Source organism: Ambystoma mexicanum, chromosome 3p (genome assembly GCF_040938575.1).
Source record: "Ambystoma mexicanum isolate Mex_15411 chromosome 3p, UKY_AmexF1_1, whole genome shotgun sequence".
NCBI lineage: Eukaryota > Metazoa > Chordata > Amphibia > Caudata > Ambystomatidae > Ambystoma > Ambystoma mexicanum.
The window spans coordinates 1,160,697,423-1,160,769,511 of NC_090925.1; the positions used below are offsets into that span (position 1 = coordinate 1,160,697,423).

A 72,089-nucleotide genomic window follows, 5' to 3' on the forward strand; every position below is an offset into this window, starting at 1 on the left:
TTTTTCTTCCACTTCTTAGGTCGTACATAGACCACAAAAAGAAAGCAAATTAAAACGCTGCTCTTAGTGAACAAATAAGAAGATGGCAAGGGACGCCAGCCCAAGTCTTACCTGCTTTTCCACATTGCCAAGAGATGATACTTAACAGGCAGGTGCAAGTAGAGCCCTGAGCTTCAGAACTGAACTGCAAACTGCGCACATACCGTATTGGGGGCAGTTTTTGAAAGAATGGACAGCCTCCAGCAGTCGCAATGAAGAAAGGACTGGATCCAGAAACAGTGCAATAGGTAGATTTCACAGCATCACGTGACAACTGCGACCATCTGGCAATGTTTCTACAGTCCCCTGAAAGACTTCAGTGGGGAGTGTGCTTTGCATTTTAAAGCTGTGCGGTTGCTGCATCTTTTGTAAGGCAGAGTAAGATGCAAACGTTGGATCACTACCAACCGTTACCAATTTGAAAGTGGCATTTTCACCAATGGCTTTTGACAGACTTGTTGGGCCAATCAGTCTTTTGGGGGATTTGGAGCATTAAGGGACAGGGTGAATGGATCAATTTGTTGCAGAACAAGACCTTTCCTCGGTTATAAAGGTGCATTGTTGCAATTGTCTGGTCTTCCTGTAGTCTTGTACCTAGAGTTACAATGAATTAAGACTGTGTGGTTCAGTATTCATTTCAACTGCTTTCACTGTTCTCTCGCACCCAAGTCCATTATTTGCATTGGCAAACATCTTTGGTGAGCTATTGACATTAAGATATGTTTGCATCACTGCCTGCTTTATCCTGTTTTGGGGCGACGCTGAAGGCCCTTCAAAAAGGGAGTATGGTGACTGCCTTCAATAGAAAAATAAAATCAGATATGGTACCGAGGACGACCACAAGATATGTACTCCAGGGGGTGGGCCTCAAACTATATTTCTACTGAGGGGGACTCAGCATAAACAAGTTTGAAAGCCACTGCTCTAGAGCAATGTCCTCTTCACAAACATTGTTTTGAGCCTCTAGGTATACCTTGTAACTAGGCAGGCCTGAACGTCACTTGCCCCCTCATTTCCCCAGATGCACACAACAATGTCTTACGTGCCAAGAGGAAAGTATCACCTGAAAGTGGCTAGTGGTGAATGCAAAATTTGAGGAACTGAGGGGGGATTGTTAAACTGGGAGGGAGAACAGGACCATCTGTCATGTTCAATGAGCGGGTTAGGAAGAGTTAGGGGAGGAAGCAGGGCTAAAAGGAGTCTGTCAGTTGAACAAAAGCCAAGGATGCACGTTAGCCCACAAAACACAGGAGGACAGGTCAGATGTCCCCAGGAGCTTATATGTAATGAAAAAAATACATAAAACGTTAAAAACTACAAAAAGCACCTATAAGCCATCAAAGAGAAGGAGAATGCCTGCACTATTTATTACATGTTCACCTTTTTCAGATCTCCTTTCCATTGTTCATTACCATCCTTTCTCTACTGCTGTGGTGCTCCATAACATGGTACTGTGAAATGCCAGCCCTAAAGCATAAGGAATCAAATAGGGGAAGCTGGGTGTGGGTGTGGCTAAACAAATCCACACTGTTGAACCCACGGCTACCAAATGTTGCATGGATTCCTTATTTGTCTGGGGCAATATTGCAGTCTATGTTTGGATGCAAACAATTCACTCCATAGATACCCTAATTTACTGATGCTCACCCTGACTCACTACAGTAGGTACTAGAAGGAGGCACAATTTGGAAGAGTGCCTGAAGCAAAATGTTCGATGTGTTGGTTATTCCCTTGAAATGTCATTATTATATTAATTTCAAAAGTGTTTTTTAAAAGGAATTATATTTATCACGCCACTGCATATGGAAAACGGCAAGGCTACAGTTTAAGTTCATTCACGAGAAGAGAGCACAACCAATCAATCTTTCTTGGACATTTTCTCAAATGTGCAGAAGCCAATGAGTGACTGAATATTGCCACACAAAAAACGAACGTCACTTGGAAACGAACGTCACTTGGAAAAGCTCCATTTGATGCCAAGCGAAAAATCACTATCAAGTGGTTCTGAAACACAACAAACAGCAGCACGACTTGCCGACCAGAGGACAAGAGCAACTTCCTCCAGGGCAAATAAGATGCCAGAGCAAACTGAAGCAAGACTTGCTGACATGAGCAACATCCTCCAGGACACCAGACAACACTCAATCAGGACACGGGCAGCACCGAGTACCCCAGCTAGTCCACTATAAAGGCAGCAATCAGGTGCCAATTACATGAACACAGTGTTTCCACCAGCCAAAACAGTAATTGCAAGAGAAATCATTTTTGCACCAGCTTGCCCATCTGTATCCAAGTTTTATTTGCTTAAAGATACTAAGGGAGCCAGGGCGTGGAATTCACTTTCAGACAGATAAGATGGTTGTCTGAAACCATGTTTGCGTAAAGTCCATTAAATGTATAATCAAAGAATGTTCCTACCCGCTGCTAGGGGTTATTTTGTAAACAAAAACAATTCCATAGCACACTTTTTTTCTTCAATTTGTCGCCCAGTTTCAGCGGGTCAATAAACACATTTTCAGGGCCTTAATACTTAGCTCTAGTCCTCTTGTTTTGCACTTGAAGGACCCTGCTTGTGCTCTGTGATGCAGAAGAGTGCATTTTTTTTGTAAAATCAGTCATAGTAGTGGGAATTTTGCAGAGTTTATGCAACTTTGTAAATTGGGGAAATTATCAAATGCGGTTTTTGATAGCGTTTTGTGCTTCAATGCTGCTTTGTACATTCATGTAGGGTTACTATGCTTTTGTACTGTGACAAATCAATGCAGCATTTTCGAAACTACAATCCTTGTCTGTGGCACATGGTGCCCTTGCCTGGGTAATTTGTACATTTATCTGCTGAAAAGGAGAGCAAGAATGAAGAGGGAGGGAAGGAGCTTGCACACAGGCAAGGGAAAATCAGAATAAACAGCACATTAGTGTGGATTCAGGTTATTCCAGATCTTCCAGAGCGATGGAAAGCAGGAAAGTAGGTCCTCAGTGAATAAGTGTATTGGAACTCCAAGGCAGTTTTGGAAGAATGTTTTGTTCAACTACTTAGGCAATTCCACTTTCAACTTCAATAAGATCCACCACGAGTCAGGAGTGCCTTTGCCTGGGTCATTGCATAAAGCAACATCTTCAGATACTGTGGGATGTTTTTACCCATGCATCCGAGCCCTACCAAAATAACTGTGCATTACTGGCATTGAAAACATCATGATGGCCAGAACTTCCCAGAAAATGCACAGGGAAATGCATGAAGAATAGGCTGCCACCCATTTTTGCCTATGTTGTGAGCACAGGAGGGCACTGCCTAAAACCACCATTGGGCTACCCACACAGTAGCCTGAAACCATTGCAAAAGGGGCAATGCTGATTGCCAAAAGCAACCCACAACTATTGGGAATTCATTCCTTCAACGGGCACAGAATTATTTTACTGCAGAACCACACCAGTGCCATGTGCTGAACCTGGATAATATACTTCCATGTAAAATCTCTTGTTTGGAGTGCATTCATTCAAGACTGATCCAAAAAATGGACGCAGTACCGATAAATACCTCAAACTGCAGTCGGAGTTGCAGGAGAGGCCTTTACATCAAAGGCTAGGAGTTAATTAAAATCTTAACCACATGCTGTTCCCAGAAGACAATCTGATTTAATTAACAGGCCAAAAGGCTGGGAAACCTCTCACCTCCAGAGATTCACACCAGGAGTTAGAATCTCACATGACCTCTTGATTGATAGAAGGCAGACTGGCTGGCAGCCTTCTGGAGACCACACAATAGGCTCTTGCACTTGAATAGAATATGTTGATTTTGACTGTTTCCTGTCAACAAAGACCTGCCGGCCAGGAGACACATGTGATCACTGACCCACCCAAGTCTTGAAGGCAGACTCCAACACTCTGAGAACTGAATTGAAAGCAAAATATATATATTTTACAGAAACATTGATAACTCTTGGTAACCGGATGACAGAAATGTGAAATGTGGGGAACCTTAAAATGGAAACTTTATCTACAATTCAAGCCCAAACTCCAATTTGTGTGATGTTCTGGGGCAAAACCCTGCTATTTATTGACACCACAGACACTGTATTTAAGCTAGACAAATGGGAAGTTACTGAGATATGTGTAGTAGGAGGGTGTATATGTGTATCAATTTTAATGAAAAACCAATGTTGCATAACCCACTAAAAAGCGCAAAATATTGCCATTTCTGGATGCAAGCTCTTAGAAACAGAGTTTGAACAGAGTATACCTCCTGTGATATGTGATGGGTGCATGTAATTTCAAACCACTGTATCTATGAAATATGTCTTAAGGTCAAATATAGGTTTGTGTGTAATTTGACAGGGGAGTGTCCTTTCTGCAAGCCATTAAATGACATCATTCTGACACACAATCCTGCTCTCCAGTGAGAACGCAAAGAATTCTCCAACCTATCAGAACTCTGAAGGGGTTGGGCCTAGAAAGCTAGCCTCTCCACCCACTTTCAAACCACATAAAAAGGGACCACTGAAATCTAGAGAGGACTTCATTTTCCATTTTCTTGCGGGAAGCTTTGCCGGTCCACACAACATCCAGAAGATACCAGTTCCAGACTGACTCCAGCTACATATTCCAGAATCTAGAACTTATACTTTAGAACCTAAATCAGAGGCCTAAAACCACAAGCTGAGTTCTCTGCCGTAGGCCTCAAATCATTGCAAGCTACTCACAGCCTGGCGAGCTGCTTGAATCCCTTGCCAAGAACTTTTGCCAGGACCAGTGCAGAGATCCAGGAGCCGTGCAGAGACCGCTGTATCCGGACAGACCAGAGATCCAGAGTGACCCAGACCGCTGTGAGCAGAACCAGAGAGCTGACCCAGATCACTGTGAAGTGCCGAGACCAGAACCGGAGTCCAGTCCAAAACCTGACCAGATCCGTGGCGAGGCCTATTTCAAACATATATTTTGAGTACCTAGCAGAACTGTGCAGAACCAATCTCTTAGTTAAAATAATCTAATCCAAACTATTTTAATCTAACCAGAACTGCCTCCTAGAAGTTGTCACTTGTCATTTTGTGAAGCTGGACCACTGTCATTTGTCAATTCTGCAGCTGCAAAGCTGTCACCTGTCATTTTGAGTTTAAGCCTAGAACCGACTTCCTAATCCTTATACTTTTTCCACAATCACGATTCACGCACTCGCGAATTTTGCTGCGATTTGGTTAAAAATCCAGCCACGTGTAACCATCAGCAGTCATTTCTTTCCTTGCTAAAAATGCTTTTGCCTCTTAATCACCATCTCTGAATCATTGCTAAGGTGAGCCTGAACTCATCCCAAGTATCTCTCACTCATCCTGAACCTCCTAAAGGGAATTAAAAGCATTTTCAGCATATTTCTCACTTCATTGCCATCACCTTTTAAAAGCATTTTGGGCCTGTGTTTCAAACTTCTATCTGTGGTCTAAGCTTGCTGGGGTGAACTGAATTATATTTGGTTGCATTCCTAAGAACTGTGTGTGTTACTTCCATCTCCTTCCATTTCTTACATTGCATAGGGGAGCGGGGTCAATTGCCAGAGAAAAGTGATTATTTTATCTTTTGCTAAAATCATATCAAGTATTTCTGTACTGCATTTTATTCCTCATTGCTTTTCCCTTGAAATCATAAAAGTAGTTTTGCTACTTTATCAATCCTATACTAACTCCTCATTGATTGTAAAGAAGTGTGCTAGTGCCAGATTACCCATTGTTGATCAACATCATATGTCTAAGTGTACTATCAGATATTAATTTATTATAAAGTGTGATATATATATTGTTTAAATTCTCAAATAAACCTTTTAAACTTGCAAAACAGAACTACTTCTTGGCTCAGTGGGGTCAGGGGGATTCTAAGAGAGGAGTGTTATATAGGGGTAGTCATCCAGAACTCATGAACTGGAGATAGATATATCAATAAGGGTTTCCATTCAGTATCCCAGACTAGGCATTGACTTAGCTGTAGTGTTGAATTGAATCTTCTTACAAATTGGGGGCTCGAGTCGGACGTCTGGGTTAGATCTATCACTTGTGCAGCTTAATACAGTGTGCTAACTGACGGGATACATACATCCGGTCGATCACCACGCTGTTTTACGCTGTAAAGCACTCTTCAAAGGGACACTAAGGAAAAGGTCTGTTTTGCAAAAATAAAATACTAATTTCTGTAAGTCAGGACAGAGATCAATCTCTAGAATTACGACCTTGGTAGACATGAAAATAGCGAGGGAGCACCTCTTACATAAGCTATTTGTGAGAGGTGAGTGGACTCACCAGGACCAAACATTCTGGTTGCAGGCCATCGCGCAACAGGTCACTGAAACAGGGTCAGACATATGAAGAGCTCAGGGTCCATTACATGTGGCCCTGAGTGAACTATATATGGCTCATAAAGCCAAAGATGAACACAATAAGATTGCCAAGATAGCGGCATACCTGTACCTATATACGGGAGACATGCAGGATAAATGTACTGAAAGCCAAGATCTGGCAAATAGGCGACAGATGGCGTTAGAGAAGGTCCAATCTGACCTGGTCTCTTCTGAGCAGAGGCTGCAGAGGAGCCAGGAGTTAGAAAATGATAGTAGGCAGTATATCATTAAAATAAAAGAGGATATGGACATCCTGCAACAGGAAAATGCTGACCAGGATACCAGATTTTTGGCCTTGCAAAAGGAGTACCAAGAAGGTTTGGACTCCCTACTACAGAGTCAGAAAAAGCTGGAGCAACAATTAGATTTCAATAGTGTATGTGCTGAGCAGGTAGTCACCCTGCAAAGCAACCTAGATAGGGAAAAGGCAGAAAGCAATAAATTGATTCTGAAAGACCTGGATACCCAGGCAGAGTTTGATCAGGAGCGCCAGAGAGCTGGTGCCTTCCAAAGGCAAAGGGACGACTTGGCGGCACAGATGCAGACTCTTAGTCAGGAAAGGGACACCTTAGGCCAGGAAGTCTGCCATTTAAAAAGGAAAATGGAAGAAAATCACCTGGCCCTCCAGGGACTGGGTGACCTCCAAAAAGAACACCAGAACTTGTTAGAGCACACCAGGAGGGTGGAGGAGGCTCTGGCAAGAAAGGAGCAGGCCAGTAGGGAAGGGACTCGGGAGGAAACCCTCCTGCAGCAAAGACTTGCCCAGTACTCCAGGACCAATCAGGAGGCACAGAGAGAAAATGAGGCTCTCTGTCAGCACAATGATAGGCTCCAACAACAGGTAGCGATGCAGGAGAGACTGATAGAGTCTAGTAAGGCCTTAACTGAGGAACTGAAAGCGCAGGCTCTTGCATTGCAACAGGGAGCAGGGGCGGATAGAGACCAGGTTCGCTGGGAGAGGGAGACTCCTGAGCATAACCTCAGGAGCCCTAGTACCAGAGGCCTTCATATCTCTCAGTCCCTGGACTCTGCCACCCCCATGTCCCCTCGCGCACATGAGCCCAGGGCCACGGGGTTGGCAGATTACTATCCAACCAGAAGTATGGGGCTCATAGGCCAGTACCTCGCAGGAATGGAGGGGCGGGCATCCGGGTATGGGCACCCAAGCACAGTGCAATTTATTAGGGAACCCCAGGAGAGTAGGCCCATTAAGGGCATCCTGAAAACTTCTGCCCAGTTAGGTCAGTGGGGGGGGGGGGGGGGGGGGGGGGTACCCATCAAATCCTGGCAGCAAGGAGGAATCTGAAGACTCCTCTGAACGGCGCAGGACACAGGAGACCAGGTCCCCACATTCTGCCAGCCATTCCCAGGCTCGCAGAATCTGGGAAAACCTGGAAGAGCAGACAGGAACCTCTGGGAGCAGTGCCTCTGAGTCAGAGGATGAATGGACCAGGGTTACCCGAACCAAAATGGTCAATAAGGCAAAAAGGGCCTTGCTTAAGGACCCATTGAAGCAAATAAAGGCAATAAGGAGTGTCATCACGCCTTATCATAAGAACGTTTGGGAACACTTGGAGCTCTATGAGCAAATGATGGAGACTTTCCATTTGAAGGACAGCAGTAGCTGCATCCAGTACGTCAAATGGACATTCTCCCCAGAATACTCCAGTTTCTTTGCGGGGCTGGAGGACCAAAATCATTTAAGATGGTCCACCTATAAGGCGGCCATCTTGAAACATTTTTCTGTTCACAGAAATCCTCAAGAGGCTCGCAAGGCAGCCTACAATTTGCAATGTGGGGAGGATCAGGCCCCACGAGAGTTTGTGCAAGAATTAAAGCGTGCTTTTGCGCAGACCACCAGAAGGGTGCGCACAGACAGCAAAGAGTTTGTCAATACATTTTTCCATGCTCTCCCTAAATATATAATGACCCAGCTCGTGAGAGATTTTCATGAGAAAAGATCTTTAGACTGGGTCATTGAACAGGCTACCCGGATCTATGAGGTGCAGAAGCCTATCGAAAATAAAAAGAACGCGCCGAAAAACCCCAAAACCAACAGCATCCCTGCTGCTGCCAAGGTGGCAGAGGTAAAGGTTGCCCCCGTTTTAGATTTGGAGATGGGGGGGGGCCTAAAAACCTGCCTGCACCAAATAATTCACAGTCCCGAAGGCCCTCGGGTCAGTCACAGACAGGGAGTCGAGGAGGTAGTCCCACAAATGGGGTCCCCCGCTCCCCTGACTATGTAAGTCCCTGCTATAAGGGAAACCGACCAATCCTGGGTTATGTGTGGACTCCTCCAGCCCAAGGGGGGGGGGGGGGGATCCAGCCAAGCACCTAACCCAGGGAACTTCCCTCCTAACTTTCCCCAGGAGGGCAGAAATTCTCCAAATCCTGGGCAGAACTTTTTCCCCAGGTATCCACCCAATTTCCAGCCCCAAAATCATCCATCCTTCTTTCCCCAATTCCCTGAGCCCAGACAACCTAATCCGGGAGAGAGGAGGCCAAGAGTGGAGGGGTAGCAAAATCTTCCCAACCAGGGGTACTACCAGAGAAGGGACAGCTACCCTTCCCGGGATCAGCCCAGGGGAGAAAATAGAGCCCCATATCAGCCTGAGCGGGTTTTACAACTTGAGCGCCAGGTCCAAAATATGGCACGAGATCTGGGTCACATACTGAGGGCTCAACAGAACCCTCAGATGAGCACGCCACCGCAGAATGCCCCAAACTCTGGACCTGGTGCTCCAGGACAATGACGGGGGCAGCACCCCGATAACCCACCGGTTCTCAGGGAGGAGGCACAAGGGGAAGGGGGGTGTAAAGCCTTGGAGGAAGCTTCCTTCCCAACTTGTAAACAGCCCCTGGAAAACCAGGAACCAGAAACAAAATCTCCTGCCCCTGAAAGCCTGCCTCCCAAGGAGCAGAGGGGGGGGGTAGGAGAAACAAAGGACCCACTTTGTGGAGGAGGTACAGGTCTTCCAATTTGAGGGAGAGGGATCCTAAGAAGATCCTGGGAAAAGGATCTTCTCCTTCAGAGATGGGGGGGGGAACTCCTCCCAAGGAAAAATGGGTCCCAAGGGATGTCAATTCAGACTGGGGAGATGTGGAGACTAAGCTACCGCCGCCCATCATCTCATCCCAGAACCGACAATACCGAAATCCCCTGGTTCAAACCCATCCTGGTGACTGCCTCCAAAAAGGGGGGGTGGCCCAGAACCGGAACCAGGGGAACCCACAATGGCTCTCCAGTTGCCAACTTTTTCTTTCAGATTCCCAAGACTCTCCACAGAATTCTGCCCAAATCTCTTCTCTAGCAATGTCCAAAACCAGAAAGTTAGCCCACCAGTTGTCCAAAAATGTGCATTATCTGTGCCCACTTGAGGAGAAGGAGGGAAGATACTATGCCCCGGTACAAGTACAGGGGCAGGGTACAATTTTGGCACTGGTGGACACTGGATCACAAGCTACCCTTCTGTCCAAGTGGGCCTTTGAGGAACTAAATGCAGGAAGGGGGGAGAATTACCAAATTCCTCTCACCTCTCTTCCGGGACAACTGCAGAACTTTGACGGGAAGGAAATTCCCGTTGAGGGGACTGCAGACTTGGACATTAAAATTGGGCGACACAAGGTGAAACACCCGGTCATAGTAGTGACTCCAGAGGGCACCGCTTGTTTACTAGGGAATGACCGCCTGAGAAGGTTGTCACCCCTAATAGATTGCGTAAACAAGGTCCTCTGGACCCAGACTAGCCGACCAATAAAATTAAAACAGAGTGTCAACCATGTTAGTTTAAATGGCACCTGCCACATGGTTGAACAAAAAATCTGACCAAGTAGAATTTCACTTCCAGAACAACCAAATTCCAGATGTGACAGTAATAGCAGTAGGACAACAGACTGGTGATGGGGGGTCCCCTCTATTTCTGAAAATCAACCTTTCAGTTTAAGGTGGTATTCCACACTGGAAGGAAACACCCTGAAATTCTTTACTAATCCACAATCAGAAATTCCCACTCCTATAGTCCAGAAAGATGTGAAATCAGCTCAGAGCCTGGCTGATATTCAGCAAATTGGAGAGCAGTTGTTCATCCCTGTCCAGTTAAATGATGGGAAGGACTCTGTTCTCGCTCGAGTTTGTGTGAACAACGGTAAGAGCTTCATCAGCGAAGCCATGTTCCGCCAACTCCCAAAAGATCCAGCCATTCCCACATTCAAACTGATAAACAAATGGGAAATGGACCTGGAAGCACCTAATTCCAAACATCTCCTGCCAAGCAGGTGTATGCTCAAAATCTCCATTGGCAACAAGAGCATAGTCCATAATTGTTGGGTCGTGCGAGACGTCACAGCCGCCTTTTACTTAGGCAGTGACATTCTCAATCGCTTTGCCATTAGTTTGGACCTAGTAAACTTCAAAGCTTGGTCCCGATTAGCAGATAATCCCATGGGCTTTGATGATCCAGAAAAAGCATTTAGGTCAGCTCAATTGCTACCTTATGCAGTTGAAATTCAGATCAAAGAGGAAGTCACCATCCCAGAAAGGACCCGACAATTCTCCCTGGAAGTGAAAGTTAAAAGAGGACAACATTTGAAAAACCCTGATGCTTACATACATCTAAACGCTTCTCTCCAACAGCAAGGGTTGGGGGTAAACCCAACTCCATTAGTCAACATAGAACATGACACCATTCTAATAGAGGTGGATAACAGTGGCTTAAAGAGTATTACTCTAGCCGCAGGCACCATTATTGGAATGGCGGTTGATGACCAACATTTTTCCATCGATTTAGGAAATGAACTGTTAGGACCAATCCCCAAGGACTGTTTTGACAGTGACAGTGATGACAATACAACACCAGACAGGATTTTCACCCGGAATGGGGGGGAAGTTCCTGGTGTACACTTCTTGCCCTTATGGTAAGGAAGATGTGGCTTGTGACTTCAGAGGGGATGAGGTGATTTTCCAGGTCCATGAGGGCTGCCTTGCTCATCTGAAGCCTCCAGTCCAAATCAGCACTCTGACTAGGGACTTCTCCACCCAGCTGGAGGAGGCCGCTGAGATAGCCAAACCAGAAGTCTTTCCAGGCTTCCGGCAGATGGTGGAAGAGAGTCAGCCTAGCTGATGCCTGTGTGACTCTGGAACAGAAGCAAAAGTTGAAACAAGTTTTCTTGGATTTCCAAGTCTCTTTGCGGTAGACTCATATGACTGGTCGCACCGACATCCACACAACAACAATCCCCACGGACCCTGGCATGACTCCAGTGTTTGTGAAGCAATATCGCTTGCCTCTCGCATCAATGGAGTCCCTTACTGAAATAATTAAGAACCTTGAGTCCCGGGGAATAATTCGTTCAATACACAGCACCTTCAATAATCCGGTGCTGGGAATATTGAAGCCAAACAGCCAGTGGAGACTCTGTGCCGACCTCCGGGAGCTCAACAAACGGGTCCATACTTCCCGATGGCCTCTGCCCTACATTGACCAAGGGCTGGCCCAGATTCAGGGGTCACAGGTATTCACAGCAATAGACCTGACCAATGGATACTGGACCGTGCCTGTCAGTAGGGAGGACCAATACAAGCTGGCTTTTTTTTTTGGGGGCCAGCAGTACACATGGACCCAGACTCCCTTCGGATACCTCAACTCCGGCAATGAATTCAACATTTTCCTACACAAGGCCATGCCCGACCTGGGTGCAAGGGGTAACCTGGCTTATGTAGATGTCCTCATCAAAAGTTCATCTGTGGAGGAACACATAGCGGAGATCTGTTATGTTCTGACACAGTTGAGGGCCGCCGGAGCAAAACTTTCCTTTCAGAAAGCACAGTGGTGTAGAACCAGTGTTAATTTCTTGGGGCATGAGATTACTCCTCAGGGTCTCTGTCCCCAAGAAAAGAAAGTGGAAGCACTCCAGAAACTGAAAGACCCCACAACTCTGCGGGAACTAAGGAGCCTCCTTGGACTGACTAATTACAGCAGAAAGTTCATTGAGGGCTACGCAGAGATCACCAGACCCCTGATTCATCTCCTGAAAGGGAGGGGGGGGGGGTCAGGTGGGAATGGGGTCCAGAACAAGCAGAGGCAGTAAGACAACTCAAAAGAAGCCTCTCACAAGCGCCTTGCCTAGCTTACCCGGTCAGAAACAAGGAGTTCTTCCTGGAGACAGGGTTCTCTAATACGTGCTTGATGGCAGTATTATACCAAAAGCATGACAAGGTCAATAAAGTAATCTCCTATGCGAGCAAACCTTTATCCTCTGTGGAGGAAAAATTCAACGATTGTGAGAAGGCACTCCTGGCAACGGTGTGGGCATTGAAGAATTACCGCACGTTTATCCAGGGCGAACACATCATAGTGGAGACTCCGCACCAGCCTCTGCAATATCTCCAAAGTGACAGAATCCGGGCCGGAAATGTGAGTAATTCCCGAATTACTTCCTGATTCTGTAATTCCCGAATTACTTCCTGGATTCTGTCAATGCAGGGCTTTCCTGTGGAGGTCAGATATGGCCAAAACAAGAAGAGTCCCCTCGCGCAAGGTCTGGCTGACTTGCATGATTGTGCCAGAGAAAACTGTCTCGAGGACGAAAGTCTAAAAATCAAGGACAACATGGAGGCATACCTTAATTCCCCACACAAAGTCTTTGAAGAAGACAAGTGTGAGGGAATGCCCACTGTCTATGTGGATGGATGCTTGTACCATGTTAACAACGGGGAGAAAGAACTGGTGGCCGGCGTAGGGAATGCCTGCGTGAAGGAGTTTCCAGAACCCTCCGCTGGATACAAAATTGGTCCCCGAAGTAGTCAGGTGGCAGAATTGATGGCTGTGCATCAGGCCATCCTCACTGCTGTCCAGCATCAATTCCACGAACTGGTCATAATCACAGATTCGGATTATGTACGGAACGGGTTCGTGGAGCACCTGGTCAACTGGAAAACCAGAGGCATGTTATGCGCTAATAACAAACCCCTGAAACATGGGAAGTTAATCCAAAACATTGATGATCTGGTCACCTCGAATGGGATGACCATCTACTGGAAGAAGATCAAGGGTCATTCCAAAGTAGAGGGACCAGACAAAACTGGAAATGACTTAGCTGATCAGCTGGCCAAAACCGGGGCCATCTGTAACGGTCACCTGACTCCCACGGAGGCGCTGACCAGGACTGGAATGAAGTTGCTCCTTCCGGTGAGGCGCTGGACTCAGAGTATGGCAGGGCCGGTTCTTCTGTATGTGGAAAGGGAGGGGCGTTAATGATCTGCGGGGCAATGTGCAGCTTCCCACTCCCTTCACCTCCTGAACGAACCCCCTTTCTGTAATTCCCCTAGAATCTCACCTTTGGTTTTGTGTTGGCAAGCTCTCCTTCCTGCTTCTGGTGCAGGGGCGCGTTGAAACCCAGTTAATTCACTGGATTCACTCTCATACATCCATGTTGGTTCTGCTAATGTCTGAGAATAATAAGTCTCTATTGTCTTTCTTTCAGGTGCAGAACGTGGATCCCGAGAAGAGCGATGAAAACGATGAAGAATGCTCAGGTTAGAGTTCAAAGAACGTTTTTCCTCTAAGTGCAATATTAAACGCTAATGCAGATGTCTTTTTCCCCATAGGGGCCGGGATCAGAATGCTGCACGAGCATAGACCCGAAACGAGAGGTAAGTTCCGGTAAGTCTTTAATGAGAGTCTTTATTATATCTTTCCCCTTCGGGGCTGGGGTCTGCAGGTGCCTGTATGCGGCAGAGACCCGAAATGAAGTATGACCCAAACAGGTAAGTCTAAATGGAAGCTCTGGCTTTCCTTATGCTCTTCTCACTCTCACCCTTGTTTTCTGTCTTTTTTCGCCAGGTGCCGGGTTGATGCAGCGAATCCGGACGAGCGCTGCTGGCAATGGAGGCTGGCAGCAAGGTGAGTGAAATGCGGCGCGGCAGCGACGGGTGAGTTTACCTTTTAAAATGAAAGTCTTTCCTTTTCAGGATCGCCGACGGGACGACTCTTGGACGAGGTTGAAACAGGTAAGGGCTCTTCTTTTGTCCAATTCTTTCTCCGTCTCCACATGCAGGTGTTTCTGGATGCAGGCGGGCGTGGCAGAAGTCAAGAAGCAGGAGCAGGCACGGTGAGCATCCAGCTGCTAGATGCAGAACAACGCGAAGCACGTGTGGCAGTCCGGGCGTGGTTTAAATAGCCTTGGAAGAAGTTCCAGGTAAGTATTCCTCCACGGTCCCCACCCAAGTAAAATAGTTCCTTTAATAAAGTAGTCCCTCCTAAGCCTCATTTGGCTTGAGGCTTTATGCAGCATGGTCTGCGTCAGGTAAGTGCACCAAACACCTTCTTTTATGAGCCTGGCACCTTTGGCGCCAGGACTGATGTCCAATATGAGCCTGGGGCCAAAGGCGCCAGGACAAAGTCCAAAGAGCCCCTATTAGGGGCCGCTGGGGTTTTTCCCCCCGAGGGCATGATGCCCGCTTCCGGGGGTGCTGGGCCTGTCCCGGTGCTCTGGGGGCAGGCATCCTGACACCATCGAAGGGGATCTAATCGAAATAGAGTCCCTGTTGTTGGAAATCTAGGTCACTGCTATCACTAGGTCCCAGACAAATGCTCACAATGATCTTTGAACTGCACAATGGAGTAAGGAGACCCCCGATGCTGATTTAATTACAGCTCAGAAGGGGGATCCAATTATTGGTAAGTTTTACCAACACCTTGAGCACCCTGAGAACTTTCCCCTGACGGATAACGATTACATTGGGAAAGAGGACCTAAGAGTGTTGATGAAATGTCCAAAAATGTTCTGAATCCAAGACGGTTTGTTGGTAAGGAAATCCCAAGCTGGCCATGATCAGTGGGTGGTTCCTACCTCATTCCGAAGCCTGATGTTAAGTCACGCCCATGATGCAGCCACCGCCGGTCATAGGGGGTTTCACACAACACTGGAAATCTTAAGAGAGGTTGCATACTGGCCACACATGGGGCAGGACCTCGACCAATACTTGAAGGGGTGCTTTGTGTGTGCACAATTTCAGCCATCATCCCTCACACACCGTGCGCCTCTCCAAAAGAGGGGGATGACACTACCATGGTCAGATTTGCAAATCGACTTTGTAGGCCCTGTGATTCGCTCATCTAGAAGAAACAAGTACATGTTGACCGTTACATGCTTGTTTACCAAGTGGGTGGAATGTCTCCCAGCCCCAAACTGCAAGGCAGAAACAGCAGCTGCCCTGATGATTAACCACATCTTTTCCCGTTTTGGTCTACCTCAAAGGATTGAGTCAGACAGGGGTAGCCACTTCACCAGTGAAGTAATGACAAAGATGTGGGAGATACTGGGGGTTAAAAGGAAGCTACACATTGCTTACCGGCCAGCTTCTTCTGGGGCAGTAGAGAGATATAACCGAACCATTGTGAGCATATTAAAGAAGTTTGTGGCAGATTCTGGCCAAGTTGGGATATCCGATTACCTCTGGTCCTAATGGCCATCAGATCTACCCCTTCATCTGCAACCAAAATGTCACCATTTGAGTTGATGACTGGAAGCAAGATGGTGCTACCCCAGCATTTGCTCTACAGAACCCAAGAGCAAACGTTGATAAATGCCTCCACAACTCATGAGCATGTGGAGAATTTAAGGAAACACCTTCAGCATGCTTTTGCCTATGCTCAGCGGAATCTAGAAAGATCAGCCGAGAGCATGAAGACCCACTATGATTTAAAAACTACCCGAAAGGAATATAAGGTGGGTGATCGGGCCTATCTATACAATTTCCAAAGGAACCAGGCCAAACAGCGAAAATTCTTGCCTACATGGAAGGGACCCTTTGAGATTATAGACAAGATCTCCCCTGTGGCCTACAAGATCCGCATCCCCAAAGGCGGTTTGGCAGAGGGGGAAGACAAGTGGGTCCACATAAACCAGTTGAAGTGTTGCCATCCCAGGCACACTTTGCAGCAACTGGAGGAGTCCTCTGTAATCCCAGCGGGTACCGCTCCAGAGTAATTCAATTCCAACCCTAAAAGATCCTACATATAGCCTATCAAATTCTGTGTTTCTCAAATTTATGTGTTCGTCTCTTAATCTAAAAAAATGTGCATGTTCATATCTGTTGAGTTTTAAAATATATATGCCACCCCACTAGATCAATGGTGGGGGAGAAATGTCCATGAATAGGTATTGCCGCTCTTTCTTTGTCGTCCTAGGAGAAAGAAAACCTGGAGACTGGCCAAGGAGGACGATCCGGAGACCGGGAGCAGAGACCCGAGGGGCCCGGGGTACTGCCCAATCTTCCCATCAGGACCGGCGAGGAGAACCGATCGATCCGACCGGATGGAGAAAAAGATGCTGAACTGTGCCATCTACCGGAAGATGAGGAGAACATCCCAGATCTTGCAAGTTCCATCAGTGAAACAGAATGGCCATCGCAAGAGGGGGGCTTGTGGGATGTTTTTACCCATGCATCCGAGCCCTACCAAAGAAACTGTGCATTACTGGCATTGAAAACATCATGATGGCCAGAACTTCCCAGAAAATGCACAGAGAAATGCATGAAGAATAGGCTGCCACCCATTTTTGCCTATGTTGTGAGCACAGGAGGGCACTGCCTAAAACCACCATTGGGCTACCCACACAGTAGCCTGAAACCATTGCAAAAGGGGCAATGCTGATTGCCAAAAGCAACCCACAACTATTGGGAATTCATTCCTTCAACGGGCACAAAATTATTTTACTGCAGAACCACACCAGTGCCATGTGCTGAACCTGGATAATATACTTCCATGTAAAATCTCGTTTGGAATGCATTCATTCAAGACTGATCCAAAAAATGGACGCAGTACCGATAAATACCTCAAGGCGGCGCTAGCGGTCTAAACTCTGACAGGGAAACTGCATGTCAGGAGTTGCAGGAGAGGCCTTTACATCAAAGGCTGGGAGTTAATTAAAATCTTAACCACATGCTGTTCCCAGAAGACAATCTGATTTAATTAACAGGCCAAAAGGCTGGGAAACCTCTCACCTCCAGAGATTCACACCAGGAGTTAGAATCTCACATGACCTCTTGATTGATAGAAGGCAGACTGGCTGGCAGCCTCCTGGAGACCACACAATAGGCTCTTGCACTTGAATAGAAAATGTTAATTTTTGACTGTTTCCTGCCAACAAAGACCTGCCGGCCAGGAGACACGTGATCACTGACCCACCCAAGTCTTGGAGGCGGACTCCAACACTCTGAGAACTGAATTGAAAGCAAAATATATATTTTACAGAAACCCTGATAACTCTTGGTAACTGGATGACAGAAATGTGAAATGTGGGGAACCTTAAAATGGAAACTTTGCCTACAATTCAAGCCCAAACTCCAATTTGTGTGATGTTCTGGGGCAAAACCCTGCTATTTATTGACACCACAGACACTGTATTTAAGCTAGACAAATGGAGTTACTGAGATGTGTAGTAGGAGGGTGTATATGTGTATCAATTTTAATGAAAAACCAATGTTGCATAACCCACTAAAAAGCGCAAAATATTGCCATTTCTGGATGCAAGCTCTTAGAAACATCAGAGTTTGAACAGTATACCTCATGTGATATGTGATGGGTGCATGTAATTTCAAACCACTGTGTATCTATGAAATATGTCTTTAGGTCAAATATAGGTTTGTGTGTAATTTGACAGGGGAGTGTCCTTTCTGCAAGCCATTAAATGACATCATTCTGACACACAATCCTGCTCTCCAGTGAGAACGCAAAGAATTCTCCAACCTATCAGAACTCTGAAGGGGTTGGGCCTAGAAAGCTAGCCTCTCCACCCACTTTCAAACCACATAAAAAGGGACCACTGAAATCTAGAGAGGACTTCATTTTCCATTTTCTTGCGGGAAGCTTTGCCGGTCCACACAACATCCAGAAGATACCAGTTCCAGACTGACTCCAGCTACATATTCCAGAATCTAGAACTTATACTTTAGAACCTAAATCAGAGGCCTAAAACCACAAGCTGAGTTCTCTGCCGCAGGCCTCAAATCATTGCAAGCTACTCACAGCCGGGCAAGCTGCTTGAATCCCTTGCCAAGAACTTTTGCCAGGACCAGTGCAGAGATCCAGGAGCCGTGCAGAGACCGCTGTATCCGGACAGACCAGACCAGAGATCCAGAGTGACCCAGACCGCTGTGAGCAGAACCAGAGAGCTGACCCAGATTACTGTGAAGTGCCGAGACCAGAACCGGAGTCCAGTCCAAAACCTGACCAGATCCGTGGCGAGGCCTATTTCAAAAATATATTGTGAGTACCTAGCAGAACTGTGCAGAACCAATCTCTTAGTTAAAATAATCTAATCCAAACTATTTTAATCTAACCAGAACTGCCTCCTAGAAGTTGTCACTTGTCATTTTGTGAAGCTGCACCACTGTCATTTGTCAATTCTGCAGCTGCAAAGCCGTCACCTGTCATTTTGAGTTTACTTAAAAACCGAAAAACTACCTTTATTTAATCGTCCGTATCTCTGGAACCGTTGGGCTATGAACTTGGTTTAACTTTCCTCTGAAAGCTTAGAATCTAAGCTTTCCAACAAGCCTAGAACCGACTTCCTACTCCTTATACTTTTTCCGCAATCACGATTCACGCACTCGCGAATTTTGCCGCGATTTGCGATTTGGTTAAAAATCCAGCCACGTGTAACCATCAGCAGTCATTTCTTTCCTTGCTAAAAATGCATTTGCCTCTTAATCACCATCTCTGAATCATTGCTAAAGTGAGCCTGAACTCATCCCAAGTATCTCTCACTCATCCTGAACCTCCTAAAGGGAATTAAAAGCATTTTCAGCATATTTCTCACTTCATTGCCATCACCTTTTAAAAGCATTTTGGGCCTGTGTTTCAAACTTCTATCTGTGGTCTAAGCTTGCTGGGGTGAACTGAATTATATTTGGTTGCATTCCTAAGAACTGTGTGTGTTACTTCCATCTCCTTCCATTTCTTACATTGCATAGGGGAGCGGGGTCAATTGCCAGAGAAAAGTGATTATTTTATCTTTTGCTAAAATCATATCAAGTATTTCTGTACTGCATTTTATTCCTCATTGCTTTTCCCTTGAAATCATAAAAGTAGTTTTGCTACTTTATCCATCCTATACTAACTCCTCATTGATTGTAAAGAAGTGTGCTAGTGCCAGATTACCCATTGTTGATCAACATCATATGTCTAAGTGTACTATCAGATATTAATTTATTATAAAGTGTGATATATATATATATATATATTGTTCAAATTCTCAAATAAACCTTTTAAACTTGCAAAACAGAACTACTTCTTGGCTCAGTGGGGTCAGGGGGATTCTAAGAGAGGGGTGTTATATAGGGGTAGTCATCCAGAACTCATGAACTGGACATAAAGATATATCAATAAGGGTTTCCATTCAGTATCCCAGACTAGGCATTGACTTAGCTGTAGTGTTGAATTGAATCTTCTTATAATACACATCTTGAAACTCTAGGATACCCCCCCCCCACATTGTTCTCGTCTGTGCCAGGTCCCTGATCTTTCTATTCAGTCTGCATGGTAACTTGGTGCTGCAACATGTACTTCACATCTGCACTTGCCATTAGCTAGTGATATTTGACTCAGTGAATAAGAAATTATGTGCTGTGTTTGAGGTAGCGCTTGACTTATATCGCTGGCTAGTAACATCCAAGTTGAATTCATGACCCCTGTACCAACGTGAATCTCTGCATTACATTGTCTAGGATATGCTGTGTACACTACATCTCTGTGCTGCAAAGTGCAATAATACAATGCACTACAAAAGATTTTTACACAAAACAAATGTACGATAGAGAACAAGATTTAACAAAGAAAACTGATGTTCTCTCCACTATGTGAAAAAATATAAAGTTAATGTCATTCTCACACCACTGTTCATTCGCTCAACCCTTTCAAATGCATGGAGTGTGAAAATCAATAGCAACAAAGTCTGGTTCAAAGAGGGAAGCATGAATATGTTAAGACCTGGGCGATGTCTGGAACATGCATGAAATCCTACTCCAACCGGCATCAATCTACCCGCATAGGCCAGCCTTATCCAGCAGACACTTATTTGTGTAAATCAGCCACTCTTGCACTTAGCAGGTTAGCCGCCTTCAGTATAGCTAAGCCCTATGCCCCTTGCTCTACCATTAAACAGACACTATATAACTTCTGCATCATGCAGGGCCAATCGAGAAGAATTAATTGGGGGTGGGAAATGCATCAAACCTAACAGACTGATGGGAGCAAGAATTGTAACACCCAGATGTATTAAAAGTGGGGAGTGTGTCGCACTGGGGTGGAGGGTGTTCGATGGGAGAGGAGTCTCACTTGGGAGGGCGGATGGAGACCAGAAGTGTATCTCACCATGAGAGAGAGCTGATAGTGGGAAGCGTGCCACATTGGGATGGACGAATGTGGGCCGGGAGAATTGCACATACATGGACTACCGAGGGTGTGAAATGCATCGCACATTAAGAAGGTTGCTCACTATGCGTTGATGGCTCCCAAAAAGAAGCTCCCAATGACAGATTGGCAGGAATCAACCACCATTGGAGATCCCTCACCATAGATGACGGAATTGCTATCATTTGGGAGTCTGGATCTGAAGCTGGAGACCAATTTCTCCATAGCAATAGCTGTGTTCGCCTCATCTTTAGCCTTGCCAGAGGTAGAGCGACCACACATGAGGCCCAGAAGCCTTTGAAACCACCAGGCTGACATGTGGGACAAGTTGGGAAATAACAGCAAGTGACTGACAAGTCCGCAATCATGTCCTCGGTTGGAAAGATATTGGCTTTGATGTTATCCCAGTGAAAACTAAAATCAGGTCCTGAGAAACCGACGACTTTCGCCAGTTTACAGACAGTCCCAAGTCAGAACAGTAGTTGAAGAAGGAACTGAAGATCGTTTGCTGCAGTCTGCGGACAGTGACTTTGTAGCAACCAGCCATGCAAATATGGTTATACATGTGCCTGGAGCCTGAGGAACATTGCAATGACCGCCATCATTTTCGTAAAGACCCATGGTGCTGAACTGAGACCTAAGGGGAGAACTCGAATGTTCTGTCCCTATTGAGAAGTGTTGTGTCCATATTAAAATGCATGTAAGCATCCTGGAGGTCTACCACGCGGAACCAATAACCCTTCGGGGGGCAGGGGGATCTTATCTGGTTGAGCACGATCATCTTGAATTTCTCTTGGGGAAGGGAAAGGTTGAAGTAGCACAAGTTTAGGATAGTGCAGAGGCCAGCCTGGTTGGGTTTGAGCAATGTAAACAGATGTGAATAAAGCCCCTCCCCCCATTCCGATGGAGGGACACGCTCCACCACCCTGATGTGCTTCTGTACCTCTGCCTTGAGAGAGGGACACCCTGTGTTGAAAAGGAGGATGAGGGGTAGCCGAAAGCCTGCCCGAGCGACAGACAAAACCCACCAGTCTTCTGTTATGGTCCTCCACGCCTCCAAATAAGACGAAATCCATCCTCCCACTAACAATCTGCCTGGCACGCTCTTCAATCCTGAAAACCTCTGAAACCCGAAAAAGATATTGATTGAGATTCTGATTTTGGAGTGTAGGACATTTTAGAAGAAGGTTTTGCTAAAACAGACAAAGGCTTGGCTGTTAGTGTACTCGCTTTTGTTTTGTTCAGTTCAGTGGAGGAGTGAAAAAACTCTTTTCCCCTCAAAGGGCAGGCCAAGCACTTATTCTTTGACCTCCCTTGAAAACTTTGTTGGTGGGAAACATCGACCCAATCATAAATCCCCAAGCTAAAGTGTCCACATGATGGCCCGCTGCGTCAAGCAGAACTTGAGCCAACACCTGGTGTCAGACAGGCCTTTAAAAAATAAATAAAATAGAAAGTCCTCCAACTTATCTTGAGGTTGGCTCCTGCAATTATTACCTCAGTGTTTGCCTGATGTAGCTGAAGCCCTACATCGGCAAAAACGTTCTTCCCGATACAGTCGAGGATCTTGCCTTCTTTAGACAATACCTGTGAAGCGGCGGTGGAGGAGGGAGGGAGAAGGTTTAGATTGAAACGTAGCTGCTGCCACTACTGTAGAGGAAGGAAGTGGACAGGAAGATAAAAGAATGCCCTCTGATGAGCTTGTAACGAGCAGCAATTCTTTTGTAAATGTGATGCTTGGCTCTTGCAAGCACAGCTTTTTGAAGAAAAAGACCAGAACGCTCTTGTGACTACGGTCAAGGCCTCCCCGAGAGAGCTCCCCCTGCAGGGCTGGGGGATCCGGAGTTGGAATTTCTAGCAACGGCACCAAAACATCAGCAACGGCATCAAATCCAACACCTGGTCATAAAACGCTCCAATAGATGGGGGCGTGTCCTAATCTTCATTCATCCGCTCCTCATCTTTTTTTGGTGGGATCAGACGGTTGCTCCGAAATACGTGGTGTAGCAGGCCCCTTTAGATCAGGGGGCTGCACAACAGGCGTTGGCAGCACTGGAGAAAGTGGAGGCATTGGAGGAGGGGGCCCTGCGGAAGCAGAGAAGGCAATTCCAGTTTCCGCTGAGGCAGTGGGGGAAGTGCTAAGGCTCAAGGGGCTTACACCTTAAAATCGGGTCCGAGTGCACGAGGGCCTGGAATTTGCCAAAGAACGCATCCTCCTGGTAAGCCCTAAACTGAGGTGTGGGTAAAGGTCGATCCAACAGACCATATTCCCACGACTCCATTAAGGCAGGCTGCCACAATGATCTGCCCCAGGAGCAACATAATACAGTGGAGCGGTCGTCAGAGGGGGCGCAACTATTTGCAGAAAAGGAAATCCTGAGCGCCAGTCTATTGCCGGCCAAAATGGATTTCTGCTATCCAGGCAATGCAATTAAAAGAGTGGCTCAGCACCCATCCGAGGTACTCCTGACCAAGTCGTTAAATCTGTTGGTTTGGAGGGACCTGACAAAATGGACGCCTCCGACCGCGAAGGTTGAGCTGCGATTTTGTCACTCTCCGAAGAGATCTGCATCACAGGCCTACGTGAAGCCATTGTCAGCACAGTGTTTATAGGAGCTTTGGAATCAATTTTAGCCCACCAAGAGGGCACCTCGCACTTTTGCCTGCCCTTTTGCACCCTCAGCAGGACCAGTATGGAGTGTAGCCCCTTTGAGGGGGGAACATGACGCCCCGTGTCACAAACCATAGAATAAGAACCTTCAGTTCTGCTGGTTTCTTGTTAGCCCCCATTTGGGGATCCTCGGGAGCGACCCCGGTACTTTTAGCGTCTTTTCTGGGGACCTCGAGAAAAAGTCCCCGATTTGGGACCCTCACTAGTTACCCTGGTAGAATTAGCCCTGGAACGGGGAACCTCAGGGGTGACCCTGGTACCCTTAGCCCCTTGAAGGGGAACCTCAGATGCTAATCCGGTATCCAGATTAGATCCCATTCGGGGAGGTTAGAGGCATTAAAGCCCCTCCTAGCACCGGACAACCCTGGGAAGAAGTCATCAGGCCGGGGTGCCCTAAAAGTAAGGAACATACTGGACGATTCCTCTTCTCGTCGAACTGTTGAAGGTGACCCAGCCTACGCGGAAGTGCCTGTACGGATAGGGAGTCACAGTAAAGACAGGAATCCGACCGATGTTCTGGACCCAAGTACTCCAGAAAAAGGGAATGAGGATCTGACCTCGCAAAGCAACGCTTGCCAGAAGAACAAGGACACAAAACCCTGTCGCTCCAGTTTAGACGGAGATGAAGATAACCGTGGAACCAGAGGTTTGAAGGACAAGAGGGAAAAACAAAAATCTCCACAATGCAAGTGTGTCTGACACAGACTACGTGGAGAAAAGGACTTAAGGGGGAGGAGTGGGGAGGAAATGCGCTGGGCGGGGCTAGGGAAGGCGGCCTACAGCCATGCGCAATGGCCCCATGTAAACATAAAAAGGACAATCATATGTCTGATGTTTTAAAAAGTGCCCAGGTCCCGTCGGCGGGATGTCTGAAACGTATAGAGGAGAGGGGAAGGGACCTAGGAGTAAAAGAAACCGCACAGCATGCAGTTTGAGTTCGGGGGACAGGGAACAGGTCTCCCCTTGAGGAATTCATAGGGGTTGTGGTAATTGCTTCGCACTAGAATGAACGACAGGTGGAGGGATATGGTTAACATTTAGTCAGAAAGTCTGGGGTAGGAAATGTACTGCCAGTAACTAACGCACTAAACGCTCACCCCCCTGCACACGGCTTTTCAAACTCTGTGGTAAACACAACCCTACTTCTACAGCACCACAAACTGTCTGCACTTCCGAATAACCAAACAAGGAAATAAACCATACACAAAAACACCACATGACACCTACCATTGGAAAACACCTACGCTCAGTGACCGGTTTCTCTGAACTGAAGCTACCAACAGCACAACACAGCTCTCACTCCCGCTCAACCCGACTAACAAGCCCCCTCCCCCTCCTTGCATTGCAGACCCGCCAGAACGCCAAGAGACCACGCAGGTGGTAACAGTGCATGTTACAAGAACCTTTAACATAACAGGTGCTAGTAAGAGAAAACACAAATACGGTAACGGAGCAAATAGGGAGCTTTGCAAACTAGCAGCCATGAAGCAGTAGCATTAGTAATTCTCTTCACTTCACGTTTAATCTACAACAATTGGCAAAACCATGCCCTGGGGGTGGGTGGAAGGGGGGGGCATACAGAATATATATCTTTCCCTCCATATTTACAAATCATGCTGAAATTATGTTCCTATTCTATTCATTATGTCCATTTAAAATAATGCACCAACCTACCTCTCCTGACTTTGACCCATTAATACTTGCATATTTTAACTGAAAGCAGGCAGAGAACCAGGCAAAAGAACCAATCGTGTTTTTAAATAAATTATAAATGGATCAAGATGTACCGAGAATTACAGTCCCAGATGAAACCGCAATAAAAAAGAAAATATGGTTCTGCAAAAATGTGTGCAGATTATCATTTTTATTTTCTGCTTTCGGCAGATGTCTGTTCAGAAATGTACTTCTATTACAACAGATAAACAGTTGGGAAAAGTAAATATAAAAACGGGTCTCAACATGAAGAGGTTTAGATTTCTTTGGATGTTAATTAAAAAAAGGGCATAAAGTTAAGTTTGTGCCCATTTTTCTTAAACGGCGAGATACAAAATATTTTCTTTAAAAAATAAAACAAAAATCCAGTGCATGCTGTTAAAAGTCTAACTGCTCTTCATCGCAGTGTTCGAGAGAGTCCATTTCTTAAATACAGCTGGCGTTTCCCAAATGCAAAGCGACGGAGTAGAACCTCTAGTGTTGCTGGGGGGGGGAAGAAAGAAAATTAAGTTATTGTTTGAATACTTTTAAAACAAATATTTATATTCAATCCCAATTTTTACAACATGAATACGGTTTGATGTAATGCATTTCACGAACGGTCACAACCATGTCAAACCTACGTAAATGCTATGAAAAGAACTCAGCGTTACAATGACAAAGCAATAGTACTTCTACTGTTCAAACTATTTCTGGAATATTCTGCTCCAGGAATTAAACGAAATTACCATATTAGTCAATTAACAACGGTTCCCATTTTCTGCCCCTGCACTCTCAGGAAACCAACTAAAAGTGAACTTGACCACTCGTACTCCACCAGCTCCCTTTTGAGAGATATGTTAAATTGCAGACGAGTGGCCATAAAAACAGAAGGCTGTGTAAGTTAAAACAACAATAGACAAAAACCCTGTGGTTAATGGGGTGTTATGGTTGCGGCTCAATAAAAGAAGGCCACGGAAATATGCCAGTTATGGTCCATACAGGAATATTAGCTCACACTGGGCTTGCTGACATGTAAAACAGTTCTTTAAAAATAACCTCTATAACCCGTTTAGGTTTTGTTTTGAGATATCCCCTAAATGAAAGCGAGCAGAACCAGTCTTGGGTACGACTCTCTCTTTATTCCTCACCACATCGACCCCCCCCCACCCCAAACGCCTCACAAACAGCAGAACGGTCATTTATAATGGTATGTGTAGAGGAAGTATTCAGATACAATTCATGCACAATACAAATTAATTTAACCACAACTATATTTATCTAGCGCACTGAACCCTTAGGTATCTGGGCACATTACTTAGGTTACACAATACAGATAGATGAGGCAATACATGTAATTGTTGAAAGTGAATCACAGAAAGTACAGACATGTGCAGGATAACGAGCAGAATTAGTACTTTGATGTATCCTGTGTGAGGAGCCATGTTTTAAAAATGTTCCCAAAGCAAACCTGGGGGGGTGGGGGGAGCTTCTGCTCTTAAGGCTAGGGGCAGGTCATTCCATAATTTTGCCACAAGAATAGGGTAGCTCCTACCCCCAGCTTTCTGTAGCTTAAACCTGGGGACATTAAGGCAACGTAGGTGTATAGGTCGGTCTGAGGTTTCTCGAGAATTTGTCAGCCAGGTATTTAGGCGCCAAGTCAGAGGGACATTTGTGGGTAAGTGCTAAAGTTTTACATACTGGCTTTGACTGCTAGCCAGTGTGCATTACGTCTCACCGCCTATGGTAGGTTCTAGGGATGCTCATCGCAGCTCTAAGCACGTTGTTTTGGAGTCACTGCAACTTTTTTAGTTTACGCCGATTGGTTCCTAGGTATAAAGCATTGCAGTAATCTAATTTGGATAGAATACGTGCTCTAGCTAAGGCAGTGCCGCTTGGTCTGCAGGCATTAATTAGTTTGCAAGTATAGGTTGTGGTAGATGCTGTCGCATCTTGTCAGGGTCAGTGAGTAGAGATAAATGCCAAGTGTTTTTCACATCTTTAGAAACATTTATGTTGATGCCATCTATTTTGAAGGAGTTGAACTGGCTGTCCAGTATATTCAGTCTGTTCTGAGAGCCTATGAGTAGTAGCTCTGTCTTATCATTAAGACAGGGGCCACTCATGGCCATCCATGCTTGGATAGTTAGCTATATCTTGTTGAGTAGTTCCAGGTCAGTGTCTTAGTCACCGGTGATGGGGATGTGGGTGTCATCTGCATAGTTAGTGTAGGTAACACCCAAGTTGTCCAAGTCATCGAAGAGGGGCTTTGTGAAAATGTTGAGCGTAGGTGAAACTCGTGAGCCCTGGGGTACTGACAGGCGCAGGCTCGGCTGATGTGGTAGGATCTCGTTCCGCTGTCCAGGAAAGATTTTATCCAGGCGGTGGCTTCACCTGAGAAATGGGCTGCTGAGGCTAGATGGTTAATGATTGACTAGATCAAAAGCAGCAGATACGCCTAGTAGCAGAAGGAGGGCTAAGTTACCTTTATCTTCTAACAAGGCCGTTTCAGTGCCGTGCCTAGGTCTGAAACCTTATTGTTGTAGGCCCTGAAGGTTATTGGTTTCCAAATGTTCCTGTATCTGAAGGTAGGCTGCCCTGTCTAGGATTTTCAAAAGCAACGGTACTGTGGTTATTGGTCTGTAATTTGCCGGGATGTTCAGGTCGAGGCAAGGTTTTGTGTATTTTTTTTAATTTATTTTAATAGTAGTGGCAGGACCAAGCCTCTTTCCAGTTTGTTGGGACTGTACTTGTTTCAAACGATGCCTTCTGTATCCTAGGTAGTAAGAGGAAAGAACTTATTGCATGGTTTGGGAGCGAGAACCTGAGGTTTGTGTAGATGTTTATCCGCAGTTAGACTACGTTTTTTAGATTCAATTTTGGTTTGTATGTAGAAGCGTTATTTTGTCAAGAAGAGATTTTTGTATATTGGTACACCAGGTGGAATGTTTGGTGCATGTGTCAGGCGGTGGTATAGGGGATTATAGTTCTCCAAGGATGCTAAATAGTTCTTTCGTACTTGATTTAGCTTGATTCGGTCATTAAAAGGGGTCGCTTTTGGTTTGATGAATGGCGGCTTTGTAGAGGTTACAGGCATTTAAGAAGTTGTCTTTGTTTGGTGCTGAAGGGAGGCTCTTCCATAAGGTTTTAACGTTTCTTTTGTAGGAGGGCACGTGGTTTGGTTTTACGTGATTTCAGAGGCACTAATGTGTTAATAGCTTGATACATAGTTCGGTTGTACAGATCTACTAGTGATGTAGGATCAGTGTTGAAGTTATGTTGATTAGTTATAGGATGTAATATTGGGGGGGGGGGGGGGTAGTTTCTCCACTGTTATATTACGGTTGTTTTTCGTGATGGCCTGTGGTGCCGAGGAGTTAGTGGTTTTGTCCGTTCTTGTCCGGTATGGTGAATGAGATGAAATGATGATCGGACCAGGCACAGGGTGTGTTAGATAATATGTTGGAGTCACAGTTGATGTATGCAATCCAGTCTAGGATTGTCCCTTTGCTATGTGTGGGTTTGGTAATACGATGCGAGAAGCCTAATTCCGAGATGACATTGGCAAGGGAGAAGGCATTGTCATTTGAACCATGGAGGCCTAAATTAAGATCACCCAGCAGCATCATTTGAGATTCAAGTTTGGCGTTTGTAGTAATGAGTACTGTAATATCTTCCTTGAAGGTACTCAATGGACCTAGTGGTCTTTACATAAGGAGTGGTAATTTAATGGACAAGGAGTTCTCCTGAGGGGAATGGTTGGTTGGGTAAGGCCCTTAGGCCAAGTTGCGTCCTGGCAATAAAGGCAACCCCTTACCCTTTGCAGGCTTCCCCGTCTAGTCAGATTATCGCGTAGTTGTCAAATATAGCTAGAGAGTAATGGGCCTGCCGCAGCATGAAGCCAGGTCTCAGTTGTAGCTAAGAAGTCTAGCTCATTCAGCGTTAGGTCATGTGCTGTCAAGGATCTAGCATTTATAAGCGCTCCCTTGATGAAGAGGGTGATACTGTCCAGATTAGATTTCATTAGGGTAATGTTTGTTGGTAGGTTGGGATCATTATTTGTTGTATTATTGTTAACAGAGTTACCTGTTTTATTCTTCTTGTTAACAGAGTTACCCTTTTTATTGTTTGTGGCCAGGATCTTAGTATTGGTATTATTTCTACAGTTGATTAGAGGAGAGTAGGCTTTCTTGAGTCTGGAACTTAGCCTGGAATTTCTGATTGTCGTGGTTGGGCCAGTTTTACTTCTGCAATTGTTTGGGGAAGAAGCCCAAGTCTAGATCCTAACCTGGGGTTTCTGATCATAGTCGGGCAAGGTTGGTTAGGTGTTGGTCTAGGAGGCGAAGAGCTGGACGCATTGGTGTGGTGGTGTAAGTACTACTTTGGGATAAGGCGGTGAAGTTATGTTTAGTTGTCTCTGGGTGGTAGGAAGGCTGGTTGCTGTAATATCAGGAGGTGGTAGTGTCATTGACATCGATCGGGAAATAATAGGTTTGATAAGCCTGGTCTGATGGACAGTAGTTTGTGTCCTAGTGTCGTGACTCTCCACACCGTTAGTGGCTGCTAATGTCAATGGTGCCATATTAGGCAAAAGGAGCGAGTTAAGTACAAGTAATATGCACATAGTTGTGGGGGTAAGCAAGTGCATGACTAGGCAAGCTAGGCTGAGATCGGAGATGCTACACAAGAGCGAAGGAACAATAACCAGCAGAAGGACATTTGCAAGGATCTAGGTCTAGCTGGTTGCATATTGCATAGAACCAAGGATGGCAAGAAGCATTAGCAATACGCTACATACTACGTATGAGGGGGCAGTTTAATAGACGGTGTGGCTAACATGCTACGTTTTGCAAAGAACACTGTTTTACATGCTACATTTGCAAGGGATCGAGGCTGGTAAAGAGCATTTGCATCGAGCAGTGACCAACATGTAGCATTAGCAGGAACAGTGTCCAACATGCTACATTTGTGGGGATCGAAGGCTAACATTAGCATCGCACAAGTGGTTAGCCTACAGTGTTAGCAGTGAGCAATGACTAACATACTACGTACTGTGCAGGTAAGTGGTTAGCATGAGAAGTTAAAGAGCAGCCCATGAGATGGAAAACATTAGCCACAGACACAACGTAGGGTCAAAGGATAGCTTAAGGCCGTTTATTTGTGAGAGGTAGCACGCAAAGGTCAATTGGCGATGAAGGTCAATGGCTAGCAAGGGAGCCCCCATGCACATTTATAAGATGGTGTCGCGCAGGCTGATAAAGCTGCAGGCGGGCGAGGCAAAGGTGCTAGTAGATGCGTGGTTTCAAAAATAAATGATCATATGACTAGGTAAGCATTCCAGACAAGAAGTGAGGGTAGTCTTACACACGGTTGCGAGTTCAGAATCAAGGAAAAATAGGCCTCTGGAGTGGCTGATGCGTAATGAGGGCGTCTGTGACGATGGTACTAGCAAGTGAGGCTATGGGTGTACAAGGTAGAGGGTATCTAGTATGCCAATAGGATGTGCCCCAGTAAGTCTCAGGCCGTAATAAATCGACTCAGGTCCATAGGCACATTATGCACAAAAATAATTCTAATAGATAGCAATGGTAGCTGTATGCAGGCTTTGTCATGCATACTTGCATAGACTTACCACAAGAGTCGGCGGAGGAGATTGTAGAACTCGAGTTTGGGGCTTGCCTGTCGCTGTTATGTGGGCGGCCAGTGCAAGGATATCTTGGACTTGGAGGAGGTCCCCACAGTGTGGTGCAGCCGAGTTTGGTGCAAGGTGGGCAGATCGATATGACTCTGGGTTTTGGAGGCAACGGGGCAGCGTGTCTCGCCACACAGGCCCAGACAGGCCCTTGTGACGAGGCCCTCCTGCTGCAGGTCTGGCTTCAGCCTGCCGGCAATTCCTATTGGCCAAAAAAGGATTGTGCTGCCAATGGGAAGGCAGCTGGAGGATCAGTGGGCCAGTTAACAGGACGGTGTGAACGTAGCAGCCATTTCATTTCTGAAGTTGCAATAAGATTTCGGCAATCTCGTGCCGTGGTGGAAACTATAACTGCATGGATGGGGTACTTAAGCAGTACTCACTGGATAGGGTATATTGCAATCCAATAAGACTATGGTGAGAAAAGACAAGCTCGCCTCTGAATCTGACCCGTTAAAGGACAGTTGCTTCTTCTGAAGCGGGACTTCGGTCCTGAGGGACGGGCTCCCGCCCCCTCTCATGGATGCTGCTCATCTCATACAACATCAATAACTTGCACTAAACGTGAAACGTACCCAACACCACAGGCTAAGCTGTTTGTCCTCTGTGGGTTGCTCATATTTAAGAATCATGGTTTCACCTAGTTATGAAAATGAATCCAGAAATGGAGCCCTTGCAATGTGCTTGGAAGCACAACTTCACCTCACAGATTATGGAAGAAAAGGGCTGCCCTATGTGGAAAAATGGGAAGGGACTTCGGGTTGGAATTTCCCAAAGAAAACTGGGGGCAGATATGGGCAAGAGTGCATAAATCCTCAAAGTGTGCTCCCATTAAGGATTCAGCTTATAAAATATGCATGCACTGGTACCCAACACTGCAAAGAATTAGCAGGATTACGGGTGATGGGGGGTGCCTCTCCTTTATGCTGGAACTGCAGTGATATGGGCACGATGGGCCATATGTGGTGGAATTAGATCACGAGGGTCAGAGAACCCGCTGGTAGTGGTGTTTGGGCCAGTGGCTGAGGATAGTTATGCAGCAAGTGGGGCATCAGCAACATTGATCACTCATCTCTTGACGGCAGCAAGATTAGTGTTGGCACAGAGCTGGAAATCCAAGGGCCCATTTGTAGCACACTGGTGGGTGAACATTTAGGGAGGAGTAGCCATGGAGAAGATAGGGACGTGGCTATCAAGAATCTAAGAGCCTCAACGTCTTTCTGTGAGGTAGTAAAGGACAAAGATGTTTTACAACCCACAAATGTTAAGGAAAGTCTTAACTTTATGAAGGACCCTACAGGAACGGAGATTATAGAGGCGGTGCAGGGTGGTGGGGGAGGGGGGCGACGAGAATGAGAGGAGCAGGCCAAACTAACCGGCAGAGGCCGGAGGATGGTCGCTGTACAGGGGAATTAGCTTATTAGGGTGCCTCCATGGGGATGGGGGGGAATCAGGAGTTGGGTGAAGAGCGTATAGGAGTGGATATATTCTTAATTAAATGCGATTAGTGGCAATAAGGTTTTATCTCTAATGATATTTATTATTTGTGACTCAAGAATGTATGATTAGGCTTCTTGTCTCAGATTAATAAAGCTTAAAAAAAAAAAGCCGACATTTATATTGCACCATTCATTGGTTTATAGCACCAAGTCTTTAACTCAGAAGACTGTTTAGAAAAAACACTGGCAGGCACTTCGAGTGCAACGTTTGATAAGGCTTGATTAAAGTGAGCTCAGAGTGCTCCCTTGAGGAATGGGCGGGAGGTGCAGCAACTATGTGGGAATGGCCATGGACATAGGGATTATCATGGCCATGAGCAGCAACGGGTGGGCAAATAACCAATCAACACAATCAACAACTACAAACTGCGTGTCCCTTCCCCTATGCCATTTCTCCCCCATCTGTACGCAAAGGCAATCGTTTTGGCTTAAAGGTGGTACAACACCACCAAAACAACTGTAAGCAGCAGGTTTACTATACTACGCAATCATAAATGGATTCAGATCTGGACAATAAGTAATAAAGAGATTCCAGAAAGATATGCAACTGGTTGCCAATATTAAAAACTGCTTAACAATGCAGGAATAGTAGGCATTTGTTCAGGAGCCAGGCTGCACGCTTCCATACCTGTTTCATTACTGAATCTCTGGTAGTAAAGTGTGGAGCATCTTTTACAACAATCCCTTCAGCCATACTGGTCACTCTGTCTAAAAGTTCATCGCTGTAACTGCAGAAACAAAATGGAGCATATTAAGTATTTAGGTTTCAAACTGCAGCATAATTTTATCACCAGTGATAGATGGCAGAAAACTGAAAACGACACTCATTCAGGAAGCCAACGTGCATCAATACATGTCCTGAGAGGCTAACGCATATGCAAATAAATCCATGGTTCACATACTGAAAAAAAAGTAACCAGCATTAATAGATTATGCAAAAGCATTGCTATTTTGACTATTCTTGTTCCAGAGGAAACGCTCACTATTAAATATGAACATTAGAATGTAAGGATGTTACTATTATTAAAATGTACAACACACTAGTACAGTAGTTTATTGTTCTGTACTCCTTGCCACGCACTTACACTAGTAGATATGCTGAGGGCCCCACAGTCCCCATTACAGACACAGAAAACTGCTGGAGTGAAAGTTAAGGCCAAGCAACATCGCTGCCTCACAGAGCGGAGGGAGTCTATGGAAAAACTGCAGAGGAACTCGCTGCCAATTGGGATGATTCTTCGACCTCCCCCCACCCCATGAGGTCTTGCTGGGGGAGCCCGACGGATCAATACTCTACAAGGAACCATAATACCGTTGGTCCATGCCCCCCAAACACGCAAGGCTCCACTACAATGCACCCCCAAAACGATCCTCCAGAAAGCAAGGTGGACAAGGCGTCTCCCCGATCCCTCGACGTCCCCTCTCCCACCCGCTCGAAATTCAGGACTGGAACCAAGAAGACCTCGAAGTCTTAGCTGAACACCTGTTCACCCATCCCACCCCCCCCCCCCCATCGCTCCCCCCCAGATGCCTTAGGCCGGGACTCACCAGAGTGGTTCGACCGACAGAGGATTCTGACCAAAACGGACCTTACGATCATGAAGGTCTGTTGAGAGAAAACGTGATGGCTAAGTGCATAAGCAGCTCCTCATCAAACAACCTTGAGAGTCTGTCCATTGATAGGACTGGGAGACTTGAAGTTAACCCTCAGGCAAAACTGACTGCCCAGGAGTCAGACGAAAATGTTGCCTCTGCGACAGGACTTACCAAAGACATTGCACATCTGGCTCTGAGCCCATCCAAGGACTTAAACCAAACAAAAAAATAAAGAGCTGAAAGATTCGGACCCAATGACGGGGATCCAATTAAAAAAGCTAATCTAAGCAAGACTCAAGAATTACTGAACAGCACGATCATGGGAGGCCCTCAAAAGAACAGAAAAAGAACAACAAAGACCCACAAAAGGAGTGAAACCTCGATTGAGGAATCCTTCACAAACACTCTGCCCGGGCACACGTCTTGACCTGGGAACATAGAGAGTGACTACCCAGAAGGCAATCACCACCCCTGAAAAAAAAATGCAGGAAGAAGCGGCCCAATCCCAGAACCCCATTGGGTTAACAAACTACAATCAAACATTCTCTCAGCAGTCACAATTACCTTTGCCCTGTAGCAAAAACTGTACGAGACCTTAAGCGATAACCTTAAAAATGAGATGTCTATTCTTGGACTTTCCAAGCTGGTTTACGTAGAATTTCATTGAATCGACGAGAGAGAGAAATGGAGGGGGCAATACTAAAATCCCTAGTGGACCCGATACAAGACACAAAAACAGAGAAGAGGATCTTATGATATAATATTCAGAGCGCGGCAAGGGAGGGGAAACAAGGGAGAGCACAACCACGATCTTACTAGGCCCAGTAACATTGAGAACGTGCAAGTGCATGGGAAAGGGGAAAAAGTGCATGGGTGGGGGAGAGTGGAAAGTGCTGAGCAGAGGAGAAACAGAATAAATAGTAATGAATAAAAAATAAAGAACAGGTAGTGCAGCCAGCACATGACACGTGCTGTGCTTACGGCAGCAGACTGGGTATGTCTGATAAATGCAGAAAGAGAAAAACGAGGAACTGTATGGGTACAGATACAGTCCTCTGTGCAAGAGGAGGCAGTGCAGGAGGGTGGCAGGGTGAGCAGGTAACTGGGCCCAGGGGAACAAAGGGTGGCCAGGTGCACAGTGCCAAGAGAGCAGATCAGCAGTGGAGAGGGGGGAGCGAAGGCAGAAGCAAAGAGGAAGGTCGAGGTTCTTCCAGAACCAGAGATAGCTCTCCTCAGGTTTAAGAGTGGCAGGAAGGCTGTTCCAGAGGGAGGCCCCAGCCGAAGACAGATCTACCCCCAGCTCGCTTCTTTGAAAAAACGACTGACCCTGAGAGAGGTAGAGGAGCAAAGAGCTTGGGGGGCAGAGAGGGGTCGATATTTACGGAGGGATAGCTGAAGGCATTTTGGACCCAGGCCCCAGAAGGCCTTGTGGACAATGCAGAGGGTTTTGAATGTAATCCTTGCATTCATTGGGAGCCAATGGAGATATTTCAGAGCTGGAGACCAAGAACAAGTCTTGCAGTCCTGTTCTGGATTAGTTGCAGAGGGCGGAGAGTAGAGGCAGGTAAATTTAGAAAGAGGCTGTTACAATATGTCAAACCTAGAGAGAAGCAGAGCTTGGGAGACAGTGAGCTTCTGGGGGAAGGAGAGGAAAGGCAGAGGCCCTCTGAGGAGGTGCAGTAGGAAGTTTGACTTTGAACAGAGATGTGGGCAGAGAAGGAAAGTGTGGAATCAAAGATGATCCTGGAGGTTCTTGGCCTCACAGGTAGGGTTAGGAGGAGGGCCAAGGGAGGCCGGCCAGAGAACGAGGGGAATGGATGGTGAGCCGATGAGGAGGATCTCCGTCTTGCTGGCATTCAGACAAAGATCATTGACAGTGACCCAATCTTAAATGGCAGTTAGGCAATCAGAGATGATAGATGGAGGAGTTGACCAAGGGCAGCCTGAAAATGAGTTGAGTGTTGTCAGCGTAGCAATGTAAATTTGAGCTGAAAATGGCAATGCAGTGTGCGAGAGTTGACAGATATTGGTTGAAAAGCCAGGGCAACAGGTTAGACCCATGAACAACACCACAGGTAGAGAGGAAGATAGACAGGAAGGACCCCAGTTGGACCTGGGAGGGTAGATCAGAGAGGAAAGGGGTCAGCCAGAGCCTGATCGGTGATACACAGGTTATCACAGAGCCGGTTGAGCAGGATGGTATGGGGTACACGAAATAGCAGGTTGGTCGTCCAAACAAAGTTTAGAGCAGTTGGACGAAAATGCTGCAGATGAGACTGATACATAAAACAAAGTCAGACTACACAAATTGCGGCCAGGGATTCACCCAGACAAGCTTGCTGACTTTCAGTCTAATGAGCTGAGAACAGTGAGATCCGCTAACACAGCAGTCACGGTTGATATCTCAGACACCACAACAGTGGAGGTGGCGGAATATCAGCCCCAAGCGCCCCCCTTCGTCACCGCCTTGGAAGCAAGATGCCCACCGCCTGCCAACCAGGTGAGCTCACACTAAATCACACCCAGAGAAAGTAAACTCCTTCTCTATATTTGAGCAAAGAAAAACACAGAACAGACAACACCACTGAGGGGGAAAAAAAAAAAAAAAAGGTCTTGTGTTTTGAAGCCAAAAAAAAAAAAACACAAGGAAACCCAGGAGGGCGAAACCGTGTGGATCAAGAACTTTCCTAAGAAATCTTTAAAATGCACTCCCGGGGCTGCCTTCAACACAGTGGCTGAGACGGTTGCTGCGTCTTTGATGACTTCAATAACTACAACTCAACAAGGAGAATGTTTAGCAATAATCGCTGTAGGCGACTCACTGCTTGAGCTTTCGGTCTACGATGACGAGGCCTCCATAGAACCCATGTACCGGCCGACCAAGGATTCAGAATGCAATGCCAAGGGGGTTGCTGACTGCAACTCCAGCAGTCGAATTGCAGACTGCCCCTCTCCTCTATTTTTTGCAATGGCAGATCAAAAAGCTAAACTTGGAAGAAGAAGCAAACCAGGAAGCCCTCAGGAAAGCAGCTCTAAAAAAACTGGCGAAATAAATTACTCTTAAAATCACAAAAGGACCGACTTTCAAATACCCAGCCGCAGAGGTGGGGGAGGAACAACAAGCGATCAAGCAACACTATATAATGAATGAATGAGGCTCTCAGGATGCGAACAAGATGACAATTCTCTTAGACCTGCGGTCACTCTTGAATTCCAAGAGCGGATGATGGGTCAGATTTTAAGTCACTCGAACATTATGAGCCTCCTACACCATATTCCCAAACTAAGAGTAATCAATACTGATGACATCAAGATCGTGGACTTCATTGATGTGAGAAAATGATCAGGTCAGCTCCAAACGGGGCCTGCTTCCTTGAGCTTGCTGCTTTTGGAGGCACGTGACGAACTTCAAATTTTGATGCAAGGAGAAATGAGAGCATGAGAACTCTATTGAACAAGAAACCGAAAACAGCAGCTGCCAAAGCCAGCATAAGCAGCTCTAGATTCAAACCCGGAAATATCAGAACAACCGACACGTATTTGCAAATTCCAAGCACTTCTTGGTTGAAAGAGGATCAACTAACAAGAACCAGATAAAGATCACCACAAAAAGAGAAAAAATACAGAAGACAAGTTTCAAATCAGGGAAGAATTAATCGACAAAATGACACCAAACGCACCCTAAAGGCTCTCACTGTGAATAATAGCAATAATCTGTGGCAGATTCTAAACGAGCAAGAGATGCCCCGATCTTCCAATCAACTAAATCCCATTCCGGAGGGTAGCTGGGTACATATTTTTGAGAAGCTGTTTGAGACATCGGCCTTAAAATACAACAATGTGGCTGACGACCATGACTCAAATTGGGAAATCGAATTGGATAGAGAGAAAATCTTAATGCTAAGAGGGCTAGCAGCTCACATGCCCCTGGGCCGGATTGCCTTACCAACGCCATGTTAAAAGCTGCCCGAAGCATGGGCAGACTTTAGCCTGGTCCTGTTTCTCAGAATTCTGTCGAAAGGAAAAATCATGAAGTCTTGGAAAGCAGCAGTGGTATTTCTATCACCTGGCACTATCACCCAATAGCCGTGCTGGAAAAAAATATTTTAATAAATTAATATGAATCAAGATCAGAGGTGGGCTGTAACCCGAATTTATTTCTGATCAGTCTTCTAAAACGCAAGTAACGGAAGGAGATGCGAAAATAGAACAAGCCTTGGTAGTGCTGATCAAAGCCAATTCTAGCAGAAATGGGGAAAAATCTAGACTGCCCTGAATACCTTCTTTCGGCCATTAAAGATCTATACACAGAAACGCATATGCAAATCAAACTGGACCAGTCTGGGACCCGGACCCAAAAAATCTACACCTTCAACGGCTTAAAACAGGGGTGTCCATTAGCTCAGGTCCTTTTTGTATTTCTTTATTGAGGACATGTAATCGTTGTCAGGATGCGACTATCCCACTGAAAATAAATAGGCTGGCTCCTATATGCAGAGGAGATTTGGCGCTTGTATGATATGATTGTGTATAGGCGCTATATAAACTATGTGCGCCTATACACAATGTGTTTCAAAGCGCTTCACGGCAAGGGAGGGAACAAGGGAAAATACAACAACATTCTTACAAGCCATGAACAACAAGAATGTGAAACTATCGCACTCGGCCTGACGATATTTCAGATACTGCTGGGGGGCAGTGCTGCCCCCCAAACATTTCATCCTATCATACTAGGTCCAGGGACAATTCTGATAGAGTAAGTGCACAGAAAAAAGTAAAGGAGGGTGGGAAGAGAGGGATATTCTGAACTTAGGCTGTTCCTGGTATGGTCATTGTGGAAGAAGTGCCTGCCTTTTTATCCCTTGAATGGCCCTCAAGCCACCAAACCATTAAGTAGCTCCTCCCACATTTCCCCGCTCTTTTCCGAGCTAGACCAAACTCCAATCGGTTTACAAAGAAAATTAGATGTCCCCCAAAAATATGTATCCCAAAACTTCAAAAATAAATGCAACAAAATAAATCAGAGATAATGGTATTTGGAGGCCAAGTAACCAGGAAGAAAAAGAAGACCAGCTGGGAATTGAATGGCAAGCGACTCTGGCCGACAAACGAAATAAAATATCTCGGCAGTACAATACAAGTAAAGAAAGGTGAAACCCCTTGGTTGGACTGTTTAAAGAGAAAGGTAAAAGGTAAAACATCTAACAAACCAAGGGATTATGATAGAGCAGATTTGGGAAATTCTCACTTTTGCCAGTCAAACTACTACAACCAACAAGTGGCACCAGTCCTCCCCTTTGGAGTAGAGGCATGGGAATCAATTGGGAGATCTGTAAGATTGGTATGGGGGGGCGGAGGGGGAGAAGAAGAGGGGCGAGTACTGCACCTAGCCAAATCAATCCTAATAGTAATCATCCGACATGAGGTGGGCTCGATATCATTATATGCCCGAGTAGTATGGAATGCTATGTCCTTCTTTCAGGACGTGACACGCAAAATGCCCCCCCCCCCCCCCCCGCCCGCCCGCAGTTCGAGGTGACCAAAGTAAAGGAAACAAATATGAACAATTCACAATTAAATATGTGGCTGATCCAGTGCAGAGCCATCCTACAGAACCTAGGGACCACAACTGAAATAAGTAATAACCCAATGCATGTGAAAAAACTTCTGTGGGCAGATGACTGCGAGAAAAGGAACAGATCAAACTCGGCGCTACAGACCCTTTCGAAAAATGGATTTGCGCTTCCAAACATCACCGTAGGGTGAGACGATTCCCTAACAGAAAACAGGGAGAGGTCTTCCTAAGATTTTGGTTGAATCTATTACACACTAAAGGCGTCTTAAAGAGACATGGAAACAACATGGAGAGAAGCGCCGTTTCTGCGACTTATCAACGAGACATGCAGTATCTTATTCTGTCTGCCCAGAACTGAGAGAGTTAAGAACAATTCACCTCTTCAGTCTTATGAATGAGAAACACGGATTGGACGCTGAAGAGTGATGGGAAGCTCATTATCGGGGGGCAAAAACAAACGAATGATATATGCCCTTGTAAAGTTCCTCGTGGGAAATAATCACATGGATCAGAACTTGTTTAAAAAGAAATGGACTATACATGGTTGATGTTTTTTTTCCTTTTTCATAGAACTCAAAATCCTGCAAGAGGTTGAGATCCTGCAGGAAAAGGGCGCAATCGAAGTTGTCCTCGTTCTACAGGTAAATAGGGGTATTTGTTAAGTGTACTTCCTAGTAACCAAAAATGATCTCACCATGCGCCTTGTGCTAGACTTGCGCCCAGCGAACAAATTTGTCAAACCACAAAAGTTATGGATGGTAACGCTGCAAGAGGTAATCCCTCTGCTAACGCAAGGGGATTACATGGCAGCATTGGACATGAAAGATGCATACTTTCATATTTCAATGTTGCCGGCACATAGGAAATATCTAAGGTTCATGATAGAAGACAAACCCGATCAGTTCAAGGTCCTCCCCCTCGGCATTGCCTCAGCCCCAAGAGTATTTACAAAGGTTCTGGCAGTGGCAGCAGCTCATTTGCGCAGGCAATCCATCCCAGTATATCCTTGCCTCGTCGACTGGCTCATAACAGGGGCCTCATATGGAACATCCATCCTGTCGCTTCATATACGTGTGCCGCTATGTATGACCCCTGTCCTGCTCCTGTGCTTGGTCGCAGGCGCTTTGCTCATAACCACCATATCACACTGCTACGCTTACTCTCTCCTATAGACCATCATTCAACTAGAACAATGCTATGGCATGACACATTGGGGCCTAGCTGTTCTCATACTCACATGACCCCACAAACTCCTCATCCAAATAAAACACAGCTAGCTGAGCACATTCCAGCTAGCTTAGGCGTCTCCTCAGGCCTAGCGCAGCCAGAACTCAGTCTGGGTTTCCACCCACCACACTGAACACATCCAACTGATTTCCTCAACGCCACACCTGCCCCTAGGCAGCAGCTATCATGCAATAACCATACCAGCGGCACGCATATGCATCCCTCACTCTTGCCGCCCCCCCCCGAGGGTGTTCCACTTACCAGCGCTTTGAGGTCATATCAATGATACACAAGGCACTATATAAATGCCAGGTAACATAACATTACAAATCTTGTAAAAGATGAGACGTATAAAGATGGTAATAAAGTTTGTAATAAATCATTCGGAATCGTCAAGGCCCAAGATTGACTACTGTATTCCCTTCCCACCTTGAAGTGCTTTGAAGCACTTCACTTGTGTATAAGCGCTTCGCAAATAAACAATGTTACTCCAGAAAATGTGAGCAGTTAGCAGTGCACAATGCGACAGGGCATGGGACCTCACCCTGTGAATATGCGATAGGGACCCCTCTCAACATTGGACAGGAGGCATTGCAGAGTGTTTGCCAGAGACAGTGGTTCCCCAGAGGCAGGGTTAAGGAGTTTGGGGGCAAGGGAGGAGTCAGAAGGGGAGGCGGGGGGGGCAAACCCCCAACCCTTCATCAGCACCTGGCTCAAGTACCACCTGTTAGTAATCCCATACTGACTGTGCCCTGTTCTGGGAAGTGTAATTTGTCCTCTTTTTAAGGACACCATAGTCCAGAAGTCCTTGCAGCAGAGGAGGACGTGAGCAAGCCAACAGCGAGAGATCCAGTGGTAAATAGCAGGGCCATGGAGCGACTGTTAAATGTTTTGCACAAGCCGTCATTGGGGGCAGGACTTCAGAGGCATGTTAAAGTCTTGTCCTTGTATGACAAGGCCGCAGTGGTGGGAGGCAGAGGGGGGGTTAAGAGATGAGGACAGGGTAGAGATTGGCCTGGGAAAGGAGGAGCATAAAAAGGCAACACAGGAAACTGGACAGTGGGCCTCATTACGAGTATGGCGGTAAGTGGTAAAATTGGAGGTAACTTTTTTAAAGGCGGAAATACTACTTGTAATTCCGCCGTTGGTAATTCTGCCAAAAATCCCCAATAGAGTCCTTGAGGATTTACACCACCTACCACCACTTGCAATCCTGTGGTAAATCCACAGGACCAAGTGGTGGTAACTGTAAATGCGTTTTGGAGGTAAATCCTCCGAAATACCACCAAATACCTCGAAACTTGTAATGAGGCCCAGTGTGGTTTGTTTGGATGAGGTCAAAGCAGACTGGGAGACCAATAAGAGGAAGCACAGTGCAGCAGAGCTTGGAGGGGTATTGTAAAGACAAGGTTTAAAATTAAACTTCGAAGGGCAGGAGTTTAAAACCAGCTCCTGGGTGTCAGGCATCATCCCGTAAGCAGAAGCTACTGCTGGTGAACCAGAAGCCATGCACACAGCGCACTACAAATAACTTCCACATCAGATGCACAAACCCCACCCCCCTTATTTATTTAGCATTTGTAAGGCGCTTATACCTTGTATGTATGATTAGTTAGGTTTAAATGTTCAGTTTAAGAATAGGGTGTGCATGCATGCGAGGGTGTGGGAACTAGGGCAATTTAGTTGAATGTGGGCTGCAGTGGAGAGGGGAGAGTAGTAGAGGAGAGAGGGTATGGGATATCTTTATATTCCTCTGATGCAGAGCATCATGATGCCAAGGAGCCAAAGGGGGAGTATCTGGAAAAGGAGGCGCCGCTGGCTGCGGTGCTGGTTCAGGTGGCGGACTACATGGCTTTTAAATCAGGCGCTGCATGCTGTTCGGCCTCCTCCTCAGCAATTTAAGCAAACAATGAAGGCGACGCTGCCTTTGAGCCCAGATATTAAGGGGGTCATTATGAAAGATTGGCATGAGGCTGAGATGCCGCCCTATCCCTTGCCAGGGGGAGCAGTTGTGCTGCCAGCCTCTGCAGGATACTATACTAGTGGGTCACTCTGCGCACCGCAGCCTCATCCACTGCGATAGAATTACGATGGTCATCCAAAGGGGTCCATATGGGGCGCGAAGTGGCAACGTACTTGATTTCGACAGTTGGCAAAGTTCGGGGGGGGGGCTGACTGTGCGCCAGTGTTGCAGGCTATGCAATCAAAGGTGGAACTGCTCTTTGATCTGGCTTGTGATGGGGCCCAGGCGGTGGAATTAACCATAGGGCCGGCTGTGGATTGGCATCAGAAGGGTGCAGTGCTGAAAAATCCACTTGAGGGGAGAGGCTTCATTTTGGCGACTTCTTGGTGAAGAAGGTGCAGCGCGTGTCTTGAGCAGACACGCATGCAGGCAGGAGCCACAGGCGATCTGACGCTAGCCCCGATAAGAAGCATCTCTGCTGGGTCACTCGACTATAGGATGGCGGCGTCGTGGGCGTAGGTGCCATGTGTGCACATCAAGGACATCCGCAGGGCAGTCAGCTGGACTGACCCGAATACTTTCACCAGACCCTATCGCCACAACTTGCACGGCAGGGGTCGCCCTCCTTTGGGGGATGTGGGATGGGGGATGTGGGTGCTGTGTTGAACGCAGTTACACATGTTCAAGGGGAATTGTGGCTGGAAAACAGTTGAAGGGGTATCAAATCAGTACTCTGGTTGTTTTCATGGATCATTTTTCAACGCTATATTTGGTATGTCTGACAAATAAGGACGAGGAAGAGGGTTGTGGGGGTAATGAGTCAGTTACTTACCCGTAATGTTCAAAACTCCTAGTCCTACCCTTCCTCGTGGCAGTACTTGCAACCCACCTCTCTCCCCCTGGTGCAGAGTGAAGATGGTCATAATGGGCTATGGGGTACTGAACGCATACACTGCGCTGGCAGGGAGGGTTATACTCTCAATAGAGTGGGGCATGGATGTCATTGAAAAGATGGAATGGATGCCCGATGGGGAAGTTGAACCACACAATGAAGCACTGCGAGGAGGAAGAATGAGACTATGAGTAATGAAGATCGCCGGTAAGTAATGCGAGCATTTTCAGCTAAACTACTTGAAACGTTTGAGGGGAGGAAGTCGCTTACATGCTAAAAAGTAGAGTGACGCTGTACTTACCGACACCCCATGAAGATGTGGTTAGCCCAGACCATGGAGAGCGCCAGCAGATGATCTACCTCTTCGGGGTCTGGAAACGACTCCAGATTTCGGAGCAGGAACTCCATGCGGGCCTTCCACTGCTTGTCGCTCTCCGAATACGACTGGAAGGCTTCCAGGTACTTGGTGATATTGCGGTTATCCTTCACGAACTCCTCCACCATCCTGAAAACAAAGGCAACGCGGAGGCAGTAAACACAAAAAACGTGGCTGCCTGCGATAGGATGTACCAGTAAACACAGACTTAGCTGCGACAGGATGTGAAACACTACCACAATGCAGTGCGGCAAATATGAAATCCGGCACGGGTAGGGGAGTCGGAAAGATGCAATTACACCGTGCAGATTCAACCCACAATGCTTTACGGCATTTACTTGAACCAGATTATATTCGTTTAAAATGTGTTAATCGGGTTTTGCTTCTTACTCAACCCAAAAAGCAACGAGACGAAAAAGACCACCGGAAATACGCGGCCCCACAAGGCTGTGCGCGACATTTAGTATTAACTTGAACTCTCGCCCTTTCTCGCGTTGTTTTATATGCCACTTCTTCGGGGTCCGTTCTCGCTTCTGTCCCGTCACCGTGCTGTAATAAAGAGCATTTAAAAGGGCGACTCTGGCTCATCGTTGCTAATAGTGCCGAAGTAAGACGTTATAGCGTAGAGACAGAACCTGCTTACTGACCGAAACCAGAAGATACAAATAAATGTACAGGTGTTGACCATTTTACAATAGTAGTAAAGTGGCAATTTATTTTGAGTGGTTGCAGTGGATATCTCTTAAAATGTGAATTACGGGGCTCATATGCAGTTTCTATTTGGAGTTAATTTAGTAACCCAATGGAGCTGGGGTGCAGTTGTGATGGGTCAGATAATTTACAAAAATGTATATTATATGGCAGCTTTTACTTATGTTCGGGCTATATTAAATACACATACAGGATCTGACTTTTCTTTCATGTAGTTTATTTGGATTACTTACTGGTAATCTTTATTACTCCTAGTCCTACTCATCCTTGGATTCTTACTTACCCGTGTGGCCCTGCTTCCGCAACAGGCGCCATTCTTTTTCACCTTCCTCTTTGACCCGACCCCTTTCTACCTGGAGGTATACTACCCCCCAGTAACCCACAATCTCATGTTACATTTCCCAACCAAGTTCATTGGCCCTTCCAGACCCAGAGTGGACGAGAAGAATTTCTGTATGTGATGAGGAAGTGACTAGAAGTGACAAAGTTTAGCAGTAAGTAATGCAGACATATAGCTCTCAACTCACACGCTTTTGGCGGGTGTCATCTGCCTTGTAAAGAGCTGACTCACCCACCAAGCTTCCTGCAAGCCCATTCATTCCAATGGGTGTCTCACCCGCCAAAAACAAAATCGGGTGATTTCATCCGCCTTTGTAACACAAATGGTTGAGAGCTATGTAGACATTACTTCAACATCCTTCTTTCTTACCCCAATTATCAATGTTGAGGTTTCCCCATGCCATTTTACGTGGATTGGAACCAGTAATAAACATCTCAAACACAATGGGCCTCATTACGAGTCTGGCGGTAACCCTGACTTGTAACATTTTACCGGCGCCGGACTTCCTGGTGCCACCTGGAAATTATAAGTCCGGCGGTCAAGGAAGTCAGGCGCCGGTAAAATGTAAGTCCCCATTCCCATAGGACTTTATTGGAGTGGGGATTCGGAAGCGCCGGAAACCATAGCTAACAGTGCCAGCACTTCCGTGAACAGTCTGCCTACCGTAGCCGCTGCGCCGACAGGGTCAGACCTGTCGGGCACAGCGGCCCCAGCAGGCAGACTCCTAGTTTGCCGGTCTGCAAACAAGGCTGCCGGTGTGCTTACCAGCACTCTTGTTTCCAGACCTGCAAACTTGTAATGAGGCCTAATATACTGCTACTTCCCTTCACTATTTTCATAACAGTCAATACACCAGGTTTAACATAATTACTAACGAATACCAGCTGTGAGGACCCGCCACCCCAGAGGACCCATCCACGCTGTTGTCCATATTCAACCTATAACGTTTAATGCACATTTCCTGCAATGGCACCCCCTCAGTTCCACCCAAGAGGTCGCCATTACGATGGTTGATTTGCCTTGCACCTGCTCTGGGGTGACCCAGAAGCCTCTTATGCCATGGAAGTGACCAACTTCATCCATCTACTGATTTCCCCCAATGCTCCAAAGGTCACCAAAAGACTGTCAGGTTTCCTGAAGCTCTCAGTCCTTCGCACATATCCCAGAGCTGTTCGTGTATCAATGCAGTGCTGTGCTTGGAGACTTGTGATTATGAAAGAAAGCAGGAAGAATCGCATCTTGCAATCTTTGACATTTAGACACAACCTTTGGCACACATTTAGGATCACATCTTAGAATTAGAGACACAGGCTGCTCTCTAAAAACGTTAGTCTACTTAACAAGGTCGTAATCTCCCATAGTCACGTGCTGTTGTTATAGCAATTAGGAACACTGTTTTTAAGGTCAAGAACTTGATGTTAATTGATTCAAAAGGGACCACCTGTAGGGACTGAAGCACTAATGGGAGATCCCAGGAAGGAACACCCTTGTACTGCAGCAGCCTGATGGAAGGCACTCTTCAAAAATCTTCCAACCCGGTCCTCTTCTTCAATCCTCCCTCTTGGTCTCTCTTCAGAGCCTCGGGAGCTTCCCACTGTGTCCTTAGCAAAGAAACAGTTAACCTCCTGTGAAACACATCCTGCAGAAATTGCAATGTAGCAACTATTCCGCAATGTAAAGGGGAATGTCATTCCTACCGCACCAAGCCAAGAAATTGGCTGATTGTCTATCATACGCCTCAAATGAGGCTCGGATTTAAATTGAAGGATAATCTCTACCATTTGATGTAACAACCCAACTGTAGCAGCCTGCCCCTTTCTGTCTCCAGGCTTACCCTTGAATCCTGTCGGCTCATGGGTCTTGGCAAAGGGCAAGGTCACTTTGGGATCAACTGACCCCTTCTCCCCCAGTAAGTTACCATCAGTATGACAGAGGCACTGCTGTCCCTGATCTTCCTTACTACTTTGGGGATCATGATAACAGGAGGAAATGCATAGACCAACTTCTAAGGCCACTCCATGGACATCACATCAACTCCCCACAACCCTTCTGTCCGAAACCTTGAACAAAAAATATCTACTGTGCTAATATAGGGGATGCAAACCTATTTTCCCTGTTGACCAACATTTGACATATTTCTTGAGAAAGATTTCTGTTGACAAAGCCATCTCCTGAGAACTCAGGAAGACACTGCTGAGTCTGTCTACCTTCACATTCGCCACTCCCCAGAAGTGGGCTGCCTTCATGCATCTTAGATGCCCATCTGCCCAAAACTGTCTCCTGGGCAAGGGATTCCAAGGCCCTTAATGTCATCTCTCCCTGCCAATTTACATATATCATTGTTTTAGAGTTGTCTGTCCTGAACAGAACTGCTTTTCCCTTCACTGTCAAATGAAACACCCTCAAGGCTCTGCCATTCGCTGCCTGTGCCTTCCAATTTGAGAATCAACTTAACTCCTCCTGTCCCCAGCTCTCCTGGAAGGCTCTTTCTCCTAGATTGGAGCACCAACCTACACTGCTGGCATCTGTAGTAAGAATGAACTTCAAGGTGCTATTTAACTCTGTAGTGATACACGAAATTGCAACCTTGCCAATCAGGGCTTTAGATGACAGCATTAGCCGCTGAAAGCCAATAGTGTATTCAAGGTATGTGCTAAAAATGCTGACAGTAGTCTGTTGTAGCACTTCCATTATGCAGTAGTGAGCTACAAGGGATATGCAGGCCTAGTATGAAATAGGTCACATTAAGCATTGTTGATAGACAGGCAGGGAGGGCCCCCAGCTATGTAGCTAATAGGTTTTTGGAGTGTTTGGAACATCATGGCACCTATATAGCGCTTAGATAGCCAGTCTTAAGCGCTATAAACACTAAGCTATGAGTGCATGCCTTTTAGAGCTTGCAGATGGGGTTAATACATCCCTGCTTCCCTTAGAATATTCAGCCTCACTAACGGTAGCCCTGGCTCCAAGCTAATCTTCCTTTTCTCTGGGAAGGTACTGATAAGACATTCCTCAGCCAGCGCAGATGGGAACCAAGGGAGGGGGTAGGAGCGAGCAGGGAGCATCTCAGAGAGAGCTGGGTTTTTTCCATGAACCAGCCTCACAGGGAAAGTTCTGGAACTATGCGTCATGGTGACTGACAGCAAGAGATTATAAAATATCCATGCACACATGGGATCAGGGGGAGATCGCCTGTGGACTTGATTCGTGTACAGTCAGGTGCCCGGAATTGGCTCTCACGGTGTCCTCCAGCCTTGTTTTTCTATGAAAAACCCAGGTCTCCCAGGGCTGAGATTAAGGGACGTAAGACTGTGTTTCTCTATGTTTCTCTATATTTCTCTATGTTTCTCTATGTTTCTCTATGTTTATCTAAGTTCCATGTTTCACTATATTTTGCATTGCTCTTTGTTTTATGCTTTGTAATATTCTCTAACTTGAATCCCAAATGTATATGAAATTCACTGCTTAGAATAAATATGCTAAAACTTTGAGGGTGTCATTTGTCACTAGCATGAGATCACTGCTCAGCACAATAGAACCTGTATTTTGGGCTGAATTGGGTATTTTTGCTCTCAAAGGGCTGGCCCCGAGGAAGATTTTGCCCATATCAAGACATTTGGTGGCAGCTTTGTGGGATTTGTGAAGAGCAGTGCCATGCTGACATGACAAATGGTGTGAGAGAACACAGTGTAGAGTGGGGAGCAGGCTGTCGCATTTCCTTGATGGTCTCACGGCAGCTCTGAGACTTCAAAAGGCAGCAATGTTGTGTCGGCTTGCCGTGGCCGATAGCTTGTGTGGTTAAGACTCCCTTCAGTAAAGCAGTCGTGACTGACTTATTGCATGGGATTGGTGCCAGGGAGTACAAGGCAATAAACGAGCGGGAAATGGCTTTGTTTAAAGCACTCCGATGAATGGTTAAGAAAGATGTATGCTCAATTAGAAAAAGAATTTTATCATGTGGTTTCCCAAGTTTAAAGTTGTAATTTGGAATGCATAATGAGACGGAGTTCTCATCTCTATTCTGTCATGAGGGCAGGAAAAAAAAAATAATTGCAGGGATTTGACATGCAAATTGTGAATAGTGATTTAACCATTGACTCAGCCCCAGTGTGCTAGCGAGTGGGGGCTGTAATGTTCGGAGGCGAAGGTTCGTTTTTTTGATGTATGCTTTTGAGTGTTGGCATTCCTGAAGGGGAATGAGCCATGCTTAGGAGAATGAGTAACATCTGTGCTGAGAGCCTAAAGAGTTTTTTCTTTCTTTTGGCAACTGTAAAATTCCATGTGCTAATGGTGGCAAATTCTGTTTAAAGGAAACACACTAAAATGGTTATATTGCATTTTAGGCTGTGCCATGCTTATATTGGGTGAGAGACTCACTTAAAAGGAAAGTGAGTGAATGTTATTTGGATTTTCGATTTTTGTGTACTGATTTGAAATTGCAGAATCAGTTTGCAATGGTTGGGGGGAAAAACAATTTATATTTTTCTAAATTGCCCCTGGAGTATTTTTGATCCCATGCTATGCCATGGATTTGTGCTGTTGCCTTATAAGTGATGTATGATTTGGAAATAGTGTCCTGTTGACTGTGATACATGGGGAAAAAATGTTGTTGACACATCAAACAGCCCACAAGCAATAGAGTGTGGGTTGTTCTTGCAGAAAAAAAAACGTGCAGGGAGCTGCACTAAATATGGCATTTTTTATTTTTTAAATGCACTGAAATGAGTGGTTATAGTTTGGCAATGGTACAACAGAATGAAACATCTGTGTGTGATAAGATAGCACAAAGATTTAATGGGTTGCGAGTTCTCTTGAAAGATCGCACATTACAAGAAAAGTGCCGCTTTTGAAAACAAGAGTCTTGCTGTGTGTGCAGAGCTTGTGCCTTGAAGCTGTCTTGGGCGAGGTGCAGGAAGGCAAACAAAAGCAGAAACAGTACAAGAAAGAGTTAATCTGGGTGAACTGTCTGAAACGAGTGAAGCCGCCACAGTGTAAGAGTTATAGAGCAAAAAGAGATAAGCTGCGTGCTCATGGCGCTGCCAGGTGCACACGAAAGATAAACATGCCTGCATTCCTGAGGAAGGGGGAGCAAAAAACAGAGAGCTGTTCAAAAAGTAAAGAATTTGCCCAGTAAACTGTGGTACGGAGCAAAGGCTTCATGCAGGATGGCAGACGGGCACATCACATCTGAACATTTACCTATGCATCTGTGAATGGGCCAAGAAAAGACAGCTGCCCATTCCAACAGACATTACTGTGCAAACCGCATTCCCATGTGATGTGATGTGAAGTGAAGTAAAACGCTATTGCTGTGCAAGCTGCATTCCAATGCTCCATGTGATGTGAACTGAAGTAAAGCGCTGTGCACTGGAGAAGAAACCTCTAGGCGCTTTGAGAAGAGAAAATACACATCTGGCAAACTGCAAGCTACATTGCCAGGGGATGGAGTAACTGACAAAGACATTATGGCATTCCAGATGGAAGCAAAACTGACAAAAAGTGCTTAGCCGTTTTGCAAGAGACAACATGCAGAGCGGGGCTTTGAAGTACAACATGAACACTGCACATTAGCCATGATCCAGAAGCCACACGGCTTAGTGCAAGAATGAATGATTTGTTGAAGCAACAAAAGAAACTAACTTAGACTATCGCACTCAAAGGGGTGGTTCAAAAAACAGCAAACGCCCTTTGAAAAAATGACAAGTGAAAAAACCAGAGGCTTGAAAAGACACTGCTAAGAAAAGAAAGATAAATAAACAAAGCTGCCTGTACAACTGTAAGCGGTATTGGACTGAAAGACTTTACCTTTGAAAAATGGAGTGATGCCAGCAGGGCAAACTGAATCAAGATCATGAGACACTGGAAGCAAGTTGGCGCCTGGCATTGGTGATCGCTTTGGTGAAAAAGAAAAGCATTGTGCGACCTGGGTACTTACTATATGGCTTTGTAAAAGCACAGATCAGTCTGAGGTACCATTGACCAGCTATGATTGCATTGCACAAATGAGTTTGTGATTAGGCAGTTACACCCCGTATGGTTGAGTGTAAATAAGCCCCCAGAAACATGCAGAAAGGTGATAAATAATTGCAGTAGCAATGACAAAGTGTGTAGTTACCTGATGAGACTTTTTGAAGATGGGGGTGGTATTATGGGAAGGGGTGGATAACGCTGATATTGAAGTTTTGATGACATCCTAACATGGATAATAATGATATTATTACACGGACAGCAACAGTGTGCTACTATACCGGAAATGTATTCTGCAAGACGCCCCATACGCTTACAAGCTGATAAGAGAAGAAATTCGTCTCGGGACATGTCAAATGCTTACCCGATGGGAAACAAAAATCCTGTCCATGTTGGACTCAGTCGCCTGCAACAAGGATGACCTCATTAGCAACCCAGTTAGAGTAATTAAAAAAATCAAAGAAATGGACTGGATTAACACCCTTGAAACAGCTACTCGATATAAACTTACCAACCACCTCCCTCCGTTCTGTAAAAAATTAGACTTTGTGCAACCATACTTGAAACTATTCCCTAATAGATCAACTAGAAACTTCTTTTTAAAAATTCGACTCAACCTATTAGAAACAAACGAAATCCTGGCGATTAGACGCATATCCACGACCAGTAATTGTCGGCTCTGCAAATCTCCAGAGACTAAAGAATCCATAAGACACCTACTCTTGACCTGCCCTGCGACGACAGACATCCGTCGAACTTATTTGAAAGACACCTTCTCAAACTTCACCTTGCAAGAAGAAGAATCGTGTTGGAACAAATTGATAGACGGTGACAAACAAACATGGCAGCTGGCAACAAGTATCATGAAGCACATCTTTAACGTTCTTCTTCCACTACTGTCCCAAAACAATGTTCCACCGACTCAATGATTTTCTTTTCCTCCTTCCACTAATAAACACGTGAGGCAGTTCTCGACCTAACTACTAGGAACGTCAAACGTTACAACCGCATCAAACGCGTTTTCAACTTCTCTCTTTGTTAAAAAATCTTATTTAGATTAAACACATAAAAAAAAAAAAAAAAAAAAAAAAAAAAATGATATTGAACTTTTGATGAAATCCTAACATTTCTGTTTGTATTTTGCCTAGACAAAGCACGACATTTTACAATATCAGAAAGTTAATATGCAGTTTGTGGGTGACACTGATCAAAGAAGGGTCAGACGCATTCTCAGAGAAAGCGAGCCACTGCGACATGCTATTTCAACTTTAACGTGCCCTGCACCGCACTCAATGCTGTAACCTGCGAATAGTGTCCAACAGAGTAATAACTTTTGCTGAACTGGCACGATGCAGACTTGGCTAATTATCAAGTATTTGATGCTACACATTTAAATGACATGTTTTGCCCTTTCTTGTTTAAAGGACTATGGACAATGAATTGTGGACTGTAACATCAGGCACCACATACAGCTGTGTGACACAGCAATTGAATGCTAACACATTGAAAAATGGTTTTTAAATGCACTGTTGAGATGAATCTGAAAAAAACAAATGGTTTTACTCTTCCAACTGAATGGCTTTAACCAGAGATGTTTTGTTTTTTGAAGAAAAAAAAAAATATTCTACATTGCACGTAGGCAGGAGAATGATTTATGAACTGTTGGGGCAGCAGAATTATGCAAGCAGGAGCGTAATTTATTTTGAGATAAGATGAGTGCGCACATCAAAGTCACCTGTGCGTAGGTTAGGTTTCTTAATTGAAGTAATGCTGCCAAGTGTATGAGCTATAATTTGAAATGGTAATCTTTGAAACACTGGATACTTTTACAGCCAGCTTAAGGCAGGTAAATGAAACCATGACTGACTTGATGTTTGATTATATGACACAGAGTGTGACACGGTTTTTGTTAAACCAACCAGTTTCATGTTTTTGTGGGGACAGCTGTCTCCAGCACACTAATGCAAAGAGTCACCTTTTGATTGTAGACATTTGGAATAATTCTTTGGAAAAGCGCTACAAATGAGTATCCACATGGAATTGCTAGTGTACTGGCCTGGCACATTGTCGGGCATCTCTTGTCACTGAATGGATACCATTTGTTTAATTTGTCTAATGTGATGTTTTTCTGACCAAGAACTGCAGCGAGTGTTCTCGCCAAGATTTTATGGACTATAACTTGACTAAATGAATTTTTTCCATGGTGTGATGAAACAGCCACTGCCGGATAGTAGTATGGTGTTTGTGGCTAAAGTTATTATTGTATATGGTAGATATCCCACTTGAAGAAGGGTATTCTCCAAGTCACAGAAGGTAGACACTGTGAACCTGTTAGATTTTCCAGTAGTAAGACAACATGTAAATTGTAGGCTGGTAATGCACACCTTCATTATTACAGTGATACACTTAGACATAGATTTACCATGAGGCAATGTTTCCTTAGTACTACCAAGCTGCTACAAATGGAGTCCATTTCTATGGCCCATCACTAGAGTGCGCGTAGCTAGGGAGCTAGATTCATTCATTGCAGGAGCTTTATATGCTTGTGACATAGAAACTGTGCACAATAAGCTAGCCACTATGGGTTCTGATGCCAGCTCTGCTATAGAACTTCTGGCCTAGTGGGGCCCATTGATATGCCCAGCACTGCTACAAGTATTGACAGCCAATTGAAGATGACAGAATTTTAGACATGAAGACATTTTTGTCTGCCATAGGGCAGGTCAACAAGACTGCTAAATACACACAATGCATTGTATGGCAAACATTGTTAAATCAGCAGGTGTTGGCTTTTTACTGGGTGGGGGCAACCATCCTCCACACACTGGCACGCAGAGCTACAGTTACCAGCATACATATGGATTGAATTGCTTGCTTTTGATTGCATGAATAACACATGCCATGCTTTGATGTAAATTAGTAGAATTGTTTTTATTTAGACAACCTGGTGCCCATGGGTTCACCTTGTTCACGAAATTAGATGGTTTCTGGTTGGGTTCCACCTACCTGGGGGAAGTGTCTAGTCACACAGCCCATAGTCACGCTTGAATGCCCTGGGATCAGGGGGAGGGTAGGCCCTTAGGGTGAAAGGCTGCCAGGTTTTAGAATTGGTAACCATACATAAATGCAATAATGCATTGTAGATTAGACTACACCGGATTGCCTTGACATTTTAACTGCATGCTGCTTTTTAACTGACAATCAGTTATACAAAATTGATTTAGGTATTTTTGTGTAGGCCATGTTTTGGCTAGAGTAAATGTCCATGTTCACTTGGTGTAGGTATTTTTGTGTAGGCCAGGTTTTGGCAAGGGTATATGTCACTGTTCACTTTGTGTACATTTTTGTTTAGGTAGTGTTTTACCTTGCATGCCACGCTAACTAACCGCTAGAAGATAGTTTGCTTAAACCTCTTGCAAAGCCCCAAGGTCTTTATCACTGCACTAAATACTATATTGATAGGTATTAGTCAGCATTTGTCGCACAAACATTGAATAGGGGTGGAATGTAGTGATACACGAAATTGCAACCTTGCCAATCAGGGCTTTAGATGACAGCATTAGCCGCTGAAAGCCAATAGTGTATTCAAGGTATGTGCTAAAAATGCTGACAGTAGTCTGTTGTAGCACTTCCATTATGCAGTAGTGAGCTACAAGGGATATGCAGGCCTAGTATGAAATAGGTCACATTAAGCATTGTTGATAGACAGGCAGGGAGGGCCCCCAGCTATGTAGCTAATAGGTTTTTGGAGTGTTTGGAACATCATGGCACCTATATAGCGCTTAGATAGCCAGTCTTAAGCGCTATAAACACTAAGCTATGAGTGCATGCCTTTTAGAGCTTGCAGATGGGGTTAATACATCCCTGCTTCCCTTAGAATATTCAGCCTCACTAATGGTAGCCCTGGCTCCAAGCTAATCTTCCTTTTCTCTGGGAAGGTACTGATAAGACATTCCTCAGCCAGCGCAGATGGGAACCAAGGGAGGGGGTAGGAGCGAGCAGGGAGCATCTCAGAGAGAGCTGGGTTTTTTCCATGAACCAGCCTCACAGGGAAAGTTCTGGAACTATGCGTCATGGTGACTGACAGCAAGAGATTATAAAATATCCATGCACACATGGGATCAGGGGGAGATCGCCTGTGGACTTGATTCGTGTACAGTCAGGTGCCCGGAATTGGCTCTCACGGTGTCCTCCAGCCTTGTTTTTCTATGAAAAACCCAGGTCTCCCAGGGCTGAGATTAAGGGACGTAAGACTGTGTTTCTCTATGTTTCTCTATATTTCTCTATGTTTCTCTATGTTTATCTAAGTTCCATGTTTCACTATATTTTGCATTGCTCTTTGTTTTATGCTTTGTAATATTCTCTAACTTGAATCCCAAATGTATATGAAATTCACTGCTTAGAATAAATATGCTAAAACTTTGAGGGTGTCATTTGTCACTAGCATGAGATCACTGCTCAGCACAATAGAACCTGTATTTTGGGCTGAATTGGGTATTTTTGCTCTCAAAGGGCTGGCCCCGAGGAAGATTTTGCCCATATCAAGACAAACTCATCCTCAGATTACCCATGTTTAACCACTACTGCATATCCTCCCACAAGCCCATTGATATGGGGATCGGTGCCTCATAACTCTGGGACTCTGGAAACCAATGTCTATAAATGTGGGAGGCTAGAAGCTTGAGGTGCATTCTTGCCCATGGATCCAGGGGCACACAAAGGGCCTTGTGTCCCGGCACCACTTGGAGCTCCCTTGCAGATACCCAGTCCTTTGTCAATGTCCTGGATAACAGTGCCTGCAACTGTGCTGCCCTGTCCACCGAAAGGAACCTCTTCCCCTGCTTGGTGCAAAACTGAGCTCCTATGAAATTCAGATCTTAGGATGGAGGCAACTGAGATATGGAGGAAGTGGATTGTAAAAGTGGTCTGCTCGTGTGGGCTGTGCAGAGTCTTTTTGCAGTTGCATCTAACCTGGGTTTTCGGGGAGGGGGGTGGGAGGGAGGCCACGTTGGAGGAATATTTTGCTGGCAATAATTGTTCATTGGAGCTGGTTAACTCCCTCAGAGTTGTCCCTAATGTATATAGCGATCATGCTATGTTGACACTGGATCTAGTGAAGAATAATAGAACAATATTCTCAAGTGCCGTGGTGAGATATAAAACCACGCTGGAAACCGACTTAGTTGGACCCAGGTCAAAATAGGGAAACTGCCAAGGTCTTTGCCCTGGGTTGTTTTGGCTGGAGAGGGCTTAAAGGCAAGAGTGCCAATGAAATCGAAGAGTGGCTTTCTTTGACGATGCATGAGATGGAAGGGGTTTATACCAGAGATCCAATAGTTGTCAGCGCTATACAAATTACTAATGTTTTTGATATAATGATGCAGAATCGTAAGCGTGCTATGCGTACAGCCAACCTTGCCCTTAAACCTTGAGACAAATCCCATGATTATATGGCGGCCTTTTTGGGTGAAATCACACGAAAAAAAAAGAGAATATCGCTCTTGGCCACAGTACTGTAAGATAATGATTGCCAATACAAAAAACGAGCGGTTTGTTCAAGTATTCCGGAGACGGGATTCCAGAGCAATATGGAAAATACTGGCAATGGCTCGGGGGGAGAGGGCAAATAACAGTGTAAACCCAATCACAGGAGCCGTTTGGAGTACCCACATTGGCGCTAAATATGTAGAGCTCTCAGCCCTGTAAGGGAGAATTCTCATAAATGTGCTAATTCCCTTCACCTTAGAGACCCCCCGCAACTTTGCTGGATTTTAAGGACTTGATTCTTTTACCTGGAGAGATTGTGAGCCTTTTTTCCCACTCTCTCATGTATTTGGATGTGTGTTTTACTCTTGTGTTCTTTGATTATGGAGTTTTAGACAACTCCATAGACATCATCTTTTCATGTGTGTCACACAGCAGTGACACAGGGAAGCCTTTTAGGCTGTCCCAAGGTTTAAGTACCTTCTCTGGGATAAACTACTGTTTCCCAGGGAATGTAAAGTTAAATTGACTTTTATAGTTTTTTTAAATTCCTAGACCGAGCACACACTATCTTACAATAGAGTGCTGGAGGGGTTACCTAGTATCCCCTATGTCTTGAAACTCGTGTAGGAGTCAAATACTACCTTTTCCTATCAAAATGGCTGGTGGAAGTGGTTTTACAACAAACTACCATGATTTTTCCCAACCGTGAACACCGGTAGCTAAAAATCACGGGAGCCATGTTTTTCAAGATGGCATTTGAGCACCCTTTGTTTAAAATAGGTCCTGGTCTTTTTTTTTCACCATTTCATTTCGGAAAGGCCCTTCTAGAGTTTGTCTCTGCGCGCCAAACTAGGTTTGGTCCCTTTGTTCCTACACCTTTGGCAGGCTTCAGGAGTGAAAACTGCCTCTGGCGCCCGAGCGTCTGGGGTGGACAGGAAGTGAGGGGGGTGCCCAAAACTCCCTGTGCTTCGTGTCCTAGGAGACCCAAATGCACTCTGGCGTGATTGGCTGGCTAACTGTCCAGCAAGGACAGCCACCCTGCTGGGTGAGTGGCAGCTAGGCTGGAATAAATGGGAGAGAACTGTTTAAAAGGTGAGTCTCTTGGACTGAAAGGCAGAGTCGACCACTGGAACGAAAGAACCGAAGACGATCTGGAAGAGGACGGCTGCTGCAACTACTGGACCATTGGTTTGATCCGGTGGAGCCCGCTGCAGGTCCGAATCGCCAAGTTCACCTCGATAGAGAAGCCCCTTCAAGGACGACTGCTTCCTTTGAGTTGGTAGGACCAATGAACTCGTAAGCCACCTTGATACCATTCTCAGAGCTGGTTAGGATTAACCAGGGGAAGGACACCAGCTTGTGTGCTTGAAGAACAGCAACTGGAATCGAAGATTTGCCAGCTTTGTGACCAGTCCCCATGCAGTGCAGGAGTCCCCCTATGTCCTCCCTCTTGTCCCCACGACTGAGGCTCGGGAACAGCAAGATCTGCAAGAACTTCCTTGAGGCAACTGGAGTGGTGGCACTCAGAGCTTCAGAGACACATGCGGCTGAGCTGATCGTGGCAACAGTGGTTTTTGTGGCATTAGAGTATCACATGGCAGGGGTAGTGGCGGCTACAGTGTAACTGTTGCCAGAGCTGGGGATGGCACAGGTGGTTGATGTGCTGTCAGGCACTGTAAATGAAGTAGTGGTGTCCTCTGGCTAGGTGCTAGAATCGGACTTGCTTGTCATTGTCTTGCAACTGTTAGCACCCTGCCCTTCATCCTTAGAGGTGTGGCTGGAGGGTGGTGCTGGGGTTGATGAAGTGATCACAAAAGTGCTTGCTGTGCTGGTGCCTTCATCCTTTTCTAGACTGGCATTGCTACCTTCTGTGAGAGAAGTGACAAACTATCACTTGCAATGTCCCAAAGGGGTTTGTAGAGCATTGCATTTGAGCATTTGCTAGACCACTCTTGGCGAGTAAGACATGGTGTGCTGTTTGTTGTTATAGAATTGAGGTGACACGTGATGTTTAATGGCTAGCTGTAACTTGCAACTTGAAATTTGTACCCCTGGCTTAGACCATCTGGGCAAAGGGAAATCAGGCTCTACTCAAGGCACAGTTTTTTTTCATCCACTGAAACTGGATTCTCTGTAGCTACCGTCCCTTTAAGGGAAGCGAGGAATGGTGGTACCACAAAATCAGCAGCACCTGCATGCTCAATCGCTCACGCGGTTACAGAAATTCCATTAAAATCTACAGAGGGAAAGAAAGGGACCTAAATAGGGCATAGACAAGACAGTCAACCATCCATCCATCATACAAGGCATCCACTCTCACACAGCTTAGAAAAAATAGACCAAGGGAGTATGCCCTGTTGGTAGGGTCAGCGCATAATAACCAGAGAGCATACCCCAGAGAGGAAGGACGAGCTCGCAGCAGCTCCCCCATCAAAACTGAAAGCCATTCTCAGGGGTGAGGCGCACCAGGCATTCCCTGCCTGAAGAGACACCTCTGAGTTGCTTAAAGAAGGGAAAGGCTGGAAGTAGGGGTGTATCTGGGCTATACGCCATGAAAGGGGCACAGTCTAACAGCCAAACCCCATCCCACCTAAGGCACCAGAGTCCCCTTTCACCTGAGAGAGGCTAGAAGGTGGGGAAACAGCAGTATAACTTCTTTCATCCCCAGACTGTCACTATGGATGTTTGGAGTAGAAGCTGGAGAATCGAGAGTGGAGATGTTATCTGTTTTGAAGAAGGCTGGAATACAATCAGGAGAATGTGAAGTTGGAGCATAGCCCAAGAGAATGGAGGAGAGGTCGAGAAGGCTAGGCCACCCTTGAACATGGGAACTGGAGAAAAGACATAGAAGACCAAACTGAAGAACCAAGAAAACTGTTATTGAGGAGGACAGTGTTGGCCAAAGAGACACTAGTACAAGGACGAAAGTTTGCGCCCCATGCGGTGAAGAGCATGGGGATAGTAGCAATAGTGCCCAAAGGAGGTGTAGAAGATGGGTTTGTGGCAACAGTGCCCAAAGGGTTGAAGGAGATGACAGTACTAGTAGTGCCCAAAGGGGTGTAAACGGCGAGGATAGTAACATCATTGACGAACGTGGAGAAGGATGGGCTAGTACTAAAAGTATCCACAATGGTGAAGAATGTGGTGATAGTGACACCAGTACTCAATGGGGGTGAAGATGAAGAGAACAGCACTAGTAGTGCCCAAGGGCTGAAAGGCGAGGGGTAGTGACAACTGTGCTCAAAGAAAGAAAATGAGGACACTGGAAATAGGGGAGTAGAAGGTAAGGAGTGCCTAGAGCAGTGAATGCAAGGACTGTGCTCGTAGTGCCCAGAAGAAGTAACAGAAGGAGAGAGGCTTGTAGCAAAGGGACTGGAGGTTTCTTAAACGTCCTAATAGGACGCCATTAAAGGGTAGACAATTGATTGTGAGTGGGACAGGATGATAAGGAGTAGAGAGGCAAAGGAGGAGCTTCCAGAAAGTGAAACATTGATAGAAGCCAGTAGGAGTGAAGAGGTATGTTAGAGTGGCTTAAATAAATTAAGACCAAAAGGGAGGCCTGCTGAGTGGGACAGCAATTTGGGAGAGACAGCTAACTAGAAAAGGGCACAGTAGTTCACCAACCTTGTCTCATCATGACCATGTCCAGCTCCCACTCAAACCTGTCGACATACCACACTCTCTCCAAAGGCTCTGTCTCCCATTCCAAAGAGTTATAAATATCGCACAGAAGCCCACCTCGTTGGGGATCAACTGGAAACCCCTTTTGATGCCTGAGCAGCCAGAAGAACAAGAAGACCAAAACAGGAAGAAATACATATAAAACGAATGGAGAGCGGTCCCATGGAAACCTTTGTTGCTGTGGACTCATTAAGGTCTGGGAAAAGGCAAGCCCTAGAAACTGGAAAAACAAAAAAACGTTGGCTAGAGATTTATACACATGTTAACCTGTGGGCCCAGGAAGGGAACCCTGGAACATTATGAGGATGGAGAGATACCTTTTGGAACTTTGAACCTAGAGCCACCTGATTGGTTTTAACTTGTATTCCTTCACTTTATACCTACCCATTTTTTGTTTGTCCCACTCACTGCGCTCAAAATCTAAAATACTGAGTTTGCCTGGTCCTTTCATCACTGTCACAAACGGGACATTAGAAATTAATAAATCCATTTGGGGACATATCACCTTATGTCCATCCCCGAGAGTGACACAAGAATTATACTAGAGTCGACAGTATTGAATGTTGATGATAGGTTAAACAACATGAGGGCATTGTCAGGTGGTTGACATTGATTGACATAGAAACTGCCTACCACGAGGATGTGATTAACAAAAGCTTTATTGGAGCTCTCTTATCAATTTCCTAGACATCCACAACATTCAACACTCCCTACAAGCAGGTTTCCGCAACTGTTACTCCACAGAAACTGCTCTAATGAATATGTCCAACTTCATCACCTCTGCTGAGCATTCAAACCTAGCTATCCTAATTCTCCTTGATCCTATCTGATTCCTTGGACACTGTTGATCACTCTGGTCTCCGTACTACTCTCTTTCCTCTTGGGATTCGCGATCAAGCCCTTGCCTGGACTGAACCCTAGCTTGCACCTCACCACTTCTCTTTCTCCTGGAGAAAGAACACCTCTCAACTCACTCCTCTAACTGTAGGTGGTCCACAAGGCTCTGTCTTGGGTGCGCTTCTCTTTACACTCTACACTTCTGCTCTTGGGGCACTAATCTCCTCCTTTGGGTTCTCGTACCAACTCTTCACGGATGACACCCAAATCTTCTTCTCTTTTCCTGAACTCTCCTCTGATCCCTCTATCAACATTTCCAAATGTCTCTCTGCCATTAAATATTGGATGGCTTCGCACTCTCTGATGTTAAATTCTACAAAAGCAGGTACTCTTCTTCCATGCCAAAAGCTCTCTCTCATCTCTTCCTCTGCCTATCCAGTTCCCACCTGACACTCTCCCCTATGTTTCTTCAGCTAGAAACCTTGGTGTCATCTATTACCTTTCTCACACCTTCTCTACTTTCATCTCCAAAACGGAACCAACAGCTCTCCTCATCCTCCTAAATATTAGGAAAATCAGGCTTCTCCTTCCTTTCAATGCTGCCAGGCATCTCTTAACCACTCTTGTCTTCTCTAAACTGGACTACTGTGCCAGCATTCTCTTTGGTCTCGCCAACTATGCTTTCTGTCCTCTCGACAAGATCATTAACTTCGCTACCAGGACTCTCTTTGAACTCCCTCACTTCACACATACTTACTCCTACCATCACCAGGCTGGATGACTGATGATGCAAAACAGGACAAGATTTAAATGTCTTCTACTGGTTCACAAATCTATCCATGTTAAGGCACAACTGTATCTGCCCTCCTCTATCCAACTGTATAAGCCTTCACGTAATCTCTGCTCTTCCTCGACTACCCTTGTGGCTCCTCGCCCTCCCTGTTCTTCCTCTCGCTTCTGCTCTTTCTCTCTTCATGCTAAACTTGCATTGAATTCTCTTCCCCCGGACATGCGAGAAACACTCAACATGGATTTGTTGAAAACCAAACTAAAGGTCTACCTCGTCGCCTCTGAGTTACCCTCTTAACCTACCTCTCATCTACCTGCTAGCTAACATGTTTCCCTCACCCCTGTCTCTCACTTTCTATTCCTTCATTCTACCACTTCACCCATCATGGTCACATCCCGAGCACAGCTGGCCGTACCGCCTACCTGCACTTTAAAAGTCCAATGTTGGTTGTCCTTAATCTATGTATGTCCACTTATGTATTGTCCCTGGTGACTGTTGCATTTACTCCCCTCCACAACCTGGTCAGAATGTCCCTCAAACTCACCCCATTGGAAGAAGCTCACTGCTTCCTGTCAAATCTAATTTCTAGCCTATTGTACATTCCTTTGTGATCAAAAGAGCATTGTTCTTCATGTAAATAAGTACAATACATAAATAAATAAGCTGTGTACAATTTAAGGCCAAAATAGTAAATATGGAGTCTTGTTACTAAACCAAAGCTACTAAACCAAAGTTGTTTCCGATGCTTATTCTCCAGGATTTGAATAGTGCTTTAAGAAAACCTAAAAAGAAAGGTGCTCTCAGCAAAGTGCCCAGTTCTCCATAATTCCAGGGCAAGGTATCTCCTGGCAAATTAACTAAATAACCCATCTGCTTTCCTTTTTATTCTTCTCTGGCCTCTCTCTTTGGTTCTCAGTCCTGAATTTAAGGGGCCCCTGCACCCTTCTTCTGTGGTCTTGTTAGTGTCTATTTTCCTTGTTTCTCAGTCCCAGGCTTTAGTGGTTCCCAGACCCATCTTCTGGCTTTCACGAGGGAAGACCCAGTATATGATGTTGCAGTGTAAATGGCTTTCAACCAAGTCCCGAAACCGCAGAGAGACTAGAGGCGGCCCGATGGTTTCGTCAGGGCACTTCCTAGACCAATTACAACCTCCATCCTCTCATGGTTCTGGCTCTCCAGGCACCTACTCCACACTTTCACTTGCCTTTTGTACCCGACCATATGTCTTGCTCTATCAGGGTCCTGGGGTTGCTGTTGGTACTCTTGTTCAGAGGAGAATTGCCTAGCATTTCGGTGCTGGACTGCCCCAGGGCAGGATAAAGACTGATATGCGGGGAAATGTCTTCTCTGTGAAAAGAACAGTGAGCTAAAGACTTGGTTGAGACTCTCCCAGGGGCCATCCACCCAAGAACAAGTCCATTGGCTGTGTTCGTGCTGGGAGAGAGTTTACCAGACACCCCCCCTTGTTTTGCATAAATTAACTTTGGGTCTCACCCTAAGTTTCCAGAGCAATCCAGACGTGGACCCCTTGCTCACTGTTCTTAGAGAGGCACAGCTTCACTTCACTGATGATGCCCAACAAGGCTGAAACACGTGTATGGGTTTGCTGTGGTACTCTTGTTCCAGAGGAGAATTGCCTAGCATTTCGAGCTGTACTGCCCCTGGGCAGGACAAAGACTGATATGCAGGGAAATTTCTTCTCTGTGAAAAGAGCAGTGTGCTAAAGACTTGGTTGAGACTCTCCCAGGGGCCATCCACCCAAGAACAAGTCAATGGGCTGTGTTCGTGCTGGTACAGAGTTTCCTAGACCCCCCCTTGTTTTGCATTAATTAACTTTGGGTCTCACCCTAAGTTACCAGGGCAATCCAGACGTGGACCCCTTGCTCACCGTTCTTAGAGAAGCACAATTTCACCTCACTGATGATGCCCAACAAGGCTGAAACACGTGTATGGGGTTGCTGTGGTACTCTTGTTCAAAGGAGAATTGCCTATCATTTCGGTGCTGGATTGCCCTTGGGCAGGACAAAGACTGATATGCGGAGAAATGTCTTCTCTGTGAAAAGAAAAGTGAGCTAAAGATTTGATTGAGACTCTCCCAGGGGCCATCCACCCAAGAACAAGTCAATGGGCTGTGTTTGTGCTGGTAGAGAGTTTTCCCAGACCCCCCACTTGTTAGTGCATTTACCTGTCTCTTTCACCTGCCTGAGACCGACCCAGCTTTCCCATTCCTCACTGCTGTGTCGATCTGCAGGATTGTTCTCCCCCTCGCCTTTGGCCTCTCTTCTTGATGATATTACCTTCTCTCCCTCTCCCTTCAAGTCAGATTCCCTTTTCAACCTCATTTCCTCCTCCTTCCCTCTTATACCTCCTCCAGGGTACAAACCCTTGCCTTCTCTGCTTACCACCTCCTCCTTACCGCTTGAGGCTACCACCTTCTTCAGTCTGCCAACTTCCCCTCCTCTGGTCACCACCTCCTTCCCACTGGATATTAACATCTCCTGTCTACCTCGTAAGATTCCTATGATCACCACCTTGTTCTTCCCTTTCATTGTCACCACCTTCTCCTACTTCTTCTCCCCTTTCACCCCGAACATATCTAACTCTTCCCTACCAGCTGATCTATCTCTTTCCACCTCTTTCCAACCACCTACGGCAACAGCTTTTTCCAACAACCCACACTGACTGACTGGGTTCGCTGGGTTTTGTAGGGAGCTGTTACCTCCCCTTAGTCTGGGCTCCTTGTGAAGGACTGCACTTGTGTTCTACAATTTTATACACTGGAGGAAAAACCTTGTCTGGGCAGAATTGGATACAGGAAGTAAAGATGTGTCAAAAGAACAGAGTTACTCCCTCAGAGGGATGGAAATAAGTTGGAAAGGAGAGGGCAACCTGTGTATTTGGCCATACGAAAAGATACCTGTTAACCAGAGTCCCTATTACAATTTTGGGAAGGAAAGTAGACCTGACTCTAGCAGCCATTTCCAACCTGTCAGCGTAATTAGTCCTGGGAAGGGATGTTCCGCAATTTTCAGAGGGTATTCTCCCTCCTACTCCCCTTGGATTCTTGGCTCAGGTGGCCAGGGAAAGGCCATCGCTATTGGATCCTGGCCCTGGGGGTGGAGAAGCGAGGGAGGATCACCTGGGTGGATGGTACTTGAAGATTAGGAGGGGATGCCCTCGGGGTGACATGGAATCCTCCTTTTCCTAGTGATGACCAACTTAACCCTCCCCAACCTTTATGGGCTATTATAAGCCAGCTCCCCTTATATTCCCACATGTAACACTTGACATTACTAGGACGAAGACGAGGCAACTAAGAGTAATGAAGACTACACTCTTTCACCACTCTAGTACTGGGATGAGGAAGATGCCTTGTAAGAGCTGTGAGGGTTAGGCATGTCCCTTTAATTATGGTCAGGCAGGGCTAATCAAACATCCACGCCTGCAGCCTGTCAAGGGGCTGCAGGTGTATAAAGGGAGACCCTCCCAGCAGGGAAGAGAGCAACAGGGAGACCTGTGTGTTGAAGACCAGCAGGAGACACTTGTGAGCAGGCAGCCATGGTGGGACCGGAGAACGAGCCAGGACGGCAGCAGTTATCCCAGATGCCTTATGGGACCAGATGTGAGTGGGCTGTGTACTTCCCACAAGTCTGGGAGCCTCAGTAACCCAGTGCGAGCTGCTGAGAAACCCACAGCAGAGAGGACGCTGCCCACGTCCAGGAAGAAAAATTGGAGGTGTCGGAGTGTGGATTTCCCAGCTTCGGAAGCCGAGAGGAAGTTGCGGGAACCACAGAGAAGAAACACAGGAGGTTCGTGAGTGTCAGAATGGTGCTCAAGAACCGGGGCACTCCTATATGACCACGAGTGAGTAAGGGTCTGTAAAAGTAAGCAAACAAATGCATATTGAATACCAAACTAAATGAAAACTTAACATTGAAGCAAATAAATGCATATTGAATACCAAACTAGATGGAAACTTGGAGTGAATGCAGTGTGGCAAGGCCACGGTTTGGCAAGAGGTGTGTGACACGTGGTGGCAGAGCCAGGAAGCTATCAAGGAGAAGCCAGAGGAGCACAAGATTGCACACTAAGCCAAGAGGCCAATAAAAGGAACTAAGTAAAGGTGACTTGGTGCACAGGAGCAGGTGACAAGGAACCTGTGTGGGCTGGGAATCTCAGGGATCGTGGTTGCGCAACCTGTGATGGGTGAACCATGCGGTTTGACAACTGTGCCTACACCAGAGAGGCCTGAATGGTGAAAGATAAGGACAAACCACTGCAAAGGAACTGGCTTGGTAAGCCAGAAATAGGGTCAGGTTGACCTGCTGCTTTTGTTAAGACTTTTGAAAAGAATGAAGCAAGTGTAAGTATTGACTTTGAAATCTTGGGGAAGGGAATCCTGAGACTTAAAGGATTACACTTGTTGTCTTGGGAACAGAGTCTCAAGACCCCTTTGTTTTGGATTGTGTTACTTGAAATTTGAGGAAGGGAACCCCAAGGATTGGTTCTGAACTGTATCGCCTTGAATTGGAGAAAGGTAAACTTTGAGACTTTTTCATGGAACATTCATATGCTTAGGGAGGGGGTGACTTTTTATGGAACTTTCTTATGCTTGGGGAAGGGGAGCTGAAAGAAAGCTGTGAGATGGAAGAAACTCAGAACTTTTAGATGAACACTATTTCCTTTAACTTTGACATTCCTACATATGTGTTTAGGTTTAGTTGTGAGGGCAAGATAGGTTTTGGACACAGACAGACTTTTAAGTTGAACTCTTTGACTCAGACTTTCCTTAGTTTCGTTCAGGTAGGGAAATCCCACCTTAGCATAGAGCAAGTTAGGCCTTCGACCATCCTGACATTTAAGTTAATAAATATCTTTTGTTTGAACTTTAAGTCTGTTGTTTCTGTCTTACTCCATGATGCCTTTACAGTGTCTGCTTGTGTACATTTTTGTCTATGTGTGTGTGCTGACCACTGCTGTGTACTTGAGCACTTTACCAGTCTTCCCCACTATCACCACTCAGTAAAGTCTCCAAGTAAGTGGATGAGTTTTGAGACACAGCCGTTTATGCAGGATTCTTTTTTCTCTCCCATATTACATATATATATAATATATAATATATATGGGCACTTTACACTTTTTTGTTTATGAGGGATCTGTGTAATGACGGATTTGCACTGCTGAATCAGTTTACATATCTCTTCCCTTTTCTCCAGGCTCCCCTGAATTATCTAGTTGGGTATCGGCTCAGCCAGGTTTGGAGTGCATGGTCGATAATGAGCACACACTTGCACCCCATTAGGTCATATTTCAGAGCCTCAATGGCAAGTTTTGTAGCCAGAACAACTGAGTATAGAATTACAAAATTTGTCTACCCATAGAAGAGCTTTCGACTTATTTGGTCGATGGATTGTTCTTAGCTGTCACTCCCCTGGGAGAGAACTGCCTCGGGCCAACCCTGGAGGCGTTGGTCTGTAAGATTAATGTTTAACAAAGTCTAGCATTATGAGGAGTGGTGGATCGCAAAACAAGTGTTTCAGATATTTGAAGGTCTCCTCAGTCACTGGTGTCCATGTGCGATTGTAAAAATGTGAACCCTTGAGAAGTTCAGTTAGTGGTTTGAGATGGATACAAAACACAGGATGATCCACTGATAATATCCAAAGAGACACAGAAAGGCACATAGTTCTCTCTTCATTGTAGGTGATGGAACCTTTTGGATGGCAGCAACCTCGGGTTGGACTGTTCTCTGCCTGGCTCTAAAGTCCAAATATGTGACTGATTCCAGGGCATTATGGGATTCAGCCAGGTTTGCTTTGACCCCTGCGTTTTGCAGACTCTTGAGTTACAAGCTATAAGTGACCACCTCCAATTGGTATATAGATTTACGCAGTGTCAGTTGTGAGAAACCTGACGGTGTCTCCCTGGCTAGTCCCCGGGGATCTGTCATCCAGGTGGCAGGACACGGCCATCGGTATTAGATCCAGTTCCTGGGGGTGGACCAGTGAGGGACGATCACCTGTATGGGGGTCCTTAGGGAGCCTTTTGGTCCGATGGACGAGACGCAGTATCCCCCTTCTTTTGACACCTTTTTCTCATCCTACCACTTAGGATATTCCAAACCCACCTCCCCCATTTTCCACACGAACACTTTCGCACAACACGAAAGATCTGACGTGTCCTAATACACCGGTCAGGCAAAGTGAGGCAATTGACCAGAATCACTCACACCAGACAGCCCTTTCCCTTGCCCACAGGGATAAAAGGTGGAACACAAGAGCACAGGATGGACAAGGCAGACCGCACAACGTGAGAGCTAACTGTAAGGAACTCATGGTGACAACAGTAAATACAGACACAAGTGATCACAGTTCAAGGGTGTTTATTGAACTATAAATGCAGGGTAGAAAAACGCCTAAACTAAACCTAAATTTAAAATGGGAGCAAGCGTTGACCATCAAATGAAAAATAAGGCAGACCTTGTGATGTCTTGTCAAAGTAAAAAGCCTATTGCCAATTCCTTACAACTAATTACAGAAAGAGTGTTGGATATGGTATTTAAAATAAGGAAGAAAGTGTTCACAAATAATAAGTCAGGATGTGATTGCCTCGAGGTCTCCTTTCCCCGCGTTTTTTTGCACGGGACAAAGTGGGACTTTGAAGCATAGCATATACTGAAGCCGTCTCAGCACGAACTAACAGTTCTGTATCAGCTATCAGGTTCTTCGATGGTTAAATCTCTTTATGCTGAAAAGTCTCTTGCCTTCAAGGCCTGATGCTTTCAACAAAGACACACAAAGTTCTGTTCTATGAACACTTAGGGTGATGTCTTCACTCCTGGGCTCCCCTCTTCTGGGCGCTGACCCCTCAGACGTATTCAACAAATTAACAACACAGTTCCTTTCTCAGCGGAACACTTTGGCTGATGGCTTCTCCCCTTGGTCCCCCTCTTCTGGGTGCTGACCCCTCAGATGTAGTCAACAAGTTAATAAGACAGTTCTTTTCTCAGTGAACCTTGGGTGGTAACTTTCCACCCCTGGATCTCCCTCGGCCGGGCTCAGACCCCAGAAGACAAGGGGGCACTTCCCTTCCCTGTGTCTTGCAATGTTCACGCTTTCCCAAATCTTAATGTCTTTTTAAATAGGTTTTCGGCCTTTGCCCCTGGTTGTCGGCTTCCCTTTGCCGTGTTTGCTCTCGCCGACTCTTGGTTGCGGACTTCCCTCTGCCAGGTTCACTCTCATTGACGTTTGTAACACACTGTTCATGTACACCCTTTTGTCTGGTTCACTTTGTTTCACAAATTATGTTGGGTTGTCGGTTTCCCTCTGACGGGTCACACTTGTCAGTCTTTACCAACAATTCCTCATGGGACTTTTAGACTCCACCCCTTTCATTAGCATCCCTCGGCCGGGTTCACTCTTGCTAATCTTCACAAAACAATTTTCACCATGCAGGATTCCCTTCCCTTAGCTTTCACAGTTCTCTGTCGGTCAAAGACTTTCGACGGTACAGAGGATTTTATGAGACCACTGTGTGACCACTTTGACGGCTCTTAGCGTCTTCCCAAGGCCTTCTGGTTACGGTTGTCTTTACCGTTGGGTAATCATCCACAGTTTCCTACGTAACCACTGACGTGGTCCCGGACTACTCTGTATCTGGTTTTCCCCCCTCTTTCTTTAGTAGTATCCTTTTTCTTTTCAAAGTTCAGCTTAGCCTTTGGCTACTTTTCATTTAACACAGTTCGGTTTCTTATCAACACTCACCTCGACTCACCGGCTGTGATGAACTGCTTGGCTTTCTGATGTCTTGGAGTCAAGGTTTGTACCACGGAGACCAGCGTCTCTCCCCGACTTGGTAATCGGCAGATGAGGATCTCACGTACCAGGCATATCTATTGCAATACACTTTGGCCATTGTTCGCGGACTTATCATTCCCTCTGCGGAGGCTCCATTGGCCTTGGTCAAAAAGGGTAAGGCCTACTCTCTCCTTGTCTCCCTCTCGGTCTGCACCGTCTTCTCCTCTTGAACTGCTGTGCGGAGTTAGCTCTTACGTTTTGCGGTTTGCCTTGCTCATTTAACACAGTTCGGTTTCTTATCAACACTCACCTCGACTCACCGGCTGTGATGAACTGCTTGGCTTTCTGATGTCTTGGAGTCAAGGTTTGTACCACGGAGACCAGCGTCTCTCCCCGACTTGGTAATCGGCAGATGAGGATCTCACGTACCAGGCATATCTATTGCAATACACTTTGGCCATTGTTCGCGGACTTATCATTCCCTCTGCGGAGGCTCCATTGGCCTTGGTCAAAAAGGGCAAGGCCTACTCTCTCCTTGTCTCCCTCTCGGTCTGCACCGTCTTCTCCTCTTGAACTGCTGTGCGGAGTTAGCTCTTACGTTTTGCGGTTTGCCTTGCTCATACTGTGCTCTCATTCTCCACCTTTTATCCCTGTGGGGAAAGTAAAGGTCCGTCAGGTTGTGTGAATCAGGTTAATTGCCTGACTCTGCCTGACTCTTGGGTTGGTACATGTCAGGTAGACAGGTTTCACATTAGTCCGGTTTTCATTACAGTGAAAAAAAGTGTTTGTGTTGGAAAAAGAGGGGGTTAGAGTTTCTGAGTCTCCTACGGACTAGGATGGGGAAAAGGTGTCATAAGAAAGAAGGTGGTTAGGTGACTCGGAAAGACAGGTTTTGTAGGGCTTATGAAACAAACAGGAATGATGAGGATTCTTATCGTAAAGTAAACAAGGGGAACTGTCGGAAGGGTAGGGTTTGGTCAAAACAGGCCAGGGGTTCGTCTAGGAACCAGGAAAACAGGAATTCTGGGAGTTGTGGTTCTTCGCAAGTTTACCAGAGGCAAATGGGTTGTTGGCTTTACCTTTGGGTGAAGGAGATTTAATGGAAGGGATGAGGAGCGGGAATAGCTTATAAAAGCTTCAGAGACTCTGGTCTCCTCGCCAACCTCCCTGTGATTGTACTGCGTCTCACCTGGGGTATTCCCTCGAGCATAATCCCAAGACCTTCTACCCAGGTGGTCCGTCCCTACCTGGCAACTCCTAGGGTTCGTATAAGAGAGGGCTAGTTCTTCCCTGGCCACCTGAATAAGGGATTCTAGAGGTCTACTGGGGATAATACCCTCAGGTTTCTCACAAAACTCAGCACAGCAGTTCAAAAGGAGGCGAAAGACGGCGAATACTGACAGGGTGACAAGGAGAGAAGTGACCTTACCCTTTCCTATCAAGGGCCGTGAAACATCCGCAGACGGAAACAAAAGACCTCGAACAAAGGCCAGCATGTGTTGCAGCAGATGTCAATGGTACACAAGACCCACCTCCGCTGATAACCAAGCCGGGGAGAGACGCATGTCTCAGTGGTACCAACCTGGACCTGAACGAGAAGAAAGCCAAATACTTCTTCACAGCTGGTGAGTCGAGGGGGAGTCGATAAGAAAGCGGGCTGTGTCGAACGAAATGAAGCAAACCGATAATTTGAACTTTGGAAAGCTAAAGGAACTTATTGAGAAAGTGGGGGAAAAAGGCGTCCGGCACCACTTGGGTGCTCATGCAGAAAACTCTGGCCAATTACCCAAACGTAAAGACTACCATAACCAGAAAGCCTTGCGAAGAGGCGAAGAGAGGTCAAAGTGGTCATACATGGGTCTTGTAAAATCTTCAGTACCATCCAAAGTCTTTGACTGACAGATGATTGTGAAGAAGGGGAAGTGAATCCCACATGGTGAAGATTAGCAAGAGTGAATCTGGCTAATGAAAAGGGGCAAAGTCTAAAAGTCCCGTGAGGGATTGTTGGTAAAAGTCAGCAAGCGTGAACCCGGTGGAGGGAAGCCGACAACCAAGGGCAAAGCCCAATGAACTGCATTTCGTAAAGTTGGCAAGAGTGAACCTGGCGGAGGGATGCTAACGAGAAGGGACAAAGTCTAAAGTCCCTTAATGAACTGTGTTTCAGTACCGTCCAAAGTCTTTGACTGACAGATGATTGTGAAGAAGGGGAAGTGAATCCCACATGGTGAAGATTAGCAAGAGTGAATCTGGCTAATGAAAAGGGGCAAAGTCTAAAAGTCCCGTGAGGGATTGTTGGTAAAAGTCAGCAAGCGTGAACCCGGTGGAGGGAAGCCGACGACCAAGGGCAAAGCCCAATGAACTGCATTTCGTAAAGTTGGCAAGATTGAACCGGGCAGAGGGATGCTAACAAAAAGGGACGAGGCTTGAAGTCCCTATGAACAGTGTGTTGACAGAAGGGAACCAAA

General features: G+C 45.9%; 1 protein-coding gene across 1 annotated transcript; it reads right to left on the bottom strand.

Moving 5' to 3' along the window:
* Positions 1-25,332: 25,332 nt before the first annotated feature.
* Positions 25,333-44,488, bottom strand: CDKN2AIPNL (CDKN2A interacting protein N-terminal like). The gene is made up of 3 exons (XM_069652556.1): positions 43,941-44,488; positions 33,015-33,114; positions 25,333-25,699 (listed from the first exon to the last, which is right to left on the bottom strand). The coding sequence occupies exons 1-3, from the start codon at positions 44,141-44,143 to the stop codon at positions 25,691-25,693; spliced, it is 312 nt and encodes a 103-aa protein (XP_069508657.1). The 5' UTR covers positions 44,144-44,488; the 3' UTR covers positions 25,333-25,690.
* Positions 44,489-72,089: the final 27,601 nt, after the last annotated feature.

Coding starts and splice junctions, on each gene's coding strand:
- CDKN2AIPNL (XM_069652556.1), bottom strand. CDS start 44,143: ATGGTGGAGGAGTTCGTGAAGGATAACCGCAATATCACCAAGTACCTG. Junction 33,115..43,940: donor CACATCTTCATGGGGTGTCG/GTAAGTACAGCG, acceptor TTGTTTCTGCAG/TTACAGCGATGAACTTTTAG.